Genomic DNA, 72,089 nt, shown 5'->3' with positions numbered 1-72,089 from the left:
AGGTTATACAAAGCTTTGAATGGCTAACTCATCAGCCGACTCTGCACTACTGTTATTTTTTGGCCCCTGCATTATAAACACCCTAATGTCATTTGTACCAAAGAAAATCAGAGGGATAAAAATGTTATTCTTACATGCTCAATATAACCCCTTACAACGGGAGAACATAGAACTGTCTGAAAAGTCAAGGATTTGACTAATTTCCAAAGAAAAGGAGGGAAGGTGAGGGCCTGTATGAGGGCCTGGTTAGCCAGAGGAACTTACTTGCAAACCCTGGATATAGGGGTAATAGTAATAGTAATAGTAATAGTCGTCAGGAGCAGCGCCACCATGAGTGGCCTCACTACCCCGAGACAGGGCACCATCGGGGTGCGGCCTTGGGGCAGCAAGCAGCCTCGCTAGAGCGGCATCATCTGGGGAGTGGCCTTGTCCGGGGAGTGGCCTCATCCTGGGAGCTGCCTCCTTGGGAGAAGCATCATGGGGAGCAGTCAGAGTTGTTGGGGTTGTCGTCCTCGTCATCATCACCTCTTCGTCGTTGGGAGCAGCCTCATCAGGGGAGCAGCCTCATCCGGGGAGCAGCCTCGTGGGGGTCGTCATCATGGCCTCTTTGTAAGAGACGGCCCCTACCAGTAGGTTTGATTTTTGATGCTTGGTGTGAAATAAAGCTTTGCTTGACTATCGCTTTGCATCAGTCTCATTCCTTTGATCACAGACCCTAACACTGGCCACAACCCGACAGATTAGGAAAAACCTACAAGGCCCCCAATTCCATCCCAATAGCATAGACCGCCTTGGACTAAAATGCGCCTTCTGACACAACCTGATCATCTACCTCCACTCAGACACGCAGACAGATGTCCCCAGAGACAGAAGATTGAACTGGACATGCCCTTGGTTCTAATCTGAACCCTAACTTAGGTTTCCAGACATCTATCCTCTGAAGCCTGATTTCAAATACCAGCATATGGGGGCTTCCTGAAACACAACACAGAAGACCTCTCGTCTCCGCATGGGAAGCTTGCTATTTGGAGCTGTGTCAAAGCTTCCGCATTGGAGAATCCAGGGAGGAGAATCCTGCAGGGCCCATGAAACACCGCCACATTGCAAGGTCTCCATGGACACAAACCCACATTATGACCCATCGTCATGAGAGTCCATTCCAACTCAGCCCCCTGGGGAGCTCACCCCAGAGCCAGCAGATTGAACCTCCCTTGTCCCTAGGAACCAAAGGGAATGGGAGATGGCCTTTGCAGGCATCCATTCTTAGAGCCCTTCTCCCAAATGGGTCATCCTTGAGCCATCCAACAGGACTCACCTGTCCCACGAAGGAAACATCACCATTTGGAACAGCTCACAACCCCGAGAGAGGGAATAACTCCATGGCCTCATGAGGCCCCCCCTTCATTGAGGGGCCATGATGGACACAAACAGCAGCCTGAGCCAATGTCTGATACTCGCCCTTATGTCAGAAGCAGGAAATCTCAATTCATCCACTGCAGAATGGGCCTGCTGTGCCCTCGGCCCGAAACTTATCCCTAGCTTGTGTTCTCAGACTTCTGTCCTCACAGTCCTGGCCCACAAGCCCTCCAGTTTGGGAATTCGGGATCCACAATGCACTACTCTGACTGTGCAGCAGAGAAAAAAATTACCCTATGGTGCTGGCGAGAAAACCCAAAGGAGGATCAACCTGCACTCCACTCGACTGCACCCCAATTATATAGGCTGCCCTGGGCACTTATGCTTTGTCTGACACAGCCTGATCCCACACCTCCAAACTGACAACCAAACAGCTGGATGCACACCCAGAACATCGGACCCACCATGACCTTAGCCTGTCATCTCTTCCCAAACTGGGTTTTCAGGCTTCAGATCCTAGACCTGATCTCCAATCACTGCACAGTGGTGAACCTGATGCAGAAACCAGAACTCCTCCAGCCCCATGTCAAGAAACCTTGCTGTTGCCATGGTGTCCAACCTTCAGGGTAGGAGAAACCAGCATGGCCCATGAGGCCACGCCTATGCCTGAGGGCCGCCTTGGACACAAACACGCATTGGGACCTTCAGCGTGAGCCCCATACTCAAGTGAGGCCTCTCAGTGGCTGGAAGAAGAGCCCGCCTATGGGGCTGGCCATGCCCCTAGGCCCCCAATCCTAACCAGACCTCGGGATATCCAGTCGCCCGAACCCAGGGCTCTGCTCTGGAACCCCTCTTTAGGAGGGACACCGGAGGCAGTAAACAGGACTCCTCCCTTCCCACAGAATGACCACATATTCTTGGGAGCCAGGCCAAATCCCCAGAGATGGCGATTTGGCCATCACCTATGAAGCCATTCCTCCATTACACAGTCCTCCTTGACACAAAATCAAGAGAAAAAAGCCTGATCAACCGCCTCACACTCGCCCTTCATTCATATCCTGAGGAGCTCCCCGCACAGTCTTTAGATCAGGCTTGCCATACCCTTGGACCCAAACCTAAGCCGAGTTTGTGTTTTCAGACTTCTGTCTCCATAGCCTTGGCCAACACACTCTCCAGGCTGGGGCCCCTGGAGCCACACCGCAGGACTGTGCCTGCCCTCTCCAAGGAAACTCTGCCCATTCCATTGGCCACAACCCTACAGATTAGGAGAAACCTCCAAGGTCCCTGAGGCCATCCCAATAGTGTAGGCCATCCTGGACAAACAGGAGTGATCGGACACAAGCTGAGCAAAGACCTCCACTCAGACAAACAGAAGGATGTACCCAGAGAAAGAAGATTGAACCAGACAGCCCCCCTAGGCCCTAATCTGAACCCTTGCTTTGGTTTCCAGGCATCTCTCCTCAGAGGCCTGGTTTCCAATACCAGTCTATGGGGGTTTCCTGAGGCACCAATCAGAACACCTCTCGTCTCCACATGAGAAACTTGCTCTTTGGAGCTGTGTCCAACCCTCTGGTTGGAGAATCCTTCCAGTTCACCGAGCCACCGCCACATTCCAAGGTCTCCATGGACAAGAACCCACATTATGACCCATCCTCAGGAGAGTCCATTTCAACTCAGCCCCCTGGGTAGCACGCCCCAGAGCCAGCAGATCGAACCTGCCTTGTCACAAGCAGCCAATGGGGATGCGAAGTGGGGTGCCCAGGCATCCATCCTTAGAACTATGCTCTCGATTCTTGCTGTATGGGGCATCCTGGAGCCATCCAACAGGACTCGACTGTCCCACAGAAGGTATGCTTGCGGTTTGGAGCATCTCACAACTGCAAGCATGGGAAAACGTCCATGACCTCATGAGCACTACCCCCTTCCTGAAGGGGCCATCAAGGACAAAAACTCCAACCTGATCCTATATCAGATACTCGCCCTGACTTCAGATGCAGGAGATCTCGGATTCAGACTCTGCAGAGTGGGCCTGATGTGCCCACGCCCCATAACCTAAGCCTAGCTTGTGTTCTCAGACTTCAGACCTTACACTCCTGGCCCACAAGCCATCCAGATTGGGAATTCCAGAGCCACAGTGCAGCACTCTGCCTGCCCACCAGAAGAAAAACGTTGCCCAATGGGGCTGCCCAGAAACCCAAAATGAGACTCAACCTGCATGCCACTCGACTGCACCCCAATTATAGAGGCTGCCCTGGGCACTAAAGCTCTGTCTGACACAGCCTGAGCCCAGACCTCCCAACCGACACCCAGACAGCTAGCCGCACACCTGGCACATTGGATCTGCCATTGCCTTAGGCTGTCCTCTCGTCCCAAACTGGGTTTTCAGGCTTCAGAACCTAGATTTTATCTCCAATCACTGCACGGGGGGAACCTGATACAGTAATCAGAACTCGACCATCCCCATGGCAAGAAACCTTGCTGTTTGCATGGTGTCCAACCTTCAGGGTAGGAGAAACCAGCATGGCCTTTGAGGACACACCCATTCTTGAGGGCCAACTTTGGCACAAACATGCATTGTGACCCTCAGAGTGAGCCACGTGCTCAAGTAAGGTGTCTCAGTGGCTGGACCAAGAGGCCGCATATGGGGCTGGCATTGCCCGTAGGCCCCCAATCCTAACCAGAGCTCGGGTTTTCCAGTAGCCCATACCCAGGGCTCTGCTCTGGAATCCCTCTTTTGGAGGGACACTGGAGGGAGTAAACAGGACTCCTCCCTTCCCAGAGAATGACACCAAACTCTTTGCATCCGGGCCAAATCCCCAGAGAGGGAGACTCGTCCATGGCCAATGAGGCCTCCCCGACATTCCACGGCCATCCTTGACACAACATCCAGAGACAAAATCCTGAGCAATTGCCTCACACTCTCCCTTCGTTCATATCCCAAGGAGATCCTCTCATGGTCTTTAGATCGGGCCTATCATACCCTCGGCCCCAAACCTAAGTTGATTTTGGGTTTCAGACTTCTATCCCCACAGGCCTGGCCCACACACCCTCCAGGCTGGGACCCCTGGAGCCACACTGCAGGACTGTGCCTGCCCTCTCCAAAGAAACCCTGCCCATTCCATTGGCCACAAACCTACAGAAAAGGAGAAACCTCCAAGGTCCCTGAGGCCATCCCAATAGTGTAGGCTGCCCTGGACAAACAGGGGTGATTGGACACAAGCTGAGCAACTACCTCCACTCAGACAAGCATGCGGATGTCCACAGAGACAGAAGATTGACCTGGACAGGCGCCTAGGCCCTCATCTGAATCCTTGCTTTGGATTCCAGGAGTCTCTCCTCAGAGGCCTGGTTTCCAATACCAGCCTATGGGGGTTTCCAGAGGCACCAATCAGAACACCTCTCGTCTCCACATGGGAAACTTGCTCTTTGGAGCTGTGTCCAACCCTTGGGTTAGGAGAATCCTTCTGGACTGCCGGTCCACTGCCACATTCCAAGGTCTCCATGGACGAGAACCCACATTATGACGCATCCTCAGGAGAGTCCATTTCAACTCAGCCCCCTGGGTAGCTCCGCCAGAGCCATCAGATCGATCCTGCCTTGTCACTAGGAGACAATGGGAATGCGAATTGGGGTGCCCAGACATCGATCCTTAGAACCCTGCTCTCCAGGCTTTCTGTATGGGGCATCCTGGAGCCATCCATGAGGACTCGACTCTCCCGCAGAAGGAATCCTAGCGGTTTGGAGAATCTCAAAACTCCCAGTGTGGGAAAACCTCCATGGCCTCATGAGCCCCCCACCACTTCCTGAAGGGGCCATCATGGACACGAGCTCCAACCTGAGCCAAGGTCTGATCCTCGTCCTGATTTCAGATGCAGGAGATCTCGATTCAGCCAATGCAGAGTGGGCCTGCTGTGCCCTCACCCTGAAACCTAACCCTAGCTTGTGTTCACAACTACAGTCTTCACACTTCTGGCCCACAAGCCCTCCAGATTGGAAATTCCGGAGCCACAACACAACACTCTGCCTGCCCACTAGAATAAAAACGTTGCCCTAAGGGGCTGCCCACAAACTCCAAATGAGGATCAACTTGCATGGTTGTGTTTTCAGACTTCTGTCACTACAGCCTAAACCTAGCCCTCATCCTAACCCTAGCCCTAGCCCTAGTCCTAGCCCTAAACCTAACCCTAACCATAAACCTAGTCCTCACCCTAACCCTAACCCTAAGCCTCTGGAGGCTTTTCCGAGAAATTCTGATGCTGGCTCAGTTCTCATCATTTCATCCCAGATGAACCCCCAGTATTAAGGTCCGTGGATAAAGGAGCGAGACTGATACAAAGTGAAGGTCAAGCAAAGCTTTATTTCGCGCCAAGCATCGAGAAACAAACTCTCCGGTCAGGGCCATCTCTTGTAAAAGGGCGACCCCTCCCAGTCTCACAGACTAAGTTTTAGAGAGCCAGTTTAGCCGGGAAATACACAGGTGGCCAATGAGATTGCAAAACACAGAGAAAACTGCACAGTCATGTTAGGTCACACACCGACGTCCAATTGAATCCCAATTCACCCTAGTAGATATATGTGTGCCCCACTATTTGGATGTCTCCACGTGGAGTGACCCGCCCTTATATCTGGGCTTTTCAAGTAAGTTCCTGGGCGGTTGGGGCTGGCTGGGTGGGGACGATCTAAGTTTATTGCATAGGGTCAATCTAAGATTACTGCATGCAGTCAATCTAAGTTTACTTCATCAACAACAAAATGACTCCCTATGATTAAGTAGGCCCTTACATTGACACAAAATCCAGCCTGAGCCCAGGTCTGATACTTGCCCTGACTTCAGATGCCGGAGATCTCAATTCTGCCTCTACAGAGTGGGCCTGCCTGGTCCTTGCCCTGAAACCTAACCCTAGCTTGTGTTCTCCAACATCCGTCCTCACACTCCTGGCTCACAAGCCCTCCAGATTGGGAATTCCGGAGCCACAACGCAGCACTCTGCCTGCCCACCAGAAGAAAATCATTGCCCTATGGGGCTGCCTAGAAACCCCCAATGAGGATCAACCTGCGTGGCCCTCGACTGCACCACAATTTCATAGTTTGCCCTGGGCACTCATGCTCTGACTGACACAGCCTGAGCCCAGGCCTCCCAACAGACACCCAGACAGATGGCCACACACCCAGCAAACAGGACCTGCCATGGCCTTAGACTGTCATCTCTTCCCAACCTGGGTTCTCAGGCATCTGAACCTAGACCTCATCTCCAATCCTTGCACAGGGGGGAACCTGAGGCACAAATAAGAACTCCTTCCCCATAGCAGGAAACCTTGCTGTTGGCATGTTGTCAAACCTTCAGGGTAGGAGAACCCTGCATGGCTCATGTAGCAACGCACATGGTTGAGGGCCGCCTTGGGCTCAAACATGCATTGTGACCCTCAGCATGAGCACCATGTTCAAGGAAGGCTTCTCAGGGGCTGGAACAAGAGGCCTCATATGGGGCTTGCCATGCCCTTAGGCCCCCAATCCTAACAAGAGTTCTGGTTTTCCACTCGCCCAGTCCCAGGGTTTTCCTCTGGAATCCCGCTTTGGAGGGACACCAGAAAGAAAAAACAGGACCCCTCCCTTCCCACGGAATGACGCCAAACTCTTGGGAGCCCGGCCCAATCCCCAGAGAGGGAGACTCGTCCATGGCCCATGAGGGACCCCTACATTCCACGTCCATCCTTGACACAAAATCCAGAGACAAAAGACTGAGCAACTGCCTCTCACATACCCTTCTATCATACCCTGAAGTGCTCCCCTGATGGTCTGTAGATTGGGCCTGCCATACCCTTGGCCCCAAACCGAAGAGGAATTTGTGTTTTCAGTCTTCTGTCCCTACAGCCCTGGCCCACACACCCTCCAGGCTGGGAACCCTGGAGCCATACTGCAGGACTGTTCCTGCCCTCTCAGAGGAAACTGTGCCCATGCCATTGGCCACAACCCTACAGATTAGGAGAAACCTCCAAGGCCCCTGAGCCATCCCAATCGTGTAGGCCGCCCTGGACAAACAGGGGGAATCTGACACAAGCTGAGCAACTACCTCCACTCAGACACACAGACAGATGTCCCCAGAGACAGAAGATTAAACCGGACAGGCCCCAAGGCCCGAATCTGAACCCTAGGTTTAGTTCCAGTAGTCTCTCCTCAGACGCCTAGTTTCGAATAACAGCATATGGGGGTTTCTGAGGGACCAAGCAGAATACCTCTCATCTCCACATGGGAAGCTTGCTCTTTGGAGCTGTGCCCAACCCTTTGGGTAGGAGACAGCTGCAGGGCTACAGAGGCACGGCCACATTCCAAGGTCTCCATGGACACAAACCCACATGATGACCCATCCTCAGGAGAGTCCATTTCCACTTAACCCCCTGGGTAGCTCGCCCCAGAGCCAGCAGATTGAACCTGCTTTGTCGCTTGAAGCAAATGGGAAGGCGAGGTGTGGTGTCCAGTCATCCACCCTAGAGCCCTGTTCTCGAGTCTTTCCTTATGGGGCATCCTGGGGCAATTCCGAGGATTCGACTGTGTCGCAGAAGGAAACGTCCTGTATTGGAGCAGCTCACAACCCCCAGTGTGGGAAAACCTCCATGGCCTCAGGAGGCCCCCCTTCATGAAGGGGCCATCATGGACACAACCTCCAGCCTGAGATGTCATCTGATACTCGCCCTGATTCAGATATCAGGAGATCTCGATTCAGTCTCTGCAGCATACCTGCCGTGCCCATGGCCTGAAACCTAATCCTAGCATCAGTTTTCAGACTTCCATCCTCACACTTCCTACCCACAAGCCCTCCAGATTCGCAATTCTGGAGCCACAATGCAGCATTCTACCTGCACAGATGTGTTTTCAGACTTTTGTCCCCACAGACTAAACCTAGCCCTAGGCCTTACCCTAGCCCTAGCCCTAACCCTAAACCTAACCCTAACCCTAAACCTAGCCCTAGCCCAAATCCTAACCCTAACCCAAACCCTCCGGAGGCTTTTCCCAGAAATTCTGATGCTGGCTCAGTTCTCATCATTTCATCCCAGACGAGCACCCAATATTAGGGTCCATGATCAAAGGAGCGAGACTCATGCAAAGCGAAGGTCCAGCAAAGCTTTATTTCATGCCAAGCATCGAGAATCAAACTCTTCATTCAGGGTCGACTCTTGTAAAGGGGCGACCCCTCCCAGACTCACAGACTAACTTTGAGAAAAATAGTTTAGCCGGGCTATACACACGTGGCCAATGAGATTACAAAACACAGAGAAAACTGCACAGTCATGTTAGGTCACACACGGGAGGTGAATTGAATCACAATTCACCCTAGTCAATATCTGTGTGCACCACTGATTGGATGTCTCTATGTGACCTGACCCGCCTTTGTATCTGGGCTTTTCAAGGAAGTTCCTCTGGGGGGGGGCGGGGTCAATCTAAGTTTACTGCATATGGACAATCTAAGTTTACTGCATAAAAAAAAATGGCTGCCTCTGAATAAGTACGCAATTACATTGACACAAAATCCAGCCTGAGCCCACGTCTGATACTTGCCCTGACTTCCGATGCAAGAGATCTGGACTCAGCCTCTGCAGAGTGGGCCAGCCATGCACTCGCCCCGAAATTTGACCCTAGCTTGTGTTCTCAGATTTCCGTCCTCACAGTCCTGTCCCACAAGCCCTCCAGACTGGAAATTCTGGAGCCACAATGCAGCAGTCTGCCTGCCCACCAGAAGAAAAACATTGCCCTATGGAGCTGCCCAGAAACACCAAATGAGGATCAACCTGCACGCCACTCGACTGCACCCCAATTATAGAGGCTGCCCTGGGCACTAATGCTCTGAATGACACAGCCTGAGCCCGGAACTCCCAACCAACACCCAGACAGCTGGCTGCACACCCAGCACATCAGACCCGCCATGACCTTAGGCTGTCATCTCTTCCCAACCTGGGTTTTCAGGCATCTGAGCCTAGACTTTATCTCCAATCACTGCACAGGGCTGAACCTGATGCAGAAATCAGAACTCCTCCCTCCCGATGGCAAGAAACCTTGCGGTTGGAATGGTGTCCAACCTTCAGGGTAGGAGAAACCAGCATGGCCCATGAGGACACGCACGTGCTTGAGGGCCACCTTGGGCACAAACACGCATTGTGACCCTCAGAGTGAGCCTCGTGCTCAAGTAAGGCCTCTCAGTGGCTGGACCAAGAGACAGCATATGGGGCTGGCCATGCCCGTAGGCCCCCAATCCTAACCAGAGCTCGGGTTTTCCAGTCTCCCGTACCCAGGGCTCTGCTCTGGATTCGCTCTTTTGGAGGGACACCGGAGGCTGAAAACAGGACTCCTACCTTCCCTCAGAATGACATCAAACTCTTGGGAGCTGGGCCAAATCCCCAGAGAGAGAGCCTGGTCCATGGCCGCTGAGGCCACCCCGACATTCCACGTCCATCCTTGACACAACATCCAGAGACAAAAGCCTGAGCAACTGCCTCTCACTTACCCTTCTATCATACCCCGAAGTGCTCCCCTGACGGTCTGTAGATCGGGTCTGCCATACCCTTGGCCCCAAACTGAAGAGGAATTTGTGTTTTCAGTCTTCTGTCCCTACAGCCCTGGTCCACACACCCTCCAGGCTGGGAACCCTGGAGCCATACTGCAGGACTGTGCCTGCCCTCTCAGAGGAAACTGTGCCCATGCCATTGGCCATAACCCTACAGATTAGGAGAAACCTCCAAGGTCCCCGAGGCCATCCCAATAGTGTAGGTCGCCCTGGACAAACAGGGGCGATCTGACACAAGCTGAGCAGTTACCTCCACTCAGACAAGCAGACGGATGTCCCCAGAGACAGAAGATTGATCCGGACAGGCACCAGTTCCTAATCTGATACGTTGCTTTTGTTTCTGGGTGCCTCTCCTCCGAGGCCTGGTTTCTTAAAGCATAAGAGACTTTTTTTAAGATATTATTTATTTATTTGACAGAGAGAAAGAGATCACAAGTAGACAGAGAGGCAGACAGAGAGAGGGAGAGAGGAAGCAGGCTCCCCGCCGAGCAGACAGCCCGATGCAGGGCTCGATCCCAGGACCCTGAGATCATGACCTGAACCGAAGGCAGAGGCTTAACCCACTGAGCCACCCAGATGCCCCAAGGCCTGGTTTCTAAAAGCAGCATATGGGGGTTTCCTGAGGCACCAAAAGGAACACCTCTCTTCTCAACATGGGATGCTTCCTCTTTGGAGCTGTGGCAAACCCTCCATGTAGGATAATCCTGCAGGTCCCATGAGCCACCCCCACATTCCAAGGTCTCCATGGACACAAACCCCCATGATGACCCATCCTCAAGAGAGTCAATTTCAACTCAGCCCCCTGGGTAGCTCGCCCCAGAGCCAGCAGATCGAATCTGCCTTGTCACTAGGAGGTGACAAGGTGGGGTGTCCAGGCATCCATCCTTAGAAGCCTACTCTCGGTTCTTTCAGAAAATGCGTCCTTGAGCCATCCACCAGGACTCGACTGTCCCGCAGAAGGAAACCTTGCAGTTTGGAGCAGCTAACAACCCCCAGCGTGGGAAAGACTCCATGGCCTCATGAGGCCCCCCCATCATGAAGGGGACATTATGGACCCATCCTCCAGCCTGAGCCAATGTCTGACACTCCCCTGACTTCAGATGCAGGAGATCCCAATTTAGTGTCTGCAGAGTAGGCCAGCCGTGCCCTCAGCCCCAAAACTAACACTAGCTTGGGTTTTCAGACTTCCGTCCTCACACTTCTGGACCACAAGCCCTCAAGATTGGGAATTCTGGAGCCACAACACAGCACGCTGCCTGCCCACCAGAAGGAAAACATTGCCCTATAGGGCTGCCCAGAAACCCCAAATGAGGTTCAATATGCATGGCCCTAGAATGCACCCCAATTTCCTAGGCTGCCCTGGGCACTAATGCTCTGTCTGACACAGCCTGAGCCCAGACCTCCTGACAGACACCCAGATATCTGGCCCCAAAGCCAGCACATCAGACCCTCCATGGCCTTAGGCTGTCATCTCTTCCCAAGCTGGGTGTTCAGGCATCTGAATCTAGACCTTATCTCCAATCCCTGCACAGGGAGAACCTGGTCCACACATCAGAACTCCTCCTTCCCCATGGCAGGAAACCTTGCTGTTGGCATGGTGTCAAGCCTTCAGGGAAGGAGAAACCTGCATGGCCCATGAGAACACGCCCATGCTTGAGGGCCACCATGGGCACAAACACGGATTGTGACCCTCAGCATGAGCCAAGGGTTCAAGTACGGCCTCTCTGTGGCTGGACCAGGAGCCCACTCATGGGGATTGCCATGGCCCTAGGCCCCCAATCCTAACCAGAGGTCGAGTTTTCCAGTCGCCCGTACCCAGGACTCTGCTCTGGAATCCTCTTTTGGAGGGAAACCTGAGGCAGAAAACACGACTTCACCCTTCCCACAGAATGATCCCAAAATCTTGGGAACTGGGCCAAATCCGCAGATAGGGAGACTCGACCAAGGCCCTTGTGGCCACCCCGACATTCCATAGCCATCCTTGACACAAAATCCAGAGACAAAAGTCTGAGCTACTGCCTCACACTTGCCCTTCTTTCATATACTGAGGAGGTCCCCTCACAGTCTGTAGATCGGGCCTGCCATACCCTCAGCCCCAATCCTAAATAGAGCTTGTGTTTTCAAACTTCTGACCCCACAGCCCTGGCCCACACACCCTCCAGGTTGGGGCCTCTGGAGTCACACTGGAGGACTGTGCCTGCCCTCTCCAAGGAAACTCTGCCCATTCCATTGGCCACGACCCTACAGATTAGGAGAAATCTCCAAGGTCCCCGAGGCCATCCCTATAGTGTAGGCGGCCCTGGACACACAGGGGCGATCTGACACAACCTGAGCATCTACCTGCACTCACACACAGAGACAGATGTCCCCAGAGACAGAAGATTGAAATGGACAGGCCCCTAGGCCCTAATCAGAACCCTGCTTTCGTTTCCAGGCGTCTCTCCTCAGAAGCCTTGTTTCAAGTACCAACTAATGGAGGTTTCCAGAGGCACCAATCAGAACACCTCTCGTCTCCAGATGGGAAACTTGCTGTTTCAAACCCTCAGGTTAGGAGAATCCTTCCGGGCCCCCGAGCCACCGCCACATTCCAAGGTCTCCATGGACACAAACCCACATTATGACCCATCCTCAGGAGAGTCCATTTCAACTCAGCCCCCTAGGTAGCTCTGCCAGAGCCATCAGATCGGAACCGGCCTTGTCGCTAGGAGACAATGGGAATGAGAGGTGGGGTGCTCAGGCATCCATCCTTTGAATCCTGCTCTCGAGTCTTTCGGAATGGGGCATCCTGGATCCATCCAACAGGACTCGACTCTCCCGCAGAAGGAATTCTTGCAGTTTGGATCATCTCACACTCCAAGCCTGGGAAAACCTCCATGGTCTCAAGAGGTCCCCCGTTTCCTGAAGGGGCCATCAAGAACCCAAACTCCAACCTGAGCCAAAGTCGGATCCTCGCCTTGACATCGAGATCACCCTGGTCTCGATTCAGCCTCTGCAGAGTGGGCCTGCCGTGCCCTCACCCCGAGATGTAACCCTAACTTGTGTTCTCAGACTTCTGTCTTCACACTCCTGGCCCACAAGACCTCCAGAATGGGAATTCTGGAGCCACAACGCAGCACTCTGCCTGCCCAACAGAAGAAAAACTTTGCCCTAAAGGGCTGCGCAGAAACCCCAAATGAGACTCAACCTGCACGACACTCGACCGCACCCCAATTATAGAGGCTGCGCTGGGCACTTATGCTCTGTCTGACACAACCTGAGCCTTGACATTCCGACCGACACCCAGACACCAGGCAGCACACCCAGCACATCAGACCCACCATGACCTTAGGCTGTCATCTCTTCCCAAGCTGGGTGTTCAGGATTCAGAACCTAGACCTTATCTCCAATCACCAAACAGTAGTGAACCTGATGCAGAAATCAGAACTCCTCCATCCCCATCCAAGAAACCTTGCTGTTCGCATGGTGTCCACCCTTCAGGGTAGGAGAAACCTGCATGGCCCATGAGGCCACGCCCAAGCTTGAGGGCCGCCTTCGGCAGAAACATGCATTGTGAACCTCATCATGAGCCCCGTGCTCAAGTAAGGCCTCTCTGTGGCTGGACCAAGAACCCGCATATGGGGCTTTCCATGCACCTAGGCCCTCAATCCTAACCCGAGTTTGGGTTTTCCAGTCCCCGGTACCCAGCGCTCTGCTCTGGAATCCCTCTTTTGGAGGGACACCTGAGGCAGAATACAGGACTCTTCCATTCCTGCAGAATGACCTGAAACTCTTGGAAGCCAGGCCAAATCCCCAGAGAGGGAGGCTCATCCAGGGCCCATGAGACCACCCCTCCATTCCACAGCCCTCCTTGACACAAAATCCAGAGACAGAAGCCTGAGAAAATGACTCACACTCGCCCTTCATTCAAATCCTGAGTAGCTCCCATCACGGTCGTTGATCAGGCCTGCCATACCCTCGGCCCAAAACCTAAGCCGAGTTTGTGTTTTCAGACTTCAGGCCCCACAGCCCTGTCCCACACACTCTCAACTCTGGGGCCCCTGGAGCCACACCGCAGGACTGTGCCTGCCCTCTCCAAGGAAACTCTGCCCATTCCACTGCCCACAAACCTACAGATTAGGAGAATGCTCCAAGATCCCTGAGGCCATCCCAATAGTGTAGGCTGCCCTGGACAAACAGGGGTGATCTGACACAAGCTGAGCAACTACCTCAACTCAGACAAGCAGGCGGATGTCCCCAGAGACAGAAGATTGAACCGGACAGTCCGTTAGGCCTTAATCTGAACCCTTTGGTTGGTTTCCAGGTGTCTCTCCTCAGAGGCCTGGATTCCAATACCAGCAAATGGGGGTTTCCTGAGGCACCAATCAGAACACCTCTCATCTCCACAAAGGAAACTTACTCTTTGGAGCTGTGTCCAATCCTCCAGTTCGCAGAATCCTTGCGGGCCCCCGAGCCACTGCCACATTCCTAGGTCTCCATAGACACAAACCCACTTGATGACCCATCCTCAGGAGAGTCCATTTCAACTCAGCCCCCTGGGTAGCTCCCCCAGAGCTAGCAATCAAACCTGCCTTGTCGCTAGGAGACAATGGGAATGTGAGGTGTGATGCCCAGGCATCCATCCTTAGAACCCTGCCCTCGAGTCTTTCTGTATGGGGCGTCCTGGAGCCATCTCACAGGACTCAACTGTCCAGCAGTAGGAATCCTTGCGGTTTGGAGCATCTCACAACTCCCAGCATGGGAAAACCTCCATGGCCTCGCGAAGGCCCCCGCTTCCTGATGGGGCCATAATGGACACAATCTCCTACCTGAGCCAATGTCGGATCCTCGCCCTGACTCCAGATGCAGGAGATCTCAATTCAGCCTCTGCAGAGTGGGCCTGCCGTGCCCTCACCCAAAATCTCACCCTAGCTTGTGTTCTCAGACTTCCGTCCTCACACTCCTGGCCCCCAAGCCCTCCAGATTGGGAATTCTGGAGCCACAATGCAGCAGTCTGCCTTCCGGCCAGATGAAAAACGTTGCCCTATGCGGCTACCCAGAAACACCAAATGAGGATCAACCTGCACGCCACTTGACTGCACCCGAATTATATCGGCTGCCCTAGGCACTAATGCTCTGTCTGACACAGCCTGAGCCCCTGACATCCCGACCGATACCCAGACACGAGGCAGCACACCCAGCACATCAGACCCGCCATGACCTTAGGCTGTCATCTCTTCCTAAGCTGGGTGTTCAGGATTCAGAACCTAGACCTTATCTCCAATCACCGAACAGGAGGGAACCTGATGCAGAAATCAGAACTCCTCCATCCCCATCCAAGAAACCTTGCTGTTGGCATGGTGTCCAACCTTCAGGGTAGGAGAAACTTGCATGGCCCATGAGGCCACGCCCATGCTTGAGGGTCGCCTTGGGCACAAAGACGCATTGTGAACCTCATCATAAGCCTCGTGCTCAAATAAGGTCTCTCATTGGCTGGACCAATAGCCCGCATATGGGGCTTCCCATGCCCCTTGGACCCCCATCCTAACCCGAGTTTTGGTTTTCCAGTCACCCGTACCCAGGGCTCTACTCTGGAATCCCTCTTTTGGAGGGACACATGAGTCAAAAAACAGGACTCCTCCCTTCCCACTGAATGACCCCAAACTCTTGGGAGCCGGGCCAAATCCCCAGAGAGGGATACTCGTCCATGGCCCATGAGGTCACCCCTCCATTCCATGGCCCTCTTGACACAAAATCCAGAGACAAAAGCCTGAGCGACCTCCTCACAATCGCCCTTCATTCCTATCCCAAGTAACTTCCCTCATGGTCTGTACATCGGACCTGCCATACCCTTGGCTCCAAACCTAAGCTGAGTTTTTGTTTTCAGACTTCTGTCCCCACAGCCCTGGCCCACACACTCTCCAGGTTGGGGTCCCCGGAGCCACACCGCAGGACTGTGCCTGCCCTCTCCAAGGAAACTCTGCCCATTCCATTGGCCACAACCCTACAGATTAGGAGAAACCTCCAAGGTCTCCGAGGCCATCCCAATAGTGTAGGCCGCCCTAGACAAACAGGGGCGAACTGACACAAGCTGAGCAACTACCTCCACTCAGACATGCAGACGGATATCCTCAAAAACAGAAGATTGAACCTGACAATCACCTAAGCCCTCATCTGAACCCTTGCTTTGGTTCCAGGCATCTCTCCTCAGAAGCCTGGTTTCAAATACCAGCCTATGTGGGTTTCCTAAGGCACCAATCAGAACACCTCTCATCTCCACATGGGACACTTGCTCTTTGGAGCTGTGTCCAATCCTCCAGTTAGGAGAATATTTCCGGGCCCCTGAGCCACCGCCACATTCCAAGGTCTCCATGGACCCAAATCCACATGATGACCCATCCTCAGGAGAGTCCATTTCAACTCGCCCTCAGGGAAGCTCGCCCCATAGCCAGCAGATCGAACCTGCCTAGTCACTAAGAGACAATGGGAATGCGAGGTGGGTTGCCCAGGCATCCATCCTTAGAACCCTTCTCTCGAGTCTTTCTGTATGGGGCGTCCTGGAGCTATTCAACTGGACTCGACTGTCCCGCAGGTGGTATCCTTGCACTTTGGAGCATTTCACATATCCCAACGTGGGAAAACCGCCATGGCCTCATGAGGCACCCCCCCCTTCATGAAGGGGCCATTATGGACAAAAACTTCAACCTGATCCAACATCGGATCCTGGCCCTGACTTCAGTTGCAGGAGATCTCGATTCAGCCTCTGCAGAGTGGGCCTGTCGTGCCCTCGCCCCATAACCTAACCCTTGCTGTATTCTCAGACTTCCGTCTTCACACTCCTGGCCCACAAGCCCTCTAGATTGGGAATTCCGGAGCCACAACACAGCACTCTGCCTGCCCACCAGAAGAAAAACATTGCCTAATGGGGCTGCCCAGAAACCCCGAATGAGGGTCAACCTGCACGCCACTCCACTGCACCCCAATTATAGAGGCTGCCCTGGGCACTTATGCTCTGTCTGACACAGCCTGAGCCCAGACCTCCCGACCAATTCCCAGACAGCTGGCCGAACACTGAGCACATTGGTCCCGCCATGGCCTTAGGCCATTTCCCAACCTCGGTGTTCAGGCTTCAGAACCTAGACCGATTCTCCATTCACAGCACAGAGGTGAACCTGATGCAGAAATCAGAACTCCTCCCTCCCCATGGTAAGAAACCTTGCTGTTGGAATGGTGTCCAACCTTCAGGGTGGGAGAAACCAGCATGGCCCATGATGCCACACCCATGTGTGAGAGCCGCCTTGGCCACAAACAGGCATTGTGACCCTCATCATGAGCCCCGTGCTCAAGTAAGTTCTCTCAGTGGCTGGACCAAGAGCCCGCATATGGGGCTTGCCATACATAAGCCCTTTATGCCTACATAAAGATACAGATGTAGTGAAAAGAAGGGCCATCTGTACCCTAGTGTTCATAGTAGCAATGTCCACAGTCGCCAAACTGTGGAAAGAACCAAGATGTCCTTCAACAGATGAATGGATAAGGAAGATGGTGTCCACATATACTATGGAGTATTATGCTTCCATCAGAAAGGATGAATACCCAAATTTTGTATTAACATGGACGGGACTGGGAGAGATTATGCTGAGTAAAATAAGTCAAACTGAGAGAGTGAATTATCATATGGTTTTGCTTATTTGTGGAGCATAAGAAATAACACGGAGGACATGGGGATATGGAGAGGAGAAGGGAGTTGAGGGAAATTGGAAGGGGAGACGAACCATGAGAGACTGTGGACTCTGAGAAAACAATGTGAGGGTTTTGAAGGGCAGGGGCTGGGAGGTTGGGTAAGGCTAGTGGTGGGTATTATGGAGGGCATGTATTACATGGAGCACAGGGTGAGGTGCATAAACAACGAATTATGGAACACTGAAAAGAAATTAAAAAGATAAATAAAATTTTAAAAAACATAAAAATAAAATAAAATAAAAAACACTATGGAGCACAGAGGTGTCAGAATAGATGCATCCGGAGCATCTGGGTAGCTCAGTGGATTAAGCTAAAAACCCAGTGGTGCTTTGAGACACATGCAGAAATTCACTACCTGGCAATTTAGAAGCAGCAAACACTGTATTTCCCACTAATACCTAAAAGACCTGTACTCTTCCTTGCCGTGGAACATTTGCTTCAGACAGAAAAAGAAAAAAAAAGAGGAGGAGGCTGCAGCTTCCTGATTGTGGAAGTCTGTCCTTTCTAAGCCCTGGAGCTTTGAGTCTTTGCCAGACTCTGCACCTCTGTTGAGAACTGAGAGGCTCCATCCCAGTTTGCTGAGATGCCCACTGTCAACCTCTGATTTCATCTCTCATGGACCTTTCTCATTGATATCCCTTCTTGAATATCTTTACTGAGGCCCAGGGACCTTCGTCTAAATGTCTGTATACGGGAAAATAAAGCCATTTAATTACCGACAAAATAAGCAAACAAACAACAACAACAAAAACAAAACAATGACAACAACAAAAAACCTTGCAAGCTACAGTCATCTACCACAACCAAAATACCACGTGGCTGGGCTAAAATATTTCAATTTAGTCAATCATAGAATTTAAAAACACGTATGAACCTAATGCTACCTCTACAAATCACCACAGTCAGAGCACCAAGGCCCAAATTACTCATCCTTAAACCACCAAGGCTTTCCCCGTGCATACTTTGGTCTCCCAAATTCCATTCTTTTGGTTTTATTTTCAGTATTTCCGGCTGATACATTTGATGTTGGGGTTTTTTTTTTTAAAGATTTTATTTATTTATTTGACAGACAGAGATCACAAGTAGGCAGAGAGGCAGGCAGAGAGAGAGGAGAAAGCAGGCTCTCCACGGAGCAGAGAGCCCGATGCGGAGCTCGATCCCAGGACCCTGGGATCATGACCTGAGCTGAAGACAGAGGCTTTAACCCACTGAGCCACCCAGGCGCCCCTCAAAATGTATTCTTAATTGGAAAGTCAAAAAAATGGAAAGTAGGAAATGGTTCACATTACAAATGGCTTACAGTAAGGAGTCTATAACACATAGAAACAATGACAAGTCCTCCTACGCATATTCCCAGTGGAGACACACATCCCTCTAAAATTCTATTGGCTCCATCCCACAGTCACTGGTGTGGAGTCTGGGGAAGCCGCACATCCTCTGTGAATAGGACACCCTGGAAGCCTACAGTGTAACAGCCCAAACACAAACCTCCCAAGGAGGGTCAGCTTCTCAGGGCTGCAGAATCAGCAGCGGTGACCAGAGGCCAAGCAAAGCCCAAATTCAGTATAAATGGCTGTGGAGTCTTTGAGGAAGAGGCCATGGAGCTTTTCATCACAGCCCCTGGATCCTCTTCTGTGTAAACAGGTTCAGGACATCAGCAGGACAGCCTCCCAGAGCCTCTTTCTCCCTCCCCACTGGGGGCGCTGACACCCCGCAGACCCTATCAGCTTTCTTTTTTTTTTTTCTCCAATTTTTTATTTATTTTCAGCGTAACAGTATTCATTGATTTTTCACCACACCCAGTGCTCCATGCAATCTGTGCCCTCCCTAATACCCACCACCTGGTTCCCCCACCCTCCCACCCCGCCCCTTCAAAACCCTCAGGTTGTTTTTCAGAGTCCATAGTCTCTCATGGTTCACTTCCCCTTCCAATTTCCCTCAACTCCCTTCTCCTCTCCATCTACCCTTGTCCTCTATATTATTTGTTATGCTCCACCAATAAGTGAAACCATATGATACTTGACTTTCTCTGTTTGACTTATTTCACTCAGCATAATCTCTTCCAGTCCCGTCCATGTTGCTACAAAAGTTGGGTATTCGTCCTTTCTGATGGAGGCATAATACTCCATAGTGTATATGGACCACATCTTCCTTATCCATTCATCCGTTGAAGGGCATCTTGGTTCTTTCAACAGCTTGGCGACCGTGGCCATTGCTGCTATAAACATTGGGGTACAGATGGCCCTTCTTTTCACTCCATCTGTATCTTTGGGGTAAATACCCAGCAGTGCAATTGCAGGGTCATAGGGAAGATCTATTTTTAATTTCCTGAGGAATCTCCACACTGTTCTCCAAAGTGGCTGCACCAGTTTGCATTCCCACCAACAGTGTAAGAGGGTTCCCCTTTCTCCACATCCTCTCCAACACACGTTGTTTCCTGTCTTGCTAGTTTTGGCCATTCTAACTGGTGTAAGGTGGTATCTCAATGTGGTTTTGATTTGAATCTCCCTGATGGCTAGTAATGATGAACATTTTTTCATGTGTCTGGTAGCCATTTGTATGTCTTCCTTGGAGAAGTGTCTGTTCATATCTTCTGCCCATTTTTTAATATGATTATCTGTTTTGTGTGTGTTGAGTTTGAGGAGTTCTTTATAGATCCTGGATATCAACCTTTTATCTGTACTGTCATTTGCAAATATCTTCTCCCATTCCGTGGGTTGCCTCTTTGTTTTGATGACTGTTTCTTTTGCTGTGCAGAAGCTTTTTATCTTGATGAAGTCCCAGAAGTTCATCTTTGCCTTTGTTTCCTTCGCCTTTGGAGACATATCTTGAAAGAAGTTGCTGTGGCTGATATCAAAGAGGTTACTGCCTATGTTCTCCTCGAGGATTCTGATGGATTCCTGTCTCACGTTGAGGTCTTTTATCCATTTCGAGTTTATCTTTGTGTACGGTGTAAGAGAATGGTCAAGTTTCATTCTTCTACATATAGCTGTCCAGTTTTCCCAGCACCATTTATTGAAGAGACTGTCTTTTTTCCACTGGATATTTTTTCCTGTTTTGTCCAAGATTATTTGACCATAGAGTTGAGGGTCCATATCTGGGCTCTCTACTCTGTTCCACTGGTCCATGTGTCTGTTTTTATGCCAGTACCATGCTGTCTTGGTGATCACAGCTTTGTAGTAAAGCTTGAAATCAGGTAACGTGATGCCACCAGTTTGATTTTTGTTTTTCAACATTTCCTTAGCAATTCGGGGTCTCTTCTGATTCCATACAAATTTTAGTATTATTTGCTCCAGCTCTTTGAAAAATACTGGTGGAATTTTGATTGGAATGGCATTAAAAGTATAGATTGCTCTGGGCAGTATAGACATTTTAACGATGTTTATTCTTCCCATCCAAGAGCATGGAATGGTCTTCCATCTTTTTGTGTCTTCTTCAATTTCTTTTAGGAGTGTTCTGTAGTTCCTCGAGTACAGATCTTTAACCTCTTTGGTTATGTTTATTCCGAGGTATCTTATGGTTTTTGGTGCTATAGTAAATGGAATCGATTCTCTAATTTGCCTTTCTGTATTTTCATTGTTAGTGTATAAGAAAGCCACTGATTTCTGGACATTGACTTTGTATCCTGCTACATTACTGAATTGCTGTATGAGTTCTAGTAGTTTGGGGGTGGAGTCTTTCGGGTTTTCCATATGAAGAATCATGTCATCTGCGAAGAGAGAGAGTTTGACTTCTTCCTTGCCAATTTGGATACCTTTTATTTCTCTTTGTTGTCTGATTGCTGTTGCTAGGACTTCTAATACTATGTTGAACAAGAGTGGTGAGAGTGGGCATCCTTGTCGTGTTCCTGATCTCAATGGGAAGGCTGCAAGCTTTTTCCCATTGAGGATGATATTTGCTGTGGGTTTTTCATAGATAGATTTGATGAAGTTCAGGAATGTTCCCTCTATCCCTATACTTTGAAGCGTTTTAATCAGGAACGGATGCTGGATTTTGTCAAAAGCTTTTTCTGCATCAATGGAGAGGATCATGTGGTTCTTTTCTCTTCTCTTATTGATTTGTTCTATCACATTGATTGATTTGCGAATGTTGAACCATCCTTGTAACCCAGGGATGAATCCTACCTGGTCATGGTGGATAATCTTTTTAATGTGCTGTTGGATCCTGTTTGCTAGGATCTTGTTGAGAATCTTAGCATCCATATTCATCAGTGATATCGGTCTGAAATTCTCCTTTTTGGTAGGGTCTTTGCCTGGTTTGGGGATCCGGGTAATGCTGGCTTCATAAAAAGAGTCTGGAAGTTTTCCTTCTGCTTCAATTTTTTGAAACAGCTTCAGGAGAATGGGTATTATTTCTTCTTTGAAAGTTTGATAGAATTCCCCAGGGAATCCGTCAGGTCCTGGGCTCTTGTTTTTTGGGAGGTTTTTGATCACTGCTTCAATCTCGTTACTAGATATCGGTCTATTCAGGTTGTCAATTTCTTCCTGGTTCAATTTTGGGAGTTTATAGTTTTCCAGGAATGCATCCATTTCATCTAGGTTGCTTAGCTTATTGGCATATAACTGTTGATAATAGCTTCTGATGATTGTTTCTACTTCCTTGGTGTTAGTTGTGATCTCTCCCTTTTCATTCATAATTTTATTAATTTGGGCTTTCTCTCTTTTCTTTTGGATTAGTGTGGCCAATGGTTTATCGATCTTATTGATTCTTTCAAAAAACCAGCTTCTAGTTTCGTTGATACGTTCTACTGTATCTCTGGTTTCTACCTCGTTGATCTCTGCTCTAATCTTGATTATTTCCCTTCTTACGTGTGGAGTTGGTTTGATTTGTTGTTGATTCTCCAGTTCTTTAAGGTGTAGAGACAGCTGGTGTATTCTGGATTTTTCAATTTTTTTGAGGGAGGCTTGGATGGCTATGAATTTTCCCCTTAGGACCGCCTTTGCTGTATCCCATAGGTTTTGGAGTGAAGTGTCTTCGTTCTCATTGGTTTCCATAAATTGTTTAAGTTCTTCTTTGATCTCCTGGTTGATCCAAGCATTCTTAAGCAAGGTGGTATTTAGCTTCCAGGTATTTGAGTTCCTTCTGAACTTTTCCTTGGGATTGAGCTCCAGTTTCAAAGCATTGTGATCTGAGAATATGCAGGGAATAATCTCAGTCTTTTGGTATCGGTTGAGCCCTGATTTGTGACCCAGTATGTGGTCTATTCTGGAGAAGGTTCCATGTGCACTTGAGAAGAATGAGTATTCTGTTGTTTTAGGGTGGAATGTTCTGTATATATCTATGAGGTCCATCTGGTCCAATGTGTCATTCAATGCTCTTATTTCTTTATTGATTTTCTGCTTCGATGATCTGTCTATTTCTGAGAGAGGTGTGTTAAGATCTCCTACTATTAATGTATTCATATCAATATGACTCTTTATCTTGATTAATAGTTTTCTTATGTAATTGGCTGCTCCCATATTGGGGGCATAGATATTTACAATTGTTAGATCATCTTGGTGGATAGTCCCTTTAAGAATGATGTAGTGTCCTTCTGTATCCCTGACTACCGTCTTTAGTTTAAAATCTAATTTATCTGATATGAGAATCGCTACCCCGGCCTTCTTTTGAGGCCCATTGGCGTGAAAGATGCTTCTCCATCCCTTCACTTTCAGTCTGGGTGTATCTTTAGGTTCAAAATGGGTCTCTTGTAGACAACATATGGATGGGTCCTGTCGTTTTATCCAATCTGCAACCCTGTGTCGTTTTATGGGTGCATTTAGGCCATTCACATTGAGAGTGATTATTGAGAGATACGTTTTTATTGACATTGTGTTATCTTTGAAGTCTTTCTTTCTGTCGATTGTCTCTATATTTCTGTTCAATGCTCTTCTTAGGATTTTTCCTCTTTTATAGAACCCCCCTTAATATTTCCTGCAGTGTCGGCTTGGTGGTTGCATAGTCTTTCAAGCCTTGCCGGTCTTGGAAACTCTTTATCTCTCCATCCATTTTGAATGTTCGCCTTGCTGGATAAAGTATTCTTGGCTGCATGTTCTTCTCATTTAGTGCCCTGAATATATATTGCCAGCCCTTTCTGGCTTGCCAGGTCTCTGTGGACAGGTCTGACGTTATTCTGATGGGCTTTCCTCTGTATGTAAGGAGCTTCTTTGTCCTAGCGGCTTTCAAGAGATTGTATCTACAATTATGATTCCTCAATTTTACTATGAGGTGCCTGGATGTTTTTTTTGAATTTATAATCTTGTGGGGGGGGGACCTTTCTACTTCTAGTACAAGAACACTTGTTCCATTCGCAAGATTGGGAAAATTTTCATGAAAAACTTGTTCCACTATATCTTCTAGACTTCTTTCTTTCTCCTCCCCTTCAGGGATTCCAATAATTCTGACGTTGGAACGTTTCATGGCATCATTTATTTCCTTGATTCTGTTTTCGTGGCTTCTAAGCTGTTTGTTCCAGGCTTCCTCCTGATCCTTTCTCTCTATCTGTTTGTCCTCCAGATCCCTAATTCTATCTTCTGTCTCAGTTACCCTAGCTTTTAGAGAATTTAGATTAGATTGGAACTCATTGAGAGCGTTGTGAACCTCATCCCTGGTGGCCTTCAGCTCTGCCCTAACATTATGAACCTCCTCTCTGGTCGCTTTCAATTCTGCCCTAATCAATTCTGTTTGGTCATCCATGGCTTTCTCCAACCTAGCTATTGCCTGGATAATTGTTAGCCTGAATTCTCTTTCTGACATATTGTCTATGTTGATAGCCGTTAGCTCTGTTGCAGAAGGCCCATCCTCTGTATTTTTCTTCTGTTGGGGATTCCTCCTCCTAGTCATTTTGGTGAGAGATGACTGGACAGATGTAGCTGGATGTATTGACCGTGGTGCAGTCAAGGTGCACCCTGGAACGCTTCTGAGCACTCAGGATTCCCCACCCAAATGAGAGAAAAAAGAAAAGAAAAAGAAAAAAGAGGGAGAGAGAGAGACAGGTATAAAAGGGAAGATAAAAGTGAAGGTTCAGCCCAAATGGGCCCCAGGGTAAGGTTTATGACGTATACAAACAAAAACAGACAAACAAAAAGACTGATAAAAGTATATGACGAGAGAAAATATATATATATATAAGCAAAAAAAAAAAAAGGAGGAGCCTCGTCAAGAAGAACCCCAAGTATAAGATTTATATACTATCCGGACAAACATAAATACACAGAGACACTGGCAGAAGAAAAAGATGGGAGCATGGTTATAGATTCTCGGTGTGGTCGAGGAAGGTTATTTTGATTCTTCCTGGATGTATCTTGATATCTTTGTTAAAGGACTCAACTTTCCAAAGAAAAAGGGGAATTAAAAATTGGTTCACCTATAGGGGTAGCATTGCTTGGAGAAAGGGGGTTACCTTGAAGTTTAACTCTACATGAATATTAGAAAATAAAAATAAAAAAAGGAATAAACTGGACTAAACTAAATTAAAAATTTTTTTTAAAAATTAAGAAAATAGAAAAGCAAAAGACAAACACATGTGTATGTATCAAAAAATTCAGGTTAGAAGTTTATCATGGAATTTGATGTACTGGACATCTCACTGTGATAGTAAATAGGTTAAAAATTATCTTTATAAAAAAAGAAAAAAAAACGAACCAGAATAGTGGGAAAGAATTAAAAATAAAAGTTGTATCTATGAAGTAGTGGTGGTTGTTCTCTTGTAGTCTTTTTTTTTTCCTGATTTGTTTTCTGGGGGAGGGGGCTGCCACGTGGGTTTTCAGTCAATGATGTTCCCTGAGTTAAGTCCTCCCGACCCCCTCAAGGGGGTGGGCTCTGAGAAAAACGTTTTTTTTTTCAGGTTTTTGTTCTCTGGAGGTTTTTATGTTTGTTCACTTCTTTTCTCTCGCCTTGACAGCTTTTGATGGTTTTTGGAGGTTTAGAGGAAAGAAAACTGCACCCCAACCTCCCTCTCAGAGAGAAGCCTCAGTCTGGTCCCCTGCAGGTGCTGCAGCCGCTGGGCCGCTGGCAGAGCAGGTTCTGAGTCACGGTCCCTGGGGACGCAGGATCTCCTGCTTGTACGCAAAACCAAGGCAGCTGTGGCTGTCTGGGCAGCTCCAGACCGCCAGAGAGGTTCCAAGCAGCGATCGCACACTGAGATTTTCCCGCTGGCTGGGGCTAAGAGCTCAGGGCTTGGGCGCACCTCTCCCAGGGGATGGTTTGGGGCGCGGCGCCTCCAGCTCTATCGGCTCTATCGCCGCGTGGGTCTATCGCCACGTGGTCCCAGAACACCAGGCTGGGCGTTCGTGCACCTCTCTCGGGGGAGGTTGAGGCACGCGCGCATCTCCAGTAAGGTGCGCGTTCTGCCGTCTGGTGTGGCTCCCAGCCCCTCATGGGAGCCGGACTCCACCCGTTCTCGGGCGCACTGGCAGCTCCGGGACAAAGACCAGGTTTCTCCGCCGCACTCTCTGGCTCAGCGCCAGGGGAGGCTGCCCTGGGTCTGGGGACTTAAGCCCCTATCCCTGTCCGCCCCGATTCCCACAATTTCCCCGCTCGAGTCTTCGCTCTTTTGAGTGCTTTCAACAAGACTCCAAGTTAATGCTGGTCCCCAGATGCCGGGCACTCTCGTATTGGGGTATTATTTTCCAGTCGGTCGCTTCTGGTGGCTCCCTCCCCCTTTTGTTTATCTTCCGATATCGGTCCGACGTTCCCACTCCACTTTACGTGCCCACTGGCGTCTTCTGGCCCCCGTAGAGATCCAGACGTGTATAATTCTGATCTCAGGCTGATTTCATGGGTGATCGGAGTTCTTTGGTAGGTAATCAGCTCACTTTAGGGTGCAGGTTGAAAAGGCGCCTCCTCCTACTTCCCCGCCATCTTGTCTCCTGATGTTGGGGTTTTAACGAAGCCATCACAAAATTACTATTGTACCTCCCCTACCCTGGTGTAATCTGAAGACGCTGAGGGGAAAAAATAGTCCAGACCTCAGAATAGGGGTTAAAATAATAATAGTACCTAGTTGACAAGAATGGCTCTCCGTAGGTGAGTCAAATACTCCTGCTAATCCTGAACCTCAGACCTAAGCAGATTTACCCTCCCGATTATGGGCAATACAGAGGATTGGAGGAAAACGTGTGCTTTTTAAAGACAAGATTAGTAGCAAAAGAGAAAGGAGTGAAATTAGTTCAAGTATGTAGTTATTTTTCCCGAAGTAATCAATTAGTTATGTCAACTTCACTTTAACCAGGGTGGAATGAATGAAGAAGTAGAGGAAGGCCAGAATATGCAAAGGGAAGATATCCTCCTCTTTGAAGCCTGGAGTGGGAAATGGCATTCCCTTCCAGACATAAAGGTCAATAACATGCCTGATGTTAAATAACTCACGTATGGAAACCACGAATGTCTGGTTCTAAGACTCCTGCTGTTTTCCCAGTGACGTGCTATCTTTGTAACTTCACAACTCAGTCTGGTAGACTTATTAGAAATATTAGTTTTCATTACTGTGGTAATGAGATTACATATCAAGTATAAATTCAAGGTGTCTATTTATATTTCAAGAAAAGCCTTGCTAAGGTTACATCATTTCCTGTAATAGAGTGCTCTGAGGCCACTGGCATATTTTTATCTGAGAGGCAGAGTTATCCATGTAATTATTTTATCATGTGTTTTGGTTCATCTCATTGACTGATAATTAAAATCACTTTACTGGGTTGGGGCAACATACTCAAACTTTTTAAAACGATGGAAATGGTCTGCAATTACAGCATTCATTATTCAAAAGTATTTTTTAAGGAGTCACCAATTCTAAAAAATTTGAAATATATCAGGTTTACTTTTTTAAAAAATATGATTAATGTATTGATCTTATAATAACAACACCTAAAACTTTTTAAAAGTATTGTCCGTACACATCAATTTCACTTAAGCTTCTCATCATTCTAGAACATAAGTATTATCGTTCTCTTTCTCAGGGATGGAAACTAAAGTTAAAGTTGATGAGTGGCTCTCCAGGGTCATAGACTTACGAGACAACATAAGGCTTGAACCTAGACTGTTATGGCTTCTAGGTTAGTATTTATTTCATGACATGGGCTTCGTCTAGGTCAGAGGCAAAAAGGAACTCACATTATGGTTATTGCAGAAAACTATAATGTCCACTCATTATCTCAAGGATCATTGAAAACAAGATGAAGGGATGATGTGGGCTTTCAATTCTTCATGTGAAAAGAAGAAGTTCCAGATATGGAAATCTGTATTCCCTATAGCACTATACACTAGTAGCAAGAGAGACAGGAAGATTGCATCCCTTCGTCTGAGAGGAAGGCCTTCTTGAAAAGGACTTATCATCCCTGATGATATTGATTCTGCTTCTCTTGCTGTCTTTGAGGCTTGACCTCTACAGACGTTTTGTTTATTTATGTAAAAGGATAGTAATGACATTTTTCTTGGGTTATGATTGGTAGTTTCTTCTTTGATCAAACTTTTCTGAAAGTCTTCTGCAGAAAGCATGAAGCTATGAAAATTTCTAGAGCCCAGAAGCAAGGGTTTAGAGGAAGATTTATCTTTCTTTCCCTCCTTCTTTCTCCTGGATCTATTCCCTTTGTCTCTCAATGAGATCTTCTCTCACTTCTCTCACTATATATATATGGCTGGTGATATTATTTTTCATGGGAGCTTTCAGTACTTTGCATTGATCTATCCGATTATATATATACACATATACATATATATAACATGAAATGGTATGCTTGCCCACACACACATATATATATATATATATATATATATATATATATATATAATCTCCAGAAAAACAACTAGAAATGACAATGTAGGCAAGCACACCATTTCATGTTTATATTGCCATGCCAATGACTTCAATCAACACCTTACTTAGGCTAAACACTTAGCCTTCACATCATTGTTAAACACAAAAAGTGAAGAGAAGGGTGATTATTTCCTCTCTAGTGTTGGCTATTCTCACTCAGTCTTACTCAGCATATTGTTTTCTTCTCAGGAGACAGTTTATACACTTGACCTGCATTTAAAAAGTTAGCAAATGAAATGAGATTTCTTCTAAACCCCTATCAGTGTTATTTGGAGTATATTTGAAAGTGTATCCTTTAATATAGTAATATTCCATTCTCTATACTTTTATTACTTTGCATTTGAATCCAGTCTCTGTAGTCGAGACAGAGGCACACAATGGAACAGTATCTTACTATATATGTGAGAAACTTATTAGTGTATAGATACACACACACACACGTACACATTTTCTATACACTGTCAAGGCATTCATACAGAAAACATGGAGGGTAGTAATGAGATCAAGACCCAGATTCAGGTGGAATTAGACCTCAGCTACATATGCACTACTATTTTTAGTGGAGCTCCACTTATAATACATTTATGCACCCATCGTTAACCACAGATTACCTTCCTATAGAACAACCTACCCAATCTTTTTCACTTTCTAAATTCTATCTTCATAATCTAACAATGGTTATTGATAATCCATGAGACTGTTCTAGACTAATCCAGAGACATGTCTTTCTTTTCTAAACTTATGGCACTTCTAGTTACTATCGGGATCAATCATTTGCAAATGATACAGGCACCAGGCACATTCTTGTGATACTGTGGATCTTTCTTTCAAATATTGTTCTATTTCATTTATTTTGTATAAATTGAAGCTTATTGATTTCTTCCTATGTATATTAATCTCTGCATACGATCCATGGTTAAAAGCCAACTGTCATGTCATGAGTAATAGTTCTAGAAAGGTGTTTTCTAAAGTTTCATGTGGTAATGAACTTTACATTTCATACTAGGGTTGCAAAAGGGAAAAGGAAAGGAAAAACATTAATAACGCAGAAAAAGATACTGAGGCAAGAGAATAAAGGTATGTGGTAGATAAGATCCAAATGTCATGTAAAGGCAGCACTCAGGAAAGTACGGCATTGAGCTAAGAATGTATGAAGGGGACGGAGGCAATAATGGGTCCCAGAGAGGCAAGTATTGAGCCTCAGTGAGAATATTCTTAGCAAAGTAATAGGGACACAGAGTGCCAACAGTTCAAGAAGGAAAGCTGGGTTGAATGAATCTCTGCCCCTCAGAAACTGTAAGTGATAAAAACATTTAGCTAAACTTTCAATTTGCACATACCATTCCATGATTGATTTCTGATATTTTTTCCTCCTCACCTTTTCTCTACTTTGTGTAAGACCATTTGCAAAAAGGGATTATTTTCTACTCAATATAGCATATTTCCTAGACACACTGAGTACTACAGGCTCAGACGTATACAGTAGGATTTTCCTCAAGCAACTTGAAGCTTACAGTTCCAGAGCTATGCCTTAATGATCTATAACTCTAAAGTGAAGTTCTTGAGATAACTAATTTTCATCACCTGTTATGGACTGAATATTTGTACCTCTCAAAAATTCATATGTTAAAATCCTAATTCCAGTAAGATGGTATTTGGAGTTGGGGCCTTTGGAGATAATTAGGTCACAAGGGTGAGCCCTCATGTATACGATTGGTGTCCTTATAGGAAGAGGTCAGAGGGCTAGCTAGCTCTCCAATGAGCAGTTAGCAACCTGCTGTGTGGAAGACGACTCTCACCAGAACCTGACCGTGCTGGCACTCTGATATCTGACCTAAAACCTCCAGGATGATACTCATTTCTATTGTTGAGAAGCTACTCAGTTCATGGTATTTTGTTATAGCAGCCCAAGCTGTCTAAGACATTTTCCTTATATTCCCATAAAACCTATCACAATAATTTTCCTATGGTAGATTTTCCACTAATGCTGATTAACATATCCTTTCTAATTCCACATGCTTATCATTTATCTGTGATGAATATTCAAAGATATTTCTCTAAAAGATGCAACCCTGGCCAATCAATAAAAAATCATTAAACATTCAATCGCATCATTAAGGTATCTTGAGTGCAATGAAAAGTCAGGTGGGTGGAACAGATAATACCAAAGGATTTGTTTTTGTCATTACTTCACAGTTCTGAGCTGTGATGGGAGTTGCCTTTGAAAACAGTTGTACTTCTCATTTAGATGAGCTCCGTGTCATGCAGAGAAAGATGAAAAGCAATCTCTGTGTGAATCAGGTGTGACGGGTTAGTTCTATATTTACCAGCCACTAATTCCTTTGAGTGATCATATTTGTTCTCTGATTACACATGGCCTGATGGATGTCAAAGCAAAAGAGCAGCAGAAGTTGAAAATACTTGAATCACTCAATAGTCTCAAGTGTCGCCATTGGCAATGAGGAGACAACATTCCACTTCCAAGTCTTACAATATATGAGACATAACTAGACTTTGGGCAAATCTGATGCAGTAGCGATAGCCCATACTACACAAGGCTAAATACCAAGCAGAAGACAGTTTGTTTACTGTGTATAGAAGCCCATGCAGCCCAGACAAGGAGCGTGAAGGGATGAACTAGGAACTCCATGACTTATGGTTGGTTTCCTGGGGAAAGTTTAATGGTGTTACATAGGAAGTACCCTAGTGGCAATGCCCCTAACACATGGGACAGGTCTTTGCCAAGCAAGAAGAGATTCTTTTTCAGAAGGAGGGTTAAAACTCTTGCTTAGTTTTGATTGAACAAAATAGTATATTCTCATCGAGTGGGTTGGTGATGACCTAGAGCAATCTGGTAAAAGAAAGAAAATCACAGAATGTACTATAAAGTATAAAGTCTCCCTTAGGAATAAAATGCCTTTTGGCATTGATAAGTGGGAGAGAAAACCACACTTAATATGTACATAACTAAATTAGTAAGTACTTATCATTGTGGTAAGGACAATTAAAGAAACAAACATGATGCAGGAATGACTAGTATTATTGGTTCAAGTTCAAGAACACAGTCGAGGATCACCTCCAAGACCTTTGGCGTTGCAGTGTGGTTGAGGAGAATTCCTGGCAGAAGTCCTAAGACATTTGAGAAAGTAAATTATATAACATCTTTTCTTTAAATATTAAAGATACAATTGAAACAATTTTTTCAAGTATTTTTTCAAGTATGTAGAATAAAAATAAAACACATTTGGTCATACCGCAAAGATACTACTAATACAGTTCTTTCTTTCTTTCTAGTTTTGTCTCATGTCACACTTTAGTAAAATTCATATTACTCCTTGACTACTCTTCCTCTGCTCTTGTCGTTCTTGTTTCTCTTCCTTCTCCTACTCTTCCTTTTTATTCTTACGTATTTAGGATTGATATAATTTGAATTTCTTCTCATTTGAAGCTCTCTTGCAGGGGAGCCTAGGTGGCTCAGTTGTTGAGTTTCAGCTCAGGTATTTTTCTTTTGGACCCTGGGATCCTGCCCAGAGTTGGACTCTATGCTCAGTAGGGAGTCTGCTTGAAGATTCTCTGCCTCTGCCCAACACCTCCCCCACGCTCTCCCTCTAATACAAATTATTTAAAAAGAGATTAAAAATAAGAAAAACCTGAAAAAATAAATAAAAGGCTACAAGATTAAAATTCAAAGAATGTTACTTAGTGTTTTCCCTAAGCTCTGAAGCTTTCCAGCCCTCTATTATCAGTACACTTGAGAGGAGTGAGTTGTTTGTGATGGTCTTCTGGGGGAGGGATCTCTTGCCCTGATCCTCAAGTGGACTCCAGCTGGTGCAGCTCCCCTAAGCAGCAGAGACAGGCCTCCGGGTAAGCAGCTCTGGATTCCAGTATGAGGCGGCGCTGTTTTACTCCCTGAAGTCTTGCAGCACGAATGGATGAGATGAATATCGCTGCACCCTGCTCTCTACCTAGGAGCTGAAAATTTGCACCCCAGCTCTGCAGTGCGCCATCAGAGGAAAAAAAATCCACCAGTCTTAACTCCTCAGCTTCTGTCAGAACTCTGTCTTCATGCTCCCAGTGACAAAGCATTTTTAACTCAGGCATGGAACTGAGTTCTAACTTCAGTTTTTTTTTGTGATTAAAGATTTTATTTATTTATTTGAGAGAGAGAGAGTGAGAGAGAGAATGAGATGGGAGAAGGTCAGAGAGAGAAGCAGACTCCTCATGGAGCTGGGCACCTGATGTGGGACCTGATCCAGGTCCCACCATACCTCCAGGGTGTTGGAAGTCTTGTCACGCTTCTGTTTTTTGCTGGACCCCTCTCAGGAAAGTGGACACCCAATCATGCTGTGATTCAGAGTATAGGGCAACACAGAGCAGAAAGCCAGGGCCTAGCTTTATGGTTTTCAGCCATTTTTCTCTAAGTGATATCTGGGAATTCTGAAGTATTCTGTCCCCACCTGTTCATCTTCTGACCCCTGGGATCATGAGGTCATGCTGTCACATCTGGGATTCCACCCCACTTCACCACTTGAAAAGTTTAAAGCCATCAATGTCCCCCATAGTAGTCAACTCCTATGTGTTTCAATCAAGCACTTCATTGTCAATAAAAACGTTGCAGTAGGCTCCTTCAGTAAGGTGCCGCCCCTCTGCTGTATCCACAGTCATATCACAAGCACAACTTATTCCCACCCATGCCAATTGAGCTCTGAAGCTGCCGCAGGCACCACAGTGAGAGCTAGAGGTTGCTCTTGAGGGTGTTCAGGATCTTCTTCTCGGGCTGGTGCTGCAGGTCCAAGAAGAGAAATTATCATCACCAATATTGAATTTTCATGTCCCTCCTAAATAAAGGAAAAATTTCCCAACTCTCAATGTTCTCTGACTCCATGAAGCAATCCCTGGAAGGTCTCCCCTGATGGCAGGTGAATGGCACTGGGATCTGAGAGTCCTCATTACTCCTGGACTCCCAGTTGATGGAGACTCGCTCTGTGTAGCCTAAGCTGTCTCCTCCACCAGTCTATATCAGCCACACCCTGTCCTCCTCACCTCAGCATTGTGCTGGTTCTCCTCCTTCTGCCCCTCCCCACCTGCTTGTGCTCTTTACCCTCTAATAAAGAAAACCCTGAAAAAATAAATAAAAGATTGAGCACAAAAGTGTACACTTAGGCCTTCAAGACCTGGCTGGAAACACCCTCCTTTGTGTATTTCTTTGTCATCTTTTCTCTTGTGCTGATGGCGTCAGAGGTGCATGACAACCCAGGGAGTAAGAAGGCCCATGGTGGGGGGAATCTGCATTCCTGAAAGACCACATAAAGGATTTCAGTCTCCTAATCTGAAGAGCCCCTCATCACTGTCATTGGGGAAAATCTGTGGTGACATGCTACCAAAATGTAGGGAGTTACCTGGTAATTTAGCATAATGTAGTATACCTAAAACATGTTGAAATCACCAAGTGAACTTCAAGAGTTATCAGCTAAAAACCTTTAAAAATGACCAAAGAGGTACCTGGCTTCCTCAGTCAGTAGGATACTTGATCTCTTGGTTATGAGATTGAGCACCACATCAGGCAGAGTTAACTAAAAAACCAAAACCAAACTAAAGAACTTACAGATTACCAAAATCGATGAGGCTCAAGCGATGGGGCTGGTCAGTGTTGGGATGGATCCTGTCTCCCGTTCATTCAGTCACTTGGCACTGCACACTCAGATGGTACCAGTGCTTATCAGTCAAGCAGGTTCTCCTTCTACGAGCTCAGGGTCTAGAGGAGAAGATGGGCAAACAAGAAACAAAAATGAGATTGAAAAGAGCAATTGCTCCACAGGAAAAGAGCAAAGGACTACATCTAAGTCCTGAGCTCCACCAGGTGAGGGGTATGACAAGGCTATCCTGAGATGACACTGAGAATTCCTGTGGCAGGAAAAGAAGGAGACAACCCTGCACAAATCTGAGTGTATTCAGCCTGGCAGAGGACACCATGGAGCAGACGATTGGAGGCAGATTTCGATGTTCCCAGAGTGGAGGTTAGAAAGGAGGCCAGGGTGTCCAGAGGAGGCTGAGGAAGAGAGCAGAGAGGGATCGTAGGAGGGCCCAGGCCAGGGGCAGTTCGACAGTATCAGTGCCCTTCTCCCAGTGCTGTGTGACTGCATTTCCACACACTCAGTGGCCGAAACCACAAACACTGTCTCCCGGCCTCAGGGGATCATGAATCCAGCAGTGCTTAGCCGGGGTCTCCTTCCAGCGTCTCTCATTAGGTTGTGGCTGTTGACAACAAAAAGGTAGAACCTGCTTCAGTGAGAACGTGAGATCACTTAGGGGCATGGGCCAGATACAGCCCATCTCAAAAACCCGAGTTCTGTCTGTTGTTGACCCACAGTGCTAGGCCACAAGCATATATATGTCTGTGTCATGGTTCAACCTAGGGGCTTGCACTCCAGTCTGAGGATCTCAGAGAGAACATGGGTCAGATTCAAAATGGGGCTGGGCAATGAGCTTTTATATCCAAATCTCAGCAAGGTCTTTGGGTCATGTTCCCATGTTCTGTCGAACAGAATTGAATCACTATATCCAGACCACATTCAGAGGAGGGGGTTACACAAGGATGTACACAGAGGAGTTGGGGCACCAATGGAGCCTCTGAGGGGAGAAGGTGATGATCCCTACAGGGTCAGTGCCTTGCCCAGAATCAGACAGGTAGGAAGGCTTACCAGGCATGAGATCAGCTCTTTGTGTATCCTCAAAGGTGAAGTTCTGGTGCACCTAGCCATTCGCTGAGGGCTCTGGAAAAGGTTGTCTAGAAGGGAGTGGCTATAGATATGGAAATGGTATTAGGCTGAGGGTGACCATTGATATCCTAGAAAAGGGACATCTCCCCATGTTCTTGTCTGAGAGGGACCCTAGGTTATGGCAACAACTGAATGGACCCCTATGTACATCACACCTTTTGGAAAGGAGGTAATGGCTTGCATCTCAGGACAGGCAGTCTCTAAGGGTAAGGGTGCGTTCTGACCATAAATGGCCAAGGCTCCAGTCCCTTCTTTAGGGTTTGCATTGAAAATTAGAAGTCTAAGATCTTGTGAAGCTATTACCCACCTGTTGTAGGTGTGGCTGTCATCTTCTGGGACTCTAGAAGGTCAGCACTGATGAACACATTTGTGCACACAGAAGCAAGTGTGCATGTGCACACAAAAACACACAAACCAGTAGGGACTATGGGTGGAATCTGACTAGTAGCAGATTCAAAGACGTTGATAGGAGGAAGGAAATTTGGCTGGACGTATTTCCTACATGTGACACTACTCCTCTAACATCATAGATATTATCCAACCTATGGCTGTGGATACCTGGTAGAAGGACATGCTAAACTCATCCATATTTTACAGAAAAGACCATCCCTGTCAGGCACAATAGCTTATCTAGGGTCAAAAACAGGTAAGAATAGAGAGTTATGTCTGAAACCAGATGTGTTTCGAAGCTGGGGCCCTGGCTGCACCCAGATCTTCCCTGGGGCCCTGTGGAGAGGGGTGTGTTGGTGTCACTGTGTACAGATGTGGCCTTGCATGCAGAAAAGGGATGAGGAGATGGCAAACCAGAGCACTGTTTGCTTAGGTGTCAAACCAGGAATGGCCTGCGGTAGGGGATCCCAGGCAGTGATGTCACTTCCTTGACCACAGACCGCAACAGAACTTGGAACCCCTGCAACCAGGCACCCACATTCTAGTGTAGTCCATATCAGGGTTACTTGGCTAGACAAATCTGACATGGCAAGATATTCTCTTGCTGCTTGCCTACTTTCCAGGGGTCTGTCTTCCAGAAACCCCAGGGAATTGGTCTTTTCACATGCTGCAGACATTGGCCCAAAATCTCGCCCCCATTACCTTAGGGCATTTGGCAGGAGGTGCCATAAGGTACTTAATACTGAGCAGACTAGGCAATGTACACCTTTATGAACCATCCAAGGGCAGCTCCATCCCTTCCTCTTGAGTTTTAGGGAAAGAGGAATGTAAGGGCCTACTTAATCAGAGGGAGCCATATTGTTGCAGTGAACTTAGATTGACCCTGCCCCTCCCAGAACTTCCTTGCAAAGCCTAGATACAAGGGCAGGTCAGGCCAAGTGAAGACATACAATCAGAGGGGCACGCATATATCTACTAGGGTAAATTGAAATTCAATTGGCCGCCCGTGTGTAACCTAGCAGTTTTCTCTGTGTATTGCAATCTCATTGGCTACCTGTGTATAGCCCGGCTAAAAGTGCCTCTATAAAAGTTGGTTTGCGAGGCTAGTAGGAGTAGTAAGACCGCCAGAGCAGTAAGAACTGTTAGAGTCGTTGGGAGCGGCCTCGTCTGGGGAGTGGCCTTGCCAGAGCAGCCTCCTTCTGGGGAGTGGCCTTGTCTGGGGAGTGGATTTGCCAGAGCAGCCTCGTCTGGAGAGCGGCCTCGTTGGAGTGGCCTCGCCAGAGCAGCGGCCCCATCTGGGGAGCGGCCTCGCCAGAGCAGCCTCATTCCGGGTAGTGGCCCTGTCTGGGGCGTGGCCTCGTCGGCAGTGGCCTCATCGGGAGCAGCATCATGGGGAGCAGAGACTGCATCATTGGGGCTGTCGTCCTCGTAGTCATCATCCCCTCTTCCTCGTCGGGAGTGGCCTTCTCCGGGGAGCAGCCTGTCCAGGGAGCAGCCTTGTCCAGAGTGGCCTCGTCTGGGGAGTGGCCTTGTCTGGGGAGCAGCCTTGTTGGAGCGGCCTCATCCAGACTGGCCTTGTCTGGAGCGGCCTTCTTGGAACTGGCCTTGTCGGGGTCATCATCATCGTCTCTTCGTAAGAGATGGCCCCTAACAATCAGTTTGATTCTCAATGCTTGGTGTGAAATAAAGCTTTGCTTGACCTACACTTTGTATCAGTCTCGCTCCTTTGATCACGGAACCTAACAAGGAATATGTGGGGTTTCCTGACCATGAGCTATAGTACGTTGAGCACAGTGGATAGCCTGGTGATCCCCTCTTGTTCACACCAATGTCACTGTGGGCAGGGTGGGAGAGGATCCCTGAGGTGCATCTTACATGTGCCAGAGCCTGTACAAGATCCTGAAGCTGTGTCACATTTATCTCCTTGATGGAGGTGTGTGCATACTGGGGTGTGGTGTGTCTGTAATGGAGTGCCCTTGGTCTGAAGACCACCAAAGGCATCCAGACAGGGCTCTGAGGCCTCATGCCTGGCTGCTGGGTGCTGTCTTTACAGAGATCTACAAAGGAGAGGGGCAGGAGCTGAATGATGAGCTCCCCTGCTCTACCTCCTTGAAGGCCAAGAAGCTGCCCCACACTGCCAACAGAATCCATCACTGGCTCGAGGTGAGTGCAGGTGTTGGGAGATCCCACTCCCAGGATGCCAATGCAGCACAAAGGGCCTCATTTCCTAGAAGCCAGCCTGGGCTCCTAGAGTCCAGTAATCACATGCATCTCCCTCCCATCTCTTTCCCAAACTAGCCCTCATGGTCCTGCCCACGCTTTGGACAGAAGCAGAGTCATTGTCCACATATTTATAAGAATATCATTAAAGCAACTTTAAACCATGTCTCATCTCATTTATCTAGAGTCATTTTGCACTGGACTATGCATTTTCCTATCTCGTGCTCTCAGGTGTCCCCATTGGCCCAACAGTTCTTCCCCAAGTTCTGCAAGTCTTGCAAATGATCATGGTGAGTTGGGAGTTTTATCCACAGGGACCTTTAGCCCATGGTACTATGTCTCTTGCTCTGCCCTTTTGTTTTGAAGGAACACATTATTGGGGTCCCTCCAGGGCCAGGATAAGGGGTCTCATTGCGTTACACACCATCCCAGAAGGCCAGTCATTTATCACAGCCAGTGAGCCCTTTACTGATGCAGGACTTTGATGTGATCCCCTTCTGTTGCCAATGCACAGTGCTTCATCCTATATCCTTCACACCCTAATATCCTAGGACCCCTCACCTGAAACACCTCTATGTTCCAGTCTCAAGAATGGGATATGTTATCAGAAATCACAGGATTGGCAAGATGGTGGAGGACTAGGAGGAGGCGCCATTTCAACCTGTACCCTAGTGAGCAGATTACCTACTAAAGAACTCCGATCACCCATGAAATCAGCCTGAGATTTGAATTATACATGTCTGGATCTCTACGGGGGCAGAAGAGACCAGTGGGCAGGTAAAGCAGAATAGGAACCTTGGACTGATGTTGGAAAATAAACAAAAGTGGGAGGGAACCACCAGAAGCGACCTTTGGAAGGTAATACCCCAATAGGAGAGTGGCCTGCGACTGGGGACAAGCATTAACTTGGAGTCTGGTTGAAAGCACTCAAAAAGAGCAAAGGATCGTGGGGGAAAATTGTGAGAATCGGGGCAGTTAGGGACAGGGGCTTAAGTCCCCAGACCAAGGACAGCCACCCCTGGCGCTGAGCCAGAAAGAGTGCGGAGGGGACACCAGGTCTTGGTCCCTGATCCGCCAGCACGCCTGAGAGCATGTGGGCTTCTGGTCCCATGAGGGGCTGGGAGCCTCGACAGCCAGTAGGACCACAGCCTTTTTGCATTCTGCACGCAGTGCTATGAGTCTGAGTCCCGCCCCACAGTGCAGGCCCCAACCCGGTGCTTTCAGACCTGGAAAGTCTGAGCACCACTAGCCCAGGCCAGTGGGCAAATCTCAGTGTGCTATCACTGCTTGGGACCTCTCTGATGGTCTGAGCTACCCAGACAGACGCTGCTGTCTGGTTTTGGGTACAAGCAGGAGTTCCTGCGTCCACAGGGACCGCGACTGGGAACGTGCTCTGCCAGCGGCCAAGGTGGAATTTCTGTGCTCTGTAGCACCCAGAGGGGAACAGACTGAGGATTCTCTCTCTGAGAGGGAGGTCTGGGTGCAGTTTGCTTTCCTCTGAACCTCTAAAAACCATCAAAAGCTGTCAAGGCGAGAGAAAACAAATGAACAAACAAACCAAAAACCTCCAGAGAACAAAAGCCTGAAAAACCAGTTTCCTCAGAGTCCACACCCTTGAGGGGGGCTGGAGGACTTAACTCAGGAAACACTGCCTGAAAACCAACACGGCAGGCCCTTGCCCAGAAAGCCTACCGGAAAAAAAAAAAAAAAAGGGCAAGAGAACAACCACCACTACTTCATAGATACAACTTTTATTTTTAATTTGTACCCACTATTCTGGTTCATTTTTTATACATAATTTTTAACCTATTTACCATCACAGTGAGAGGTCCAGTACATCAAAATCCATAATAACCTTTAAACTTGAACTTTTTGATACATATACCCATGTTTTTCTTTTCCTTTTCTATTTTTTAAATTTCTTTAAATTTTATTTTATTTTAGTTTTTTTTAATTTTTATTTTTTAATATTCATATAGAGTTAAACTTCAAGGTAATCCCCTTTCCCGAATCAATGCTACCCCTATAGGTAAACCAATTTTTAATCCCCCTTTATCTTAGGAAAGTTCAATCCTTTAACAAGGATATTAAGATACATCCAGGAAGAATGAAAATAAACTTCCTTACCCACACTCAGAATTTATAGCCACTCTCCCATCTTTTTCTTCTGCCAGTGTTTCTGTGCATTTGTGTTTGTCCTGGTAGTATATAAATATTATACTTCAAATTCTTTTTGATGAGGTTCTTTTTTGTTTTGTATATAATATATATATTTCTCTTGTCATCAACTTTTATCAGCCTATTTGCTTGTCTGTTTTTGTTTGTATACTTCATAAATATTACCTTGGGGCCCATTTGAGCTGAGACTTCTCTTTTATTTTATCTTTCTTCCCCCCCTCTCTTTTTTTTCTTTTTTCTTTATTTCTTTTTTCTTTCATATGGGTGGGGACTCTTGATTGCTCAGAAGCATTCCAGGGTGCACCTCGACGGCACTACGGTTGATTTATCCAGCTACATCCATTCAACCATCTCTCACCAAAATGACTAGGAGGAGGAATGCCAACAGAAGAAAAATTCAGAGGCTGGGCCTTCTGCAACAGAGCTAATGGCTATCGACATAGACAATATGTCAGAAAGGGAATTCAGGCTAACAATTATCCAGGCAGTAGCTAGTTTAGAGAAAGCCATGGATGACAAAATGGAATTGATAAGGGCAGAACTGAAAGCCACCAGGGAAGACGTTCACAATGTTAGTGCAGAACTGAAAGCCATCAGTGATGATGTTCACAAAGTTCTCAATGAGTTCCAATCTAATCTAAATTCTCTCAAAGCTGGGGTAACTGAGACAGAAGAGAGAATTAGTGATCTGGAGGACAAACAGATAGAGAGAAAGGATCAGGAGGAAGCCTGGAACAAACAGCTTAGAAGCCACAAAAAAACAGAATCAGGGAAATAAATGATGCCATGAGACGTTCCAACGTCAGAATTATTGGAATCCCTGAAGGGGAGGAGAAAGAAAGAAGTCTAGAAGATATAATGGAACAAATTCTCCATGAAAATTTTCCCAATCTCGTGAATGGAACCAGCGTTCATGTACTAGAGGCAAAACGGTCTCCACCCGAGATTATAGAATCTCAAAAGTCCTCAAGACACCTGATAGTAAGAATGAGGAATCATAGTTGTAGACAGGCTCTCCTGAAAGCAGCTAGGACAGAGAAGATCCTTACGTACAGAGGAAAGCCCATCAGAATAATGTCAGATCTGTCCACAGAAACCTGGCAAGCCAGAAAGGGCTGGCAAGATATATTCAGGGCACTAAATGAGAAGAACATGCGGCCAAGAATACTTTATCCAGCAAGACATTCAAAATGGATGGAGAGAGAAAGAATTTCCAAGAACAGCAAGGCTTAAAAGAGTATGCGACCACCAAGCTGACACTACAAGAAATATTAAGGGGGGTTCTATAAAAGAAGAAAAATCCTAAGAATATCATTGAACAGAAATATATGGAGACAATCTATAGAAACAATGACTTCAAAGGTAACACGATGTCAATAAAAACGTATCTCTCAATAATCACTCTCAACGTGAATGGCCTAAATGTGCCCATAAAATGACAGAGGGTTGCCGATTGGATAAAACGACAGGACCATCCATATGTTATCTAAAAGAGACTCATTCCGAACCTAAAGATACATCCAGACTGAAAGTGAAGGGATGGAGAAAAATCTTTCATGCCAATGGGCCTCAGAAGAAGGCTGGGGTAGTGATTCTCATGTCAGATAAATTAGATTTTATACTAAAGACTATAGTCAGTGATACAGAAAGACACTATGTAATTTTTAAAGGGACTATCCACCAAGATGATCTAACAATTGTAAAAAACTATGCCCCCAATATGGGAACAGCCAATTACATAAGAAAACTATTAACCAAGATAAAGAGTCATATTGATATGAATACATTAATAGTAGGAGATCTTAACACACCTCTTTCAGTAATAGATCATCCAAGCAGAAAATCAATAAAGAAACAAGAGCATTGAATGACACAATGGAAAAGATGAAATATATATCACACACACACACACACACACACACACACACACACACACACACAGAACATTCCACCCTAAAACAACAGAATGCTCATGCTCTCAAGTGCACATGGAACCTCCAGAATAGACCACATACTGGGTCACAAATCAGGGCTCAACCGATAATAGAATACTGAAATTATTCTCTGCATATTCTCAGATCACAATGCTTTGAAACTGGAACTCAATCCCAAGGAAAAGTTCAGAAGGAACTCAAACACCTGGAAGCTAAAGATCACATTACTTAAGAATGCTTGGATCAACCAGGAGATCAAAGAAGAACTTAAACAATTCATGGAAACCAATGAGAATAGAGACACTTCACTCCAAAATCTATGGGATACAGCAAAGGCGGTCCTATGGGGGAAATACATAGCCATCCAAGCCTCCCTCAAAAAGAATTGAAAAATCCAGAATACACCAGCTGTCTCTACGACTTAAAGAACTGGTGAATCAAAACCAAGAACACACAAGAAGGGAAATAATCAAGATTAGAGCAGAGATCAATGAGGTAGAAACCAGAGATACAGTAGAACGTATCAATGAAACTAGAAGCTGGTTTTTTGAAAGAATCAATAAGATAGATAAACCACTGGCCACACTAATCCAAAAGAACAGAGAGAAAGCCCAAATCAATAAAATTATGAATGAAAAGGGAGAGATCACAACTAACACCAGGGAAATAGAAACAATCATCAGAAGTTATTATCAACAGTTATATGCCAATAAGTTAAGCAACCTAGATGAAATGGATGCATTCCTGGAAAACTAGAAACTCCCAAAATTGAACCAGGAAGAAATTGACACCCTGAATAGACCAATATCTAGTAACGAGATTGAAGCAGTGATCAAAAGCCGTCCAAAAAACAAGAGCCCAGGACCTGACAGATTCTCTGTGGAATTCTACCAAACTTTCAAAGGAGAAATAACACCTATTCTCCTGAAGCTGTTTCAAAAAATTGAAGCAGAAGGAAGACTTCCAGACTCCTTTTATGAAGCCAGCCTTACCTTGATCCCCAAACCAGGCAAAGACACCACCAAAAAGGAGAGTTTCAGACCAATATCACTGATGAATATGGATGCTAAGATTCTCAACAAGATCCTAGCAAACAGTATCCAACAGCACATTAAAAAGATTATCCATCATGACCAGGTGGGATTCATCCCTGGGTGCAATGGTGGTTCAACATTCCAAATCAATCATTGTGATAGAACAAATCAAGAAAAGAGAAGAGAGAAGAACCACATGGTCCTCTCAATTGATGCAGAAAAAGCATTTAACAAAATCCAGCATCCGTTCCTAATTAAAACACTTCAAAGTATAGGGATAGAAGGCACATTCCTGAACTCCATCAAATCTCTCTATGAAAGACCCACAGCCAATATCATCCTCAATGGGAAAAAGCTGACAGCCTTCCCGTTGAGATCAGGAACATGACAAGGATGCCAACTCTCACTTTTCTTCAACATACTATTAGAGGTCCTAGCAACAGCAATCAGACAGCAAAGAGAAATAAAAGGTATCCAAATTGGTAATAAAGAAGTCAAATTCTCTCTCTTCGCAGATGATATGATACTTTATATGGAAAACCCAAAAAACTCCATCCCCAAACTACTAGAACTCATATAGCAATTCAGTAATGTGGCAGGGTACAAAGTCAATGTACAGAAATCAGTTGCTTTCCTATAAAATGACAATGAAAATGCACAAAGGGAAATTAGAGAATCGATTCCATTTATTATAGCACCAAGAACCATAAGATTCCTGGGAATAAACCTAACCAAAGAGGTAAATGATCTGTACTCGAGGAACTACAGAACACTCACGAAAGGAATTGAAGAAGACACAAAAAGATGGAAGACCGTTCCATGCTATTGGATCAGAAGAATAAACATTTTTAAAATGTCTATACTGCCTAGAGCAATCTATACTTTTAATGCAATTCTGATCAAAATTCCACCAATATTTTTCAAACAGCTGGAGCAAATAATCCTAAAATTTGTATAGAATCAGAAGAGACCCTGAATTGCTAAGGAAATGGTGAAAAAGAAAAACAAAACTGGGGGCATCGTGTTACCTGATTTCAAGCTTTACTACAAAGCTGTGATTACCAAGATACCAAGACAGCATGGTACTGGCATAAAAACAGACACATAGACCAGTGGAACACAGTAGTGAGCCCATTTAGGGACCCTGAGCTCTATTGTCAAATAACCTTCGACAAAGCAGGAAAAAATATCCAGTGGAAAAAAGACAGTCTCTTCAATAAATGGTGCTGGGAAAATTGGACAGCTATATGTAGAAGAATGACACTCGTCTATTCTCTTACACTATCCACAAAGATAATCTCAAAATGGATAAAAGACCTCAACGTGAGGCAGGAAGCCATCAGAATCATAGAGGAAATCATAGGAAGTAACCTCTTTGATAACAGTCACAGCAACTTCTTTCAAGATATGTCTCCAAATGCAAAGTGGAAATGAACTTTTGGGACTTCAACAAGATCAAAAGCTTCTGCACAGCAAAGGAAGCAGTCAATAAAACAAAAAAGCAACCCACGGAATGGGAGAAGATATTTGTAAAAAAGCAGTACAGACAAAAGGCTGATATCCAGAATCTATAAAGAACTTCTCAAACTCAACACACACACAAAACAGATAATCATGTCAAAAAATGGGCAGAAGACGTGAACAGACACTTCTCCAATGAAGACATACAAATGGCTATCAGACACATGAAAAAATGTTCATCATCACTAGCCATTAGGGAGATTCAAATTAAAACCACATTGAGATACCATCTTACACCAGTTAGAATGGCCAAAATTAGCAAGACAGGAAACAACGTGTGTTGGAGAGGATGTGGAGAAAGGGGAACCCTCTTACACTGTTGGTGGGAATGCAAGTTGGTGCAGCCACTTTGGAGAACAGTGTGGAGATTTCTCAAGAAATTAAAAATAGAGCTTCCCTATGACGCTGCAATTGCACTACTGGGTATTTACCCCAAAGATACAGATGTAGTGAAAAGAAGGGCCATCTGTACCCCAGTGTTTATAGCAGCAATGGCCACGGTCGCCAAGCTGTGGAAAGAACCAAGATGCCCTTCAACGGACGAATGGATAAGGAAGATGTGGCCCATATATACTATGGAGTATTATGCCTCCATCAGAAAGGATGAATAGCCAACTTTTGTAGCAACATGGACGGGACTGGAAGAGATTATGTTGAGTCAAATAAGTCAAGCAGAGAGAGTCTATGATCATATGGTTTCACTTATTGGTGGAGCATAACAAATAACATGGAGGACATAGGGAGATGGAGAAGAGAAGAAAGTTGAGGGAAACTGGAAGAGGAGATGAACCATGAGAGACTATGGACTCTGAAAAACAACCTGAGGGTTTTGAAGGGGCAGGGGGTGGGAGTTTGGGGGAGCCAGGTAGTGGGTATTATAGAGGGCACGTATTGCATGGAGAACTGGGTGTTGTGCATAAACAATGAATTCTGTTACACTGAAAAGAAATAAATAAAAAAAATCACAGGATTCCTGCCATTCATGCAGGGTGGTCCTATCAGTACTCAGCTCACAAAGTGGCCTGAGATACTATCAGTTCAGACATCATTTACTTCAATTCTTTATATGGATGCCAAGAAACTTTTTTCTTTTTCCTTAAAGGTCTATTAATTGATTGGTCGATTGACAGATTTGAGAGAGAGGCATGGAGAGAGTGGGGAGAAGCAGAGGGAGAGACAGAATCCTCAAGCAGACACCACCCTACGTGCTCAGTCCTATGAGGAGCTCAGTCTCAGGATAAAGAACACGAACTGATCCAAAACCAAGAGCCTTATGATTAACCCAATGAAACACCGACTCACCCTTTTCTTTTTAGAGCTGTGGACTCTCTTGTGCCACCTCTTGCCATAAGTCACTGAGATCTGGGGGTTCAGTCTGCCCTCCAACACCCAATTCTCCTGGTGGCTATAGCACTGACTCATGTCTCCTCTGATTCAGCTCAGGGTAAAAATAGCTCAACCAGAAATAGAAATGAGACCTCTGTGCTATTTACCGACCAGGCCAACACGCTGGAAACAGAAATAGAACACCTGGCACCTGCCTTCCTAAGAAGAGATCTAAACTCTTTCTACCTGTTCCTGGTTCCATACCGAGCCTTTGCCACCACCCAAGGGATGCTGGACCTCCTATTTGCAAGGTGAGCACCCTGCCCCTAACTGCCAAGTGTGATTTGGCCAATGCCTGGTTGTGAGACTTTGGCATGTCTCCAAACTTCCCCAAGCCTCAGTTTGTCCTAACTGGGGCAGAGTTATTATAGGGAACCAGTGGGGACATGTAGGGAAAGTATACCAGGGTGCCTGCTCCTTTGGAGGAGTCTGCTAAAGGGCCTGTGGTCACACTATTGGAGCATTCTCCCACTCCTCATGACGAAGCCTCTGCCTCATCCCTAACCAATACTATGGTCTTGAGCTGGGCTGTTTTGCCATTGAAAGGGAGATCTGAGACTCCATCTCGGGTCTGTGTCTGGGTGAATACAGAGCAGGGATATTTGGGTGTGAGCAGGGAGACAGGCCCACTCAGATATCTGTGATGGGCTCGGTGCCATTTCTATCATCAAGCATTCAGGAATCCCACTCAGTGAAGACGTTTATATAGGAGCTTCATATGATCCCTACACAGAACAGACAGCACCCCAGGGGTGCAGACGAGCCGGGGCTCAGAAGATGAGTGGTAGCATCCACAAGACATTTCATGTGATGCCCCCTGGCCTCCTCTAGATATGGGTGCATTTTCTTCAGCTATAATGAGGTCAGCAGAGCTCAGGAGAAGTGGAATGTGTGAGTGAGCTTCAGTTGATAAAGGAGGGCCTTCCCTCTCCACCAGGGTCATGAGGTACTGTGAATTAGAGGGCCTGGTGGACCTTCATGCACACATCTGTTATTCCTGCTTTAGTGTAAAAGTCTGAGACCTTTTTCTGGAAAATGAGAAGGTGTCCTGGGGAGATGTGGTTGGTGTCTGAGCACTGTGGAAAAGCATAGTGGGATGGAGGACAGCTTCAACCCCTAAGAGGGTCATTCTCCATCCCTGCCCCCTCCCAGCCCTATCTCTACCCCAATTCTAGGACTCTGAACTAAGGATTTAGGAACCATCACACAGATGCCTGTTAGAACTTGGACACTGGGTGTTCAGAGGGTGCTCAGGAGACCAAGTGAGAGGACAGGGACCACACAACCTACAACCTGTGGGAGATTAGTGTCAGTGGAAGGAGACCCACTCATAGCACCTAGTGAATAAGGCAGCACATGGGCAGAGGATGCAAAGTTTGAGGTATTGGGAGGGTGCTGGGAAGGCCTGGATAGAGGCAGAGTACTTTTGTTCCGTCCTTATTTGGATATTTACAGAGCAGTGGTGTGTGCAGTTAGGGTAAATGGTGTGTGCAGAGTAAGTGGTGTATGCAGTGAGGCCAGACACCACCACTCCCTGGGCACATGCGGTTGAATTCAAGTGGCAAGTGAGCAAGGAGACAGACCGAGGAGTGTGTCCAGTTACCCTCAAAAGGACAGAAATTCTCACACCATTGATCAAGGACTCCTACTCATAATGCCTTTTTGCCAGCCTGCCATCTGTGACCAGGCCTGTCCTGGGCAGCGCTGACAGATAACAGGTGGAGAAGGATTAGGACTGGTCTCTGACAGGAGCTGGAAATCCAGGGGCTCAGGTTCCCACAGGGGTTCCCTGGGATATTGGTTTCCAGAATTTCTCAGCCTGAATATGCTGCTGGCATTTATGGGGCTCAATATGCCAGGCTCAGACCTGGAGCATCGTGCCCACCTTCTGCTCTCACAGCTGCAACACCTTGAGCTCACGAAGCCAGAGGCTGGGGGTGAGGAGGACTGGGGGTGAATGATGTGGGCCTGAGGAGGAGAGAGCGTGGGCCACACTGAGTAAGCCTCCGTAGATAATTATTGGTCTGAGAGGAGTGAGTAGTCTCAGATCCCTGTCCCCATGGGCTTCAGTTGGGGAGACTTTCCAAGGATTAGGTCTTGAATGCAGACCATATTGAGTGGGGGGAAAGGTTTCTTTTATTTATAAGACAAAAGGGAAGTCAATCATGCTGATGGTACTTTCTCTTCTTGGAGCTACAGCACCAGCACCAGAGCAAGATCCTGATCCACCTCAGGAACCTGTCCCAACAACCATTCTGTCACCCGCTGCATCTTTGGAGCCTGAGCTGGCCCACCCAGTCCCTGCTGCTGTTGCTCAACAGTCAAGAAGAGCAGTGACTTCACCTGTGCTGTTGGGGCCAATGGAGGTGGTAGTCAGAGCTCTAATTCACGCTCCTGGGATGGAAGAGCCAGCAGCGTCTTTGCCTGAACTGGAGGTCCAGCAGTGTCCTGCCCCTGCTCCTGGAGTTCCTGAATGGCCTGAATCACCAGCTGCCTCAGCGGAGCAACCAGCCTCATCCCCTGAGCAGCAGCTGGTACAGGCTGCAGCCCCAAACAATGCCTTCCCCTCCCCTGTCATTGCCTTCTTTGTAATATTTCTGATTTATATACACCTGTATAATGACTTAATAGATTTTTTTCATTAAAAAAAGTAGAATTTGGGGCGCCTGGGTGGCTCAGCTCATTAAAGCCTCTGCCTTCAGCTGCCTTCAGTCATGTTCTCAGGGTCCTGGGGTCGGGCCCCACATCGGGCTCTCTGCTCAGTGGGGAGCCTGCTTCACCCTCTCTCTCTGCCTGCCTCTCTGCCTACTTGTGAATTCTCTCTGTCAAAATAAATAAATGAAATTTAAAAACAAATAAATAAATAAAGTAGAATTTGAGTTTACATAAAATCTTACTCAGAGCCTTTTCAATGTTATATTGACATCTCATGGGTATATTCAGAGTTTGGCACAACCATTTACTTCTACATCATTTCCATCACAGAGACACCGGTGCTACTAATCACTCATTGCTCATTCCCTCACCACAGTCCCTGCAACCACTGCTCTTCTCTCTGTCTCCGGTACGTACTTTACCTTGTCATGGATTTTCCTGTGCCTGGAATCCTACAATATGCCCTTCTCTGTCTGTCTGCAGAACATAAGAGTGTTTCACATTTAAAAAAAAAATATATACAAATAACATTTTATTACATGGGAATGTTCCTGAATGAACAAAGATTACGGGAATTCCCACAATGAACTATTTTCATTATCTGTTATAGGGTTCCCTTTCGTAAGGATGCCTTGAAAAGCAGAAACTACAGGAGAAATGTCTGGGTCCATGAGCCACTTTCAATTCTTTCACTTTCCTGGATAGACTATGTTTAAACTATTCTAATGGGCATATTATAAAATATTAAAATCATATCTTAAATATTATCATTTATTGCTAACATGTAGGTAATGAAGTAAGTAGTTCCTTAGGTTTTGTCTAGACTATGTTTATGTAGTAAATGATGATTTAAATATGAAAAGAGAAGGCATGTTCCTTCTACCAAGAAATAATCGCCCATAACACACGGTGTCCGTCTTCCCTGCCTTTCCCTGTAAGTGTAGTGTGTGTGTTTGTGCGCATGTGCATGCACATGTGTGTGACAGAGTGGGGCAGGGAATGGTCCAGGGCTGCAGTCTTGTTCTCCCTGATGCCTCCAAAAGTGGACAGGCACTGTCGCTGCTGTCCCCTTGGGCATTCACCGTGACAGCACTCAGCAGCCCCATCTGTTGAACAACTAAGCCATTTCCAATCATTTGACTCTCATAATGTAAGTGATAAGCATGTCGGTGCCATAAATCTCTGTTTCCTTAGGAATGATTCCTATAAACACCAATACTAGAACACCCGTTAACCACATTTTGGGGGGACTGGCTGCTGGCTCCTCTATGCTCTATTTATTAAGGTGAAGCCTTGCTTTGGAAAGGAGGGATCCCAGATTCTATAGATGAGACCTGAAATCATGAGGTGGACAAGCCACCAGTGATGCCATCGGGGTATTGGGAGTGACCGTAGAGAAGGGAAGACTCTGCCCACAACCCCCTCTCATATGTCCTCTCCCACAAGCTTCCTGCCTTGTGTCCTGGAACACACCTCACTCATGCCCTGTCTTGTGACACTCTCCAGTCACCCCAGCCCCTCGTGGTCCTTAACTCAGATGCTAACTAGAACAACCAGACCATGCTCCAGGCCATCAGACGGGTGCAGGCCAGGCCACTCCTCTCAGCTTGCTCCCTGTACTTCCTGCCTGAACACCATCCTCTCTGGGAGGAACCTCTAAAGACAGTGCAGGTCAGTTGGTTACAGACAAGTGTTCATCCAGATGTAGTTTTAGTGGCAACAGCAAGAACCACTTGAACTTGTGTGAGCAAGACAGGCCTTTACAAAGCACATTGGCTGCTCATGGAAGCTTCAGGATGGACAGAGCCTCAACCAGGGGCTTTGACACTGGACATACCTCATCCACTCATCCACACCCCTCAGGATGCTCTAGCTGTGACCCCCTGACCCTGCCAACATCAACCTTGGTATCCCTCGTTAAGCTTGTCTTAGAGAGGGGAATGTGCTCCCTGCTGAGACCCCTCTCCTCCTCCAAGTCAGGTAAGTGGGAGTCCACTTGATCTGACACTCTATTAGAGACCATCGTCATAAATTCCTGTCTTCTCTGCCATAACCTGGAGATAACCAGGCACAGAAGATATCCTTAGAGAGAGAACATTTGGGGCTCTCCCTGCAGGAAGAGAGAGAAACACTAGCGAGTGGGACTCAGTGAGAAAGGAGAGCTCTGTGCACTAGGGGAAGGGCTGCCATAGGCCGGGTGCTGCCATATTGGTCCGTGGTGCAGGCTTTGTGTTGGCTTATAGGGAGTGGCCAGGCTTCCTCCTACCAATAAGTCCATCAAAAACAAAAATGGCACCCATAAAATACTTTCAACTCCAACCACAAAAAGGTTCTGGGACCCAGGGAGCCAAGGAGGCCAAGATGCTATGTACCAATGATTACATGGTGGGGGAAAAGTGGGACAGTCATGATGGAACTGAGGGTAGCTAATTTCCCTGCTTGGGGGACAAAGAACCCCATCACAAGGTACCCCCATGTTTGTTCCAAAAACAGGTGACAGTTCCAGGGGCTCCAGTCTGCCAGTCTCCACACTGACGATTGTCCATGTCCAGGACACAAGCTCCAGGTGACATCCTCTCCCAGGGCTGGCCTGGGTCTGATGGATGAGCACCAGTGTTATGGGATCCCATACTGGAGGGGATAAAGTCTTTCTGGAAGGACAACTGAGTCAGGGGAGCCTGGATTGTCAGGCTGAAGGGACACAGTAAGGCAGAGACCCAGAGCCCATGTTAGCAATGTGCTTCCTGTGGGCTAATTTTAGAAGGTAAAGCTAAGGATTACTGAGTATCTTTTGAGAGCATCCATCACGTCAGTCAATCCCACTAACAATTCCATTTGGAAGGTAGAAATGCTGTCTTGGTTTGATGAAAAAGGAAACCAAGGCTTTAAGAAACTGCCCCTTTCCATGGTCCACATTGAGTTACAGGCAGGATTTGATCCCAGGGCCTTGCCAGCATTGTGGGACCAGTCTCACAAGAAGGTTGCATCCAGATGTTTCAGAAGAGACTTCTCAACTCTGAGGTTATGTGAGCCTTCGTACCGAGGGAGAAATCTCCTCCTACCCAGAAAAAGGCTGGCTGGTACTGGGAGAGTTCTCAGTGCCAAGGCACAGCATTGTCAGACAACAGACCCAGGACAAGCCCCAGTCAGAGGTGGCACCACTGCCCCTTGAATTCAGTGAGGTCTCCAGGCCTGGGGGTTGGATGTGGAGCTTTGTGCACCTCTGAGTTCCAGGGGCGAGCCGTGTGCATGGAACACAGAGTCCAATGGCAGAGAGACAGCATTTCAGGCCCCCACTCAGCCTCTTTGTAGCTGGGTGACCCCAAGCAGGGCTCTGAAGCTACAGACCCCATCCTTAAATAGGAGAATGTAATGGGTACTGTTAAGTGAGATGTAGAAAGAAATGAGTGGTACAGCTCCTGCCTGGTGCCTGGGAGCACGTGTGGAGTCCCGAGGAAAGGCAATTGTGTCAGTGACCAATTTACCCATGTACCTGCTCTTCCACTTGTTGATTCTGTGTCGTCCTTAAGAAACAGATGCCAAAGCTAAGGTCAGGAAGATTTCTTCTTAGGCTTTCTTCTCTGGAGTTTGTCGTTTTGGCTCTTGAATTTAGATCTGTGACCCATTTGAGGTTCTTCTTCTGTCTTTCTGAGGGAAGGGTCCACGGGCCTTCATTCAATCATTTATAAATTTATGTATTGGTAGTTGTAAGAATGGATGCAGTTAAGTCACTGTAGTACCTTAGGTTGTCACTTGTAGGGAGTTGTCAATAGGTCTGCAAGAATCTGTAGAATAATATGTATTCTCTCCTTGAAGAAATTCGCTGAGATTGTGAAGGAAGCCCAAAAGGAGGTTAACTTGTATCTTCTGTGGAGGTGAAGCAGTGTCCGTGTTCTTGTTAAGAGCACAAACACCCCTCGGGTGGCCACAGGAATCATTGCAGGAGTTCCCTTATCTGTCTGCAAAACAAGACACAATCAGTGTAGGGCATCTTCAAGGATTCACAGAGAGATCAAAACAGTTCCATAAAATTCAACGTTTTGGAGTGTGTCTTCTAGGACATCTGTGGAAAATGGGCTTTTTCCCAAATGCACTATTTCAAGAAATATTTTCTGAGTAGCTGAGTCAGGCTCTGGGTTCCAGGATAGAATTCTCTAGGGAGAATGGTGGATGCTTCCCAAGAGGCACAGGGTGTACGGTGGGATAGTGTGGGAAATAACTGGTCCACAACACAGCTCTGTATATCTGGTTGCAAGAAAGCAGTAAAAGATAACAAGCCATGTTTATGGATTCCTTTGCTTACACTAAACATAAAACATTTTAGACAATTTGAAAACTATCACTCAGTGTATCTGTATCCTCTTTTCCCAGTTAGAAGACATCAACTTATATTCCCAGCTTATTTTTTACTTATTAGGAGAAGATGGTGTCATATCTTGATCCCTTATTGACTCTACAAAAATCCTTGTAGAACTAACAGCTGGATTATGTCCTAAACATAAGGACATAGATTCTATATATAAAAATGATTTTCATCTCTATACACAAATAACATGCTATCAAGAACAGAAATTAAGAAAATAATTTTAATTGATAATCACTCAAAAAGAATAAAATACACAGGAATTATTTTCACCTGGAGGTGAAATAGTACATACTGAAAACTTAAATCATTAATGAAAGAATTTGAAGAAGACAGAACGAAGTCTGGAGACATCCCATGCTAATGGAGCACTAGAATATATGTAATGCAAAGGTCCACACTGCATAAAGCAATCTAAATATTCAGTGCAAACCCCATCAAGATCTAATGGCATTTTTAGAAATAAAACCAATAATCCTACAAAGTGAATAATATCACAGAAGTCCCTGAATAGCCAAAGCCATCTGGAGAAAAAACAAACTTGGAAGCATCATGATTTCTGAATCCAAAGTGTATTACAAAGTTGTAGAAATGAAAATAGTATGGTATCGGCCTATAGACAGACATAGATCAATGGAACAGAGTAGAAAACCCAGGGGAAAAGCCACACATATGTAGTCAATTGATTTACAACAAAAGCTCCAAGAATGTAAAATAGGGAAGCAAAAGTCTCCACTATAAGTGACTTTGGAAACATTGGCAACCTCAAGTAAGGCAATGTAAGTGAATGTCTCTCCCACCCGATCCACAATAAAGAAGTCACAATGTGGCAAGGACTTCAACAAAAGAGCAACACCCATAAAATACCTAGCTGGAAATTAGGTAGAATGTAATTAACACCCTTGCCTTTTTATAATAAGCATCATGACCAAAATTTGAACTCCAGATTCTGAGATCTAGAGTCAGATGCTGTGCCGACTGAGCCAGTCAAGAACCTATTAAAACAATGGGGCACAGAGGCTTCAGAATAGATCTATTCATTCATCCCCTTAACACATTTTTTTGGAAGATTGTTTCTTGAGATCTTTCTTGACACTGATTTTTGGATTTGACATCAGAAGCAAAGGCTACAATGAAAAATAAGCAACTGGGACTGCATCAAACTAAAAGCCATCGGTACAGCAAAGGAAATCTTCAGTCATCAACACATTGAACAGATAACATACTGAAGAGGAAAAAAAATTTGCAAACTACCTAACTGATAAATGTCTCAAATCCACAATATTGAAGGACTCATACAACTCAATAACACAAAAACAGATAGCAGTTACAAGATGAGCAGAGTTCAGACTAGATATTGTTCCAAAGAAAACACACAGAGGGCCAACAAATACATGAAGAGATGTTCACCACCACTTATCACCAGGGAAATGCAAATCAAAGCCCAAAATGATGTCACCTGTCTCCTGTTAGAATGACTAATATTCAGCAGTCCAAAGAAGAATTTTGCCAAAATGTGAAGGAAAGGGAACTGTGCTCTATTGGTGGGACTGTAAATGGGCTCTCTTTGTGGACTGTAAATGGGTGCAGCCACTATGGAAAACAGTGTCAAGTTTTCTCAAGAAATTAAACATAGGGGCACCCAGCGGACACAATCAGAAATGTGAGTGACTCTTGATCTTGGGGTCATGAGGTTGAGCCCCACATTGGGAGTAAAAATACTTTAAAAAATGGATATAGAACAACCATATTATCCAACAATTTTCCTCTTATGTATTAAAATGAAGCCAAGTCTTCTCTTTTCTACAAAGAAGGTGTATAGAGGTACCTGGGTAGCTCAGTCATCAAGCATTTGACTTCGGCTCAGGTCATGATCCCAGGGTCCTGGGATGGAGCCCCACATTGGGTTCCCTGCTCAGTGGAGAGTCTGCTTATCCCTCTCCCACTCTCGTGCTTGTGCTCTCTCTCTGTGTGTCCTCTCTGTCAAATAAATAAATACAATCTAAATAAATAAATAAATAAATAAATAAATAAATAAAATGAAGGCGTATAGTTTGATGTGCCCTGATGTTTCATTCCAGCACTGAGAGTCTCTGCTCCTTTGAAGTAGACTGTGAATGGTCCAGGCCACCAAGCTAAGGTTTCAAGTCTCAGGTCAACTGCCCTCCAGAGCTCTACTCAAATCCTGAGAGGTTAGCTCTCAGTCTATTTCCCTTGTACCCACAGCTCTGTCTTCCACAATCTGTCAAGACCCAGCCCATCACCCCCGAGGAACTTGACATATCTTGTGGTTTGGCTGACGCAGGACTTGCTGAGTCAGCACTGGGCCCAATACTACATCCTGAGCTACCCTCTACAAACATGCCTGGGCCAGAGGACTTAGTAACTACTTAGCAGAATGCTCTCACAAGCATAGGCCCCCAACCTGTATACTTCCTGATCAGGGAGTATCTCCCAGCCATTGCAGTCCCATTGCATCCGATGAGCCATACAGGTGTTCTGTGCAAATTCCTTCCACACTTGTCCCTCAAGCAGCCGAGTCAGATGCACATGATCACCAAAATATTGCTGGCTTTTAGTCTTCTGTTACTCATGCAGATATTTCCTTCCCAGCTCAGCAAGATCAGGAAGTGAGGACACTCTACCTAGTCTTCTGATCTTGAAACCTTTGATCCTTCATCTACCCCATGGCCTGATGTGCCTAGTGTCTTCCTTATGCCCTCAGGAATCTTTTTCTTCATGAGGCCCAACCCTCGGCTCTGAGGGCTGCATTCACTCATGGAATCCACCAGGTAACTCTCTTGATCCTTAGAGCCTCCCTTGATGGCATGGGAATGATAATCTGGAGTTTATGGATTTCTAGGAGTTTCTGGAGTCTAGCTGTCTCAGACTTTGTTTTGTGGAGGGAAACATTGACACTGACAGGGCAAACAAAGTCCATTCAGATACAACATATTTCATATATATATATACATACACACACACACACACACACATATATAAGGAAACAAACTTAGGTCATCATTTTGGATAAATATAAATATAAAATGAGACAAATTATGTATTGAAGTTAATACATAATTTGTCTCATTTTATATTTATATTTATCCAAAATGATGACCTAAGTTTGTTTCCTTCAAAAGGTCCACATAACACAGCAAAAGACAATTTTAAGTGGTCACTTTGAGAGAAACCTAAGTGGTGCTTTTCCTTTCCCATTGCTGAGTTTTTATTCCTCCAACTTGCAACACATAGCCTATTCTTTCTTCCTCTTCAGAAGGAAGCCAGGTGCCCACCTTAATGCTCAATCCCTGAAGAGAACATCTTTTGTTTGTTTGTTTCTTTCTCTCTTCCTTTTTTTTTTTTTTTTTGATAGTGTCTTCTGGTAATCACACAGAAACTATGGCTGGCCCAGGTGAAGAAGACAGATTATCTACAAGGGAACTGCATTTCCACTTTTGTCAACATTATCTAAGTTGAAATGTTGATCACAACTGGGGTAATTTGGAGTGAATTTTATTCAACTTTTCCAGTGGACAGTGTGGGATGTGACTGCCCTGGGGCCTGACTGCCACAGCAAAAAGCACTGCTCCAGAACTCCAGACTTTGAAGACTGTGGGAGGATTCTCTCTGAAACTGCCTGTAATCAAAATAGTTTTGGAGTGAGGGAAGGAGGAACAGCGAAGCATCAGTGTGGGTAATACCCATTGGGTGCTAAAAGTACTTGAATGCTGAGCAAGGACTGGGACTGATGTCTTTCATCTAACATGTGCTCCCCACAGGAGGCTCCAGAGCAAGGACTAAATCCACAGTTGTTGCCAAACTCAGAGTAGAAATTTACAGCCCCTTTCAGGCAGTGGAGATGTGAGAGAAAGTGTGTGGTGTTTGGAATCAAGGCACCAAAACTTTAGTGCCCAGTTTCTCATATGCTGACTGTGTCTACATAGTCCCCAAGTCTCTGTTCCCTCACATAACACACAAAGACCATGATGGTACCTTTTCTTTTCTCATGCTTGATCAAATGCCATGAGGGAAATCTAAAGCCTGCTCAGAGGTGAGGTTTATTGTAAGATGAAGTTATTACTGACTCAGTAACAGAGATTCTGAAGTATTATTTTTGTTCATTTACAACCCTGTGAACCGGTTTTTCAGTGGTGATGACATATCTCCCCAGGTTTATTGAGGTACCACTTTGTGTACAATAAACTCCGGAAGCCCAAGCAGCATCAGGCTTCTCTCAAGATAAGGCACGGTGTCCAAGTGGATGTTTATTACTCACAATCCTTGTCTTCATCTCTGGGCATTACCAGCAGGACAGGCATTTGGAGAAGTACAGTCAAGATGAGTTAAAAATTTGCCATACTAGCATTTGTAGGAACTTTCACAATGATGACCCCATGCCTTTGCTTAAGGGGTTCTTTAGATAAACAGAAAATAGAAGGAAAATGAATAGAAAAATAGAAAGAGAATGAAAACTTTCTATCTCAGTCTATGAAGCCAGCAGTACCCTGGTACTCAAACCAGGCAAAGAGCCCATCAAAAAGAAGAATTTCAGACCAATATCCCTGATGAATATGGACACCAATATTATCAACAAGATCCTCACTAATAGGATCCAATAGTACATTAAAAAGATTATCCACCAGAGGAGAGACAAGATGACGGGGAAGTAGGAGGAGGCGCCGTTTCAACCTGTACCCTAAAGTGAGCTGATTACCTACTAAAGAACTCCAATCACCCATGAAATCAGCATGAGAACAGAATTATACACGTCTGGATCTCTACAGGGGCAGAAGACGCCAGTGGGCAGGTAAAGCAGAGTGAGAACATTGGACTGATATCGGAAGAGAAACAAAAGGGGGAGGGAGCCACCAGAGGTGACTGATTGGAAAGGAATACCCCAATACGAGAGTGCCCTGCATCTGGGGACCAGCATTAACTTGGAGTCTGGTTGAAAGCACTCAAAAGAGCAAAGGATCGCGGGGGGAATTTGTGGGAATCGGGGCAGCTAGGGACAGGAGCTTAAGTCCCCGGACCCAGGACAGCCTCCCCTGGTGCTGAGCCAGAGAGAGTAAGGCAGAGAAACCAGGTCTTGGTCCCTGAGGCGCCAGCGTGCCTGAGAATGCGTGGAGTCTGGCGCCCGTGAGTGGCTGGGAGCCTCACCAGATGGCAGAACGCGCACCTTGCTATCAGCCTGAGACGTGCGTGCCCCACACCCTCCCCTGTGAGAGGTGCACGAAGGCCCAGCCTGGTGCTCTGAGATGCGCGCGCCCCACACATTCCCCTGGGGGAGGTGCGCACAAGCCCAGCACTCTTAGACCTGGAAAGACCAGGCACTCCCAGACCTGGCCAGTGGGAAAATCTCAGTGTGTGATCCCTGCTTGGAACCACTCTGGTGGTCTGGAGCTGGCCAGACAGCCACCACTGCCATGGATTTGCATACAAGGAGGAGATCCTGCATCCCCAGGGACCTCAACTAGGAACCTGCTCTGCCAGCAGTGAAAGGGATTTATATGGGCTCTGCAGCACACATAGGGGAGCAGACTGGGGCTTCCCTCTGAAAGGGATGTCGGGGTGCAGTTTGCTTTCCTCTAAACCTCCAAAACCATCAAAAGCTGTCAAGGCGAGAGAAAAGAAGTGAGCAAATATAAAAACCTCCAGAGAACAAAAGCCTGAAAAAACCGGTTTCCTCAGAGGCAACACCCTTGAGGGGGGCGAGAGGACTTAACTCAGGGAACATCACTGACTGAAAACCCACGTGGCAGGCCCCTCTCCCCGAAAACAAACCAGGAAAGAAAAAAAAAAGAAAAAACTACAAGAGAACAACCACCACTACTTCATAGATACAACTTTTTTTTTAACTCATTCCCACTATTCTGGTTCATTTTTTTTCTTTTTTTATATAGATAATTTTTAACCTATTTACCATCACAGTGAGATGTCCAGTACATCAAATTCCATAACAAACTTCTAACGGAACATTTTGATATATACACCTGTGTTTTTCTTTAGCTTTTCGACATTTTTAAAATTTTTTTAAATTTTAGTTTAGTTTAGTCCAGTTAACTCCTTTTTTATTTTTATTTTCTAATATTCATATAGAGTTAAACGTCAAGGTAACCCTCTTTCTCCAATCAATACTACCCCTATAGGTAAACCAATTTTTAATCCCCATTTATCTTAGGAAAGTTGAGTCCTTTAACATAGATATCAAGATACATCCAGGAAGAATCAAAATAACCTTTCTCGCCCACACTGAGAATCTATAACTACGCTCCCATGTTTTTCTTTGGCCAGTGTTTCTGTGTATTTGTGTTTGTCCTGATAGTATATAAATCTTATATTTGGGTTCTTTTTGACGAGGTTCTTACTTTTTTTGCATATATATATATCTTGTCATATACTTTTATCAGTCTTTTTATTTGTCTGTTTTTGATTGTATACTTCATACATCTTACCTTGGGGCCCATCTGGTCTGAACCTTCTCTTTTATCTTCCTTTTTTCCCTGTCTCTCTCTCTTTTTTATTTTTCTTTTTTTTTCTCTCATTTGGGTGGGGAATTCTGAGTGCTCAGAAGCGTTCCAGGGTGCACCTTGACTATACCACGGTCAATACATCCAGGTACATCTGTTCAGTCATCTCTCACCAAAATGACTAGGAGGAGGAATCTGTAACAAAAGAAAAATACAGAGGATGGGCCTTCTGCAACAGAGCTAATGGCTATCAACATAGACAATATGTCGGAAAGAGAATTCAGGCTAACAATTATCCAGGCAATAAATAGGTTGGAGAAAACCATACATGACCAAACGGAATTGATTAAGGCAGAATTGAAAGCCACCAGGGATGAGGTTCACAATGCTCTCAATGAGTTCCAATCTAATCTAAATTCTCTAAAATCTAGGGTAACTGAGACAGAAGATAGAATTAGTGATCTGGAGGACAAACAGATAGAGAGAAAGGATCAGGAGGAAGCCTGGAACAAACAGCTTAGAAGCCATGAAAACAGAATCAGGGAAATAAATGATGCCATGAAACGTTCCAACGTCAGAATTATTGGACTACCTGAAGGGGAGGAGAAAGAAAGAAGTCTAGAAGATATAGTGGAACAAGTTCTTCATGAAAATTTTCCAAATCTCGCGAATGGAACAAGCGTTCATGTACTAGAGGCAGAACAGTCTCCACCCAAGATTATAGATTCCAAAAAAAATACCCAGGCACCTGATAGTAAAATTGAGAAATCATAATTGTAGATACAATCTCTTGAAAGCCGCTAGGACAAAGAAGCTCCTTACGTACAGAGGAAAGCCCATCAGAATAACGTCAGACCTGTCCACAGAGACCTGGCAAGCCAGAAAGGGCTGGCAAGATTTATTCAGGGCACTAAATGAGAAGAACATGCAGCCAAGAATACTTTATCCAGCAAGACTGACATTCAAAATGGATGGAGAAATAAAGAGTTTCCAAAACCGGCAAGACTTAAAAGACTATGCAACCACCAAACCGACACTGCAGGAAATATTAAGGGGGAGTCTATAAAAGAGGAAAAATCCTAAGAATAGCATTGAACAGAAATATAGAGACAATCGACAGAAAGAAAGACTTCAAAGATAGCACAATGTCAATAAAAACGTATCTCTCAATTATCACTCTCAATGTGAATGGCCTAAATGCACCCATAAAACGACACGGGGTTGCAGATTGGATAAATGACAGGACCCATCCATATGTGGTTTACAAGAGACCCCTTTTGAACCTAAAGTTACACCCAGACTGAAAGTGAAGAGATGGAGAAGCATCTTTCATGCCAATGGGCCTCAAAAGAAGGCCAGGGTAGTGATTCTCATATCAGATAAATTAGATTTTAAACTAAAGACTGTAGTTAGAGATACAGAAGGACACTACATAATACTTCAAGGGACTATCCACCAAGATGATCTAACAATTGTAAATATCTACTCCCCCAATATGGGAGAAGCCAATTACATAAGAAAACTGTTAAGCAAGATAAAGAGTCATATTGATACGAATACATTAATAGTAGGAGATCTTAACATGCCTCTCTCAGAAATAGATCATCGAAGCAGAAAATCAATAAAGAAATAAGAGCATTGAATGACACATTGGACCAGATGGACCTCATAGATATATACAGAACATTCCACCCTAAAACAACAGAATACTCATTCTTCTCAAGTGCACATGGAACCTTCTCCAGAATAGACCACATACTGGGTCGCAAATCAGGGCTCAACCAATATCAAAAGACTGAGATTATTCCCTGCATATTCTCAGATCACAATGCTTTGAAACTGGAGCTCAATCACAAGGAAAAGTTCAGAAGGAACTCAAATACCTGGAAGCTAAAGACCACCTCGCTTAAGAATGCTTGGATCAACCAGGAGATCAAAGAAGAACTTAAACAATTCATGGAAACCAATGAGAATGAAGACACATTGGTCCAAAACCTATGGGATACAGCAAAGGAGGTCCTAAGGGGGAAATTCATAGCCATCCAAGCCTCCCTCAAAAAAATTGAAAAATCCAGAATACACCAGCTGTCTCTACACCTTAAATAACTAGAGAATCAACAACAAATCAAACCAACTCCACACATAAGAAGGGAAATAATCCAGATTAGAGTAGAGATCAATGAGGTAGAAACCAGAGATACAGTAGAACGTGTCAACGAAACTAGAAGCTGGTTTTTTGAAAGAATCAATAAGATCGATAAACCACTGGCCACACTAATCCAAAAGAAAAGAGAGAAAGCCCACATTAATAAAATTATGAATGAAAAGGGAGAGATCACAACTAACACCAAGGAAGTAGAAACAATCATCAGAAGCTATTATCAACAGTTATATGCCAATAAGCTAAGCAACCTAGATGAAATGGATGCATTCCTGGAAAACTATAAACTCCCAAAATTGAACCAGGAAGAAATTGACAACCTGAATAGACCGATATCTAGTAACGAGATTGAAGCAGTGATCAAAAACCTCCCAAAAAACAAGAGCCCAGGACCTGACGGATTCCCTGGGGAATTCTATCAAACTTTCAAAGAAGAAAGAATACCTATTCTTCTGAAGCTGTTTCAAAAAATTGAAGCAGAAGGAAAACTTCCAGACTCTTTTTATGAAGCCAGCATTACCCTGATCCCCAAACCAGGCAAAGACCCTACCAAAAAGGAGAATTTCAGACCGATATCACTGATGAATATGGATGCTAAGATTCTCAACAAGATCCTAGCAAACAGGATCCAACAGCACATAAAAAAGATTATCCACCATGACCAGGTGGGATTCATCCCTGGGTTACAAGGATGGTTCAACATTCGCAAATCAATCCATGTGATAGAACAAATCAATAAGAGAAGAGAGAAGAACCACATGATCCTCTCCATTGATGCAGAAAAAGCTTTTGACAAAATCCAGCATCCGTTCCTGATTAAAACGCTTCAAAGTATAGGGATAGAGGGAACATTCCTGAACTTCATCAAATCTATCTATGAAAAACCCACAGCAAATATCATCCTCAATGGGAAAAAGCTTGCAGCCTTCCCATTGAGATCAGGAACACGACAAGGATGCCCACTCTCACCACTCTTGTTCAACATAGTATTAGAAGTCCTAGCAACAGCAGAGAACAAAGAGAAATAAAAGGTATCCAAATTGGCAAGGAAGAAGTCAAACTCTCTCTCTTCGCAGATGACATGATTCTTTATATGGAAAACCCGAAAGACTCCACTCCCAAACTACTAGAACTCATGCAGCAATTCAGTAATGTAGCAGGATACAAAGTCAATGTCCAGAAATCAGTGGCTTTCTTATACACTAATAATGAAAATTCAGAAAGGCAAATTAGAGAATCGATTCCATTTACTATAGCACCAAAAACCATAAGATACCTCGGAATAAACCTAATCAAAGAGGTTAAAGATCTGTACTCAAGGAACTACAGAACACTCCTAAAAGAAATTGAAGAAGACATAAAAAGATGGAAGACCATTCCATGCTCTTGGATTGGAAGATTAAACATCGTTAAAATGTCTATACTGCCCAGAGCAATCTATACTTTTAATGCCATTCTGATCAAAATTCCACCGGTATTTTTCAAAGAGCTGGAGCAAATAATCCTAAAATTTGTATGGAATCAGAAGAGACCCCGAATTGCTAAGGAAATGTTGAAAAACAGAAATAAAACTGGTGGCATCACGTTACCTGATTTCAAGCTTTACTCCAAAGCTGTGATCACCAAGACAGCATGGTACTGGCATACAAACAGACACATGGACCAGTGGAACAGAGTAGAGAGCCCAGATATGGACCCTCAACTCTATGGTCAAATAATCTTGGACAAAACAGGAAAAAATATCCAGTGGAAAAAAGACAGTCTCTTCAATAAATGGTGCTGGGAAAACTGGACAGCTATATGTAGAAGAATGAAACTCGACCATTCTCTTACACCGTACACAAAGATAAACTCGAAATGGATAAAAGACCTCAACGTGAGACAGGAATCCATCAGAATCCTCAAGGAGAACATAGGGAGTAACCTCTTTGATATCAGCCACAGCAACTTCTTTCAAGATATGTCTCCAAAGGCAAAGGAAACAAAGGCAAAGATGAACTTTTGGGACTTCATAAAGATCAAAAGCTTCTGCACAGCAAAAGAAACAGTCATCAAAACAAAGAGGCAACCCACGGAATGGGAGAAGATATTTGCAAATGACAGTACAGACAAAAGGTTGATATCCAGGATCTATAAAGAACTCCTCAAACTCAACACACACAAAACAGATAATCATATTAAAAAATGGGCAGAAGATATGAACAGACACTTCTCCAATGAAGACATACAAATGGCTACCAGACACATGAAAAAATGTTCATCATTACTAGCCATCAGGGAGATTCAAATCAAAACCACATTGAGATACCATCTTACACCAGTTAGAATCGCCAAAATTAGGAAGACAGGAAACAACGTGTGTTGGAGAAGATGTGGAGAAAGGGGAACCCTCTTACACTGTTGGTGGGAATGCAAACTGGTGCAGCCACTTTGGAGAACAGTGTGGAGATTCCTCAGGAAATTAAAAATAGATCTTCCCTATGACCCTGCAATTGCACTGCTGGGTATTTACCCCAAAGATACAGATGTAGTGAAAAGAAGGGCCATCTGTACCCCAATGTTTATAGCAGCAATGGCCACGGTCGCCAAACTGTGGAAAGAACCAAGATGCCCTTCAACGGATGAATGGATAAGGAAGATGTGGTCCATATACACCATGGAGTATTATGCCTCCATCAGAAAGGATGAATACCCAACTTTTGTAGCAACATGGACAGGACTGGAAGAGATTATGCTGAGTGAAATAAGTCAAACAGAGAGAGTCAAGTATCATATGGTTTCACTTATTGGTGGAGCATAACAAATAATATAGAGGACAAGGGTAGATGGAGAGGAGAAGGGAGTTGAGGGAAATTGGAAGGGGAGGTGAACCATGAGAGACTATGGACTCTGAAAAACAACCCTAACCCTAACCCTAACCCTAACCCTAACCCCTGCCCCCCACTCTGGAACCTTCTCGATTCCCTACTCCTGTTGCCATGCTGCTGCCACCCCATGAGTCGGACCCCACCTTCCCCGCACTGGTACCACCAGGCTGCCCCCACAACATGAGCCACTCCCACCGTGCTGCACCCCCGTTCTCGGCGCCCCCACTTACAACCACCATTGCCTCTCCGCTGCTACCCTGGGTCCCCGCTGCTGCTGCTATCAGTGGTCCCGCCCTGTAGACATGCACCAATCCCAGCAAAGCCAGGCCCTTGCTTTGCTGCCTGACTCACCACGCCATGACATGGACATCCCGCTTATACCCAGCTAGTCCTGCCCACCCCCAAGGACACTACCGCCTAGCTTCTCCCCCACCCCATTCTGATGCCTCCTGGCTGCCAAGTGTGTGGCTTCCAGCACGTCCACCAACCCCCGCACTGCTACCAGCTTTATGCCCCCCCAAATGCACCCCTGCCACCCTGCTGTGCCCCCCCACAGGCCTCCTTACTGCCACGCCCACTCTGTCCTGTGCCCCCGGCCTCTGGCCTCTGCTGGGCTTCGCTGCCCGGCCTTGGCCTCGTTGGAATGCACTATGAGCAGGCCCAGCAAACCAGCCAAGCTGTGTGTGCTGCAGCCTCAGGGCTGGTCCCACCCCCTCTCCCCCACACGGCCACCTAAATTCCACCCACCCCCACAGGGGCCACATGGCTGCCCCACTCGGGTGTCAGCAGCTTCTCCTTACCACGGAAGCTCCCCCTCCCTGTACCACTGCTGCCTGGTGACACCCCCACTCCCTCCCCCACTGCCCCTGCCCCCTGAGCGTTATAACCTCTCTGCCACCTCCTCCTGCCCATGGAGCCCGGCAGCCTCGCCAACCACACCATGACACTGACACCCCGATTATGCCAGGCTGGTCCCTCCCCTCCACCCGCCATGACCGCCGAGCTGATTCCCCCCCCTCCATTGCCTCCCCGCTGGCACGCATGTTACTGCTTCGCACACCCGCGCCCTGCTGCCACCCTCACGCTGCCACCACCTTGCTGCCCCCCCACATGTACTCCTGCCACCCTGCTGTGCCCCCACACAATGCCCTTTACCACCACTGCCGCCACTCCACTGTTGCCCTGTGTCCCCACCACTGCTGTGCTTCCGTGCCCCGCCCCCTTGACGTGCACTCTGGCCCCGCCCACCACGCCCTCCTAACTACCGCTGCTCCGCCCCCTTGACGTGCACTCTGGGCCCGCCCACCACGCCCCCCGGTCTGTTGTTGCCCCGCCCCCTTGACTTACACAATGGGCCCGCCCACCACGCCCTCCCGTCTTTTGCTGCCCCGCCCCCTTGACGTGCACTCTGGGCCCGCCCACCACGCCCGCTGCTGCTGCCTAGATGCCACCCACGCCCCACAGTCGCCGCACGGGTCTCCCACTTGGCTGTCACACAGCTCCCCCACCACGGCCCGCCACCGCTCCCTGTGCCACTACTGCCTGGAGGCCTCCTCCCTTGCCTTGGTGACCCTTGCTCACTACCCCCCATGTCCAGTCCCCCTACATGAGTGTGATTACGTCGTCGCCAGCTCCCTGGGCCCATGTGGCCCCGCCCACCACGCCCTGACCTTGACGCCCCGCTGATGCCCGGCCCGTCCTGCCTCCCCCCACACGCCACCACCGCCGAACGGCTTGCCCTTCCCCCTGCTCCGTGGCCTCCCTGCTGCCAGGCCCATTCCCTGGCTACTACCGCCCTGAACATCCACCCCCTTCCCTGGACTTCCACCACATGGCTACCGCCACACGCACCCCTGCCACCCTGCTGTGCCCCTCACCCTGGCCCCGTTACCTCAGCTGCCGCAGCTCCGCAGCTCCGCGGCTGCCCTGTGCCCCCGCCCCCTGGACAAGCACGATGGCCCCGCCCACCACGCCCACCTAACTGCTGCTGCCCCGCCCATTTGACGTGCACAATGGGCCCGCCCACCACGCCCTCCTAACTACTGCTGCCCCGCCCCCTTGACGTGCACAATGGGCCCGCCCACCACGCCCTCCTAACTGCCGCTGCCCCGCCCCCTTGAGGTGCACAATGGCCCCGCCCACCACGCCCACCTAACTGCCGCTGCCCCGCCCCCTTGACGTGCACAATGGCCCCGCCGACCACGCCCACCTAACTGCCGCTGCCCCGCCCCCTTGGCGTGCAGGACGGACCCACCCACCACCCCCGCCCCATGTCTGCGCTGCTGCTGCTGAGCCGCTGGCTCCGGGCTGGTCCCACCCCCACTCCGGTTTGCTGCTGCCTCGATTTCTCCCGCCCCGCACAGTCGCCGCAGGGCTGCCCCACTTGGCTGTCACAGAGCTCCCCCACCATGGCCCGCCCCCGCTCCCTGTGCCACTACCGCCTGGTTGTCCCCTCACCTGGCTCTGGGGACCCTGGCTCCCTCCCGCTCCAGTCCCGCCCCCCGACCATAGGGTCATCACCTGGCTGCCACCTCCTCCCGCCTGGGCAGCCCCACGGCCCCACCTACCACCCCATGCCGTCACTGCCCCATTGCCCCACTGAGTTGCCCTTGATTCCCACTGCCACACCCCACCCCCCACCGCTACCGCACCCCAGGGATCTGCCGTCCTGCTGCACATCCCCCAGCGCCACTGCAGCCCTCCCCTAGCTACTCCCCACGTTGCCCTTCTTGCCGCCCTGCCCCCGCCCCCATCCCCGCCCTGGCACCCGCCGGCCTGGTGCTGCTGCCAGGGTCTCCAAGGCCACGGCCCCTTCCTTGGTGGCCCTGCGGCTGCTTCCTTGCCCCGCTACCATGAGACCGCCGCCCCACTGGTCCTGCCCACCCCCCACCATTAACCCCCACCCCAATACTGTCCTGCTTCGCCCCCCCCACTCTGCTGCTGACCCACTGTGCCCCGCCAACGCCACTGCCACCCCACTGCACCTCCCCAACGCCGCTGTGACTGCGACCCAGTGACATTGCTTCCCACTGCCTCGACCTGTTGCCCCCACTGCCTCACTGCACCCCTCTGGTTTCTGCCACCCCTCCCCGCTGTGCTTCCCACCCGCCACCATAGCGTCCCCCACGCAGACCCTCCTTACCACCCTACCGCTGCCCAGCGGCTGCCTGGCTGCTCTGACGTCCCTGGCGCGCCCTGGACATCATCAGTGGGAGACCGGCCCTAAGAGAATTTCTGCATAGTGGGTTGGAAGTGGGTTGGAGGTATAGACATGGGGGTAAATCCCAAGAAGGAAATGTTAGCATAATTATGTTAAGTGTTAAAATAGCCAAAAATGGTAAATGTAAAGTGCTTTCAATGTCTCCTTCTTTTCCATACAGTGACTTTATTCATCATATTGTGCACCTGAAAATAATAAAATCTCACGTTAACTAACTGGAATGAAAAAAAACTGTAAAAAAAGATAAATAAAAATATCTTAACATCATGCGTCGATTGACATACAGACATTAAAGTAAGAGTTTGTGTAATAAACTGTGTATATGTGTCTATGTGTTCTTTTTCAACCAAGGCTGGTCAAAATCATGGAAAAGATGAGTTTTATTTCTCTTCAGAATCATTCACTGTTCCTGGATTTCATGTACAGTGTACATACATATGAACAAGCTTTTCTCAAAAACTAAAAGAAATAAAAAGCTCCCAAGAACCAGCACTAGACATCCACTGTAGAATTGCATGAACAGAAATGCCCTCGTTAGCTTTGTTGTATGAGAAGACCTTGGGAGGTACTCATTTGAGAAATAAGTGTCAAGGGAAATACTTCATAAACAAGAACTTCTCCCTTACCGTAATGCTCACTGAGGAACTTAATGCTCCATTTTATTTTTCTCTGATCACACAAAAATTGAAACTTAACAGCACACATAGCCCAGTGGTTGTATTAAATTTATGCTTTGCTCTCTGTTAGTGGTAGAACTGAAACCTTGGGGACGACTCTGTGATCATACTTGTGTTACTTTTAGCATAAGATGTACATTAATATAAGTATATGAATAAATTCACCCTTTTTATGTTTTCCACAGCAAGCATTTTCACTGACATAATTTCATGGGATCTTCAACACAGTCCAGGTGAAAGCAAAGGTAAACGTTTATGGTATATAAAAGGAAAACAAAGGTATATGCACAAAATAAGAATGTGTGAAATAAGACAAATGCAGCCCCGTAAGTTTTAAGACCTAGTGGGCTGCATTAATTGATCTACTAATGACTTGGATAGTATCCTATCCAGTAGATAGAGGGGCGGTCCAAACGGCCACAAGAAAGAAAAGACTTCCAAGATAGCCTGTGAGATGCAGTGCGTGGGTGGTGCAGTCAGTTACGTGTCACACTCTTGGCTTTGGCTCAGGTCCTGATCTCAGGGTCTTGGGATCCAGCTCTGCACAGGGATCTATGCTCAGCACAGAGCCTGTTTGTGTTTTGCTCTCCCTCTCCCTATGACCCTCCCACCAATAAATAAATCTTAAAAATAAGGCAGCAAGGGAGAAAATAAAACATTATCCGCTAAGAATCCATTGTTTTAGGCAAGATCACCCTCGTAAGGGAAACAGAGGGGGCCAATCGGTAGACTTCCTAGCACTGACCAGGAATTTCCCACCTGGGCTGGCTAAAGGTTATATAGTTCTGGATGTTGAAACCCCATTTGGGTCGGTATTAAGTCTTGGCTAACCCGCTTGGGACCTTAAGCCATGTGAGTGCATTTTGAGCCTGTGGTTTTCCTTTTCAACAACCCCACCTTTTGATCAGACTCTCAGCTTAACTGACAGATATAAATTGAAGGCATTAATGCCACTCTCAGTAACTGCTCTGAAGTGCTCACAGTACTTGTTGCTCCTCAGTGTAGTATTCAGAGTTCTTGACCTTTCTGATTAACCCCTGTGATGTTCACAGGTCATCACTGCAGTCTTACAATTTTTGAGCTGGTCATGCTCTTCGTCATCTTCTTTTGTTTGTTTGTTTGTTTGTTTGTTTTTCTGGTGTTCCACTCTTAGAAAGATCATTACTATGCAGGTTAGTGTCTCTGCATTTGCATTTAGAGCTCTTGAGAAAACATAAAGCACCACACAGATTATATTGATTATGATAAACAAGATAATTCCCAATGTTTGGAGTGCAATTTGAGGCTATGTACTCCAAGACTCAAAGCAATTAAAAACAAATGAGTAAGAAAGATCCTGCTGAAGGAGTCACTCTTTTAAGTCACGTGGCTTCCTCAGTAATCCCCCTGTTATTTCGCTTCAGCGTCCCCCAGAACTCTTCATCGGGGTTTAGCACATGCTGTTGTCTGCAGCACAGACCCAGCCTTGCTCAGCTAAGAGATAACCAAGGGCTATCTTATTTTCAAGAACTCCTTTGGCCAGAGTGTAAGGATTCTCGTTGGGCGGACCTTGCTTTGGCAAGGGGTTCTGCAACAATTTCAAGAATGAAGGAGAAGGTCTTGATCATACTCCATCTACATTTACCACTAACCAGGGAAGTAAGGCCAGCCAAAGGCATGAATCTTGGAACACAATTTTGCCTGATAGTTCCCTTCTAACTCAGAACATGAATGTAGGGAAGTTAACCAATGAGGTGTCTTATTTAGCTTGAGTAATTTCAGACCAGGGTTGAATTTTCTGGTAGCCTGAAATTAAAGGTTGCTCTAAATTCTAGAGGATACTGCTGTAGTAATGACCTGGGCAACACCGATGAGGGTGTTACCATTCCAGGCCATTGCCAGAATAAAGGAAAAGACAAGAGAGGTAAAGGATCACATGTTTGGTCAAAGCTTGGAGTCTTGATTCATTGCCTTGGGTGAACACGGTCTACCTAGATGTCACCTATTTCACATTCTTGCAAGTAGATTCAGAAATATCAAGTGTCCGTGCAGGACCAGGTGTCAGGTGGAGACTTCTGTAGCTGTGGGTTGTGCACTGGAGGCTCAATACCTTTGAGTTTTACAGAAGAAGATTTAGTAATGTCCCTCTTTTACTGGCTTTCAAGGGCTGTCTTCCTGTAATGATGTGTCTCAAATACTTAATCACCAGGCTGTAAACTGTGATGGAGAGGATCCTTTTAACTGTGATCTAGGGAGACTTCCATGACCTGTTGATGACAGGCTTGAGCACTGGACATCGCAGACTTACAGTAATTGGATAGACCAGCATGCAACACAACGGATCAGTAAAAGGTTGTACACTGAGATAATTCAATGAAGTCCGTAAGGATTTCCTAAAGGCTTCTTTGATTTGCCCACTGAAATATGTGCCCTGGTCCCTGGAGATTACAGAAAGTGTGCCCCAAGAGAGAAACCCATTTTTAACAGGGTCTTTGCCACAGTGCAATCATCAGCTTCTTGGCAGGGAAAGGCTTGAACTGATCCAGAAAATACAGAAACAACAACAGGGTATATGACAAATCATACTAAGTGGCAGTGGAATGAACCCAGCTGTAGGTGTTCAAAGGGTCCACAGGAAGGAGGCCTGAAACCTCTGGAGACAGAAAGTTGTTCAGGATTATGGACCTGACAGGTTAGACACCGCTGGTAAACACGTTTTGTTTGTTTGTTTGTTTGTTTGTTTTTTACTGTTTTAGAAGGCTTCCCACTGATGTCCATGTATCATTTGAATCATCTTAAATGCCCTATGGTGAATGAAGGAATGAAAAAAAATCAAGAAAAATGGGGCTTGCCAGGGATCTGGGAAGAACCAAGTGGTTGTCTTGGTTTTCCTGTAGCCCTGACTCTTTCTTTAAATCACTCCCATTCTTTACCCACCTTCTTCTCTCTGACTCAAAAGGATACAGGTGCCAGGTTACAAGGACATCAGGATGGCCTGCATCTGGCAATGAGGAGCCATGTTTTGTCAACCGGAATGGACCTTATCTACATGTGCCACAATCTTACAACTATAATAGCAAAACACACACACACACACACACACACACACCAACAACAACAACAACAAAAACAAAAACAAAAACAAAACAAAAAACAACAACAACAAAAACTTAGTATGAAGTTTTATTTCACAATGATTCCCATGTAATTTAACATATCAAAGAAGCTATAATTAATTTAGCAAATCCTTTGGGATGTTCCAGGTCAAAGAGATTTAAGCGGGCCAATACTCCAAAGAAAATTAAAAAAAAAATCCACAAAATCCTTCATTCTCTTGAGGAAGGAAAACCAAATTCTGATGTTTTACCAGCTTACTTTTGATTGGAAAATTCTTCATTCCAATCTTAGACTCTCCTGACCATGCATAACATTCCTTTCCAAACATTCCCTTTTTTGAAGGCTTTACAACTTTCTCTTTTACAGTCAGGTTTTTGTCCTGAGTTTACCCTCTTTAGATACCCAGCTTTGCTGTAGTACAAAATTCCTTCCTTTTTTCCCTGGGGGGGGGAATAAATTTCCATTCTTCACTCCTTTACTTATGAAAAACACACATCTTACTTTCTTTGCCTTCTGAGTTGTTTTTCTTATTATTTTCAGTAGCCTTCATTACATTACTTAGAATTCTTAACTCTTAGAAAATTTTCATTTTCAAAGAAAGCAGTTGTGAACTGTGAATAAGTATTCTTTAGGTTGGGAAATTTTGAATGAATTTCATAATTTGCTGAAATATGTGCTTCTTCATTAAACAATCTTTCAGGAAAGCACAAA

The 72,089-nt window shown here is 46.3% G+C and overlaps 1 long non-coding RNA gene across 1 annotated transcript; it reads right to left on the bottom strand.

The window, feature by feature from the left end:
- Positions 1–31,722: 31,722 nt before the first annotated feature.
- On the bottom strand, positions 31,723–45,916 carry LOC308343660. The gene is made up of 3 exons (XR_013966892.1): positions 45,783–45,916; positions 34,030–34,179; positions 31,723–33,207 (listed from the first exon to the last, which is right to left on the bottom strand). It is a non-coding gene; the product is annotated as an uncharacterized lncRNA (long non-coding RNA).
- Between the last annotated feature and the right edge of the window lie 26,173 nt (positions 45,917–72,089).

Source organism: Martes martes (genome assembly GCF_963455335.1).
Source record: "Martes martes genome assembly, chromosome: 5".
NCBI lineage: Eukaryota > Metazoa > Chordata > Mammalia > Carnivora > Mustelidae > Martes > Martes martes.
This window is presented reverse-complemented; position numbering and strand designations above follow the sequence as displayed.